A 52091-nucleotide genomic window follows, 5' to 3' on the forward strand; every position below is an offset into this window, starting at 1 on the left:
CTTCTTCTTCTTCTTCTTCTTCTTCTTCTTCTTCTTCTTCTTCTTCTTCTTCTTCTTCTTCTTCTTCTTCTTCTTCTTCTTCTTCTTCTTCTTCTCCGTCTGTTTTATGATTTCCACTCTCAACGTTTGAATAACATATGAGAGTCAGAGTGTCTCTTCTGTCTTCTTGTTCTCCTACCATTTTCTTTGTTTCCTCTTGATGTTTGTGATTTTGCAGTAGGTGACCATAAAGGATTGTCACGCTATATTGCCAACACATTTACAGACTTTCACCGGCAGTAGATCCTTCTAGACTCTTCTAGCAAGTTTTTTCTGCCTTAATCTAAGGTTTTACTCTGCTTTAATAGCTATTACGATAAACTATATACGAGATATGGATATATATCTCTTTCTACTAGATTCGTCAAAATCAGAAATCTTTTCAAGTCTTCTAGATGTTTAGGAAGTTTCTTTTAAAGTCTTTAAGATGTTAAGATCGTTAAGGTATATATATACTTAGATCGTTTAAGGGACATGTAGTTAGAGATAACCAGATATTTTTTGAGGATGGGTAAGATCGTGATTTTTTGCGTTACTTTTCGCTATAGAGGATTTTCTAGGAGAAATGGGTTTATAAGAGATACTTAGAAAAGTGGTAAAAAAAAAAAAAGAGAAGGAAAAGGCTATAGTGGTACTATAGAGCTATATAGATGTTTTAACAAAGTAGAGGAAATAAAGACGAATAGAAGCAATAACTATTTACAAGCAAACACTAATAGAGATGGCAGCTAGCATTTAAATAAACATTCGAGTTGATAAAGTAAGAGACAACCGAATCATCCAAAAAAAAAAAAAAAAAAAAAAAAAAAAAAAAAAAAAAAAAAAAAAAAAAAAAAAAAAAAAAAAAAAAAAAAAAAAAAAAAAATCAGCAACAAACCCTCGATAACAAACTCTCTAAGAGCCAGTGATACACTATACAAGAACTGGGAGGAAGAAAGCAAGTAAGCTAAAAAGGCAAAACACACAGAGAGGGGTTCCAAATATATCTATACATACATGGAAATTATACAGCCAAAAAACGCCAATCATCCAGAATAACCATTACCCTTCAACACCAAACCCATTTATGTCCCTCGTTTTACACATGCTCCGTGGATAAAAAGGAAGGCTCTCAAGCAAACAAAGCCTCAGTACTAAACCGTCCCTTCTGCTGCACATCCCTGCTCGAAAAGCCCAATTGGACTTCAAACTCTCCCATCGGCAACACCCAATTCTGCACCCCTACATCCCAAAAGCTCAAATCTTTTCTGGTGAGCTGCATGCTGACTTCAACTCTCTTGTCGGGTGTAACGAACATCTTGTCAAAGGCACGCAAGACTTTGACCGGGAAGTCCACTGTGCGGTTCAGGGAATCGTAGATGGGAGATGAAGGATAGGAGATGTAGAGTTGGACTACGCAGTCGCCTGCTAGCGCACCAGTGTTGGTGAGCGAGGCTTGGATAATGGCGATGGGAGAGTACAAGTCTGGATTTCCGCCTTCTGCGCCGCCGGCTGGTGATGGAGGTGCAGTGATTTCGTAGCCGGCGGGATAAGGGTATTTGCCAGCCTTGATGTCGGAGACGGAGGAAATGTAGGGATAGATGTATTTCTTGAAAGCGATGAAATTGGCAGGCCATAGTGCTGTGCGTGCATCTGGGATGGAGACGTCAAGGTGTGGAGGTGTGAGTGCTGCAGGGCGTTTGGCGGGTAGAGTCGAGTATTCAGTCGCAACAGGATGGATCAAGATACTGCTGAGGTGAAAAGTGGTGTAGGACAGTCCAAACCCAAATTCGTAGCGTGGCTCAATGGCATGCTTGTCGAAGTATCGGTAATCGATGTACAAGCCCTCGGAGAAATTTTGCTGCGGAATGACTGCATTGGGGTGATACAGGATTTTGCTGGTTGGGCCGTAGTCGTCTTCGTGTTTGGCGATTGTGTAGGGTAAGCGGCCTGAAGGGTTTACGTCGCCAAAAATGATGGAAGCGAGTGCGGAGCCACTCTCTTGTCCTGGAAGATTTGCGTATAGCACTGCTTTCACTCCAGGGAGATCTATCCATTTCTCGAGGATGACGGGGCCGACAGAGTGCACGATGACGATTGTGGGACCGCCGCATTTGGCTGCGACTTTTTGGACTAGCTCGTCACCGCCCTTTTGAGCGTAGAGGTCGTTACGGTCGCCCTTTACGTCTTGCCATGCGACATAGCCTTCGCCGCCATCGCTGTTGATAGCAACAAAGCATACGTCTTGGTTGGCTGCATGCTCAGGATGTTTGTCCAAGTCCTGGTAGTTGGAGGGGTAGTCAGAAAGAGTGACGCTCTCCTTGTCGAAACCCAGATGAATTCCCTCAGCAGGAGAGATCAGATAAGGAAACTCGACAGTGCCAGATCCCCAGCCTTGAGCGAGTGTGCCTTCGTTGCAAGCACGGTCTGCGCATGCGTTGGGTCCCTTGCCGTTGTTGAAAGCGTCTTCGCCAAAGATGGCGACACGGAACTTTTCGCCGTTCTTTGTCATTTTCTTGCCATCGCGGGCAAGAGGAAGAACATGGTCGTCGTTCTTGAGCAACACAGTACCTTCAGCGGCGATCTGGCGAGCGAGTTTACCATGGGCATCCTCGCCCTCGCCTTGGACGTTGACGAATTTGTTGACAACACCCTTGGTAGTGTCATTGCTTCCAGGGTGCAACAAACCAATCTCATCATTGGTCCACGACGAGAAGTTGGGGCCACCGCCATCTTTCTCGGCAGGCCACTTCTTCTTGTCGTCTTGACCGAATTGATACCAAGCGGCGACAATTCTCAGTACCATATCGTTGAGACGCTCCATAGGAACGCTACCGTTGAAAACAGCCTTGGTTAATTCACCGCCCCACACAGATTGGCCATCCGTCCAGCGGAGGCCGTCTCCAGGCATACTCATATCAAGGCCAGCAAGAGCAGATGCTACACCACTTCTCTGAGCGAGCCAGTCACTCTGCACAAAGCCTTGGAAGCCCATTTCATCCTTGAGAATGCCATTGAGCAGTTTGCTGTTTTGACAAGCGTAACTCTGGTTGACTTGGTTGTAGGAACACATGACGCTACCAACGCCAGCCTTGACGCTCTCGGCGAATGGCCAAGCGTAGATTTCGTGCAGAGTTCTGTCGTCAAGGTTGCTGCTGATGGCGTTAGGAGTGCCCCATTCCCAGCTCTGGCGGAAGTGCTCCTGTTCGTTGGCGATGTAATGTTTTGCGGTGGCAATGATGCCTTCCTCCTGGATACCTTTGATCATAGAAGCGGCAAGCAGACCTTGTAGAACAGGGTCTGAGCCAAAACCTTCCCAGTTTCTGCCGCCAGCAGGCAAACGACCGAATGGACCCATGCTGGGACCAAGCACAATGTGAACACCCTTGCCATAAGCTTCCCGACCATGCGCACGGCCCTTGAGGTGGATCAATTCCTTGTTCCAGGTAGCTCCAAGGGTAATGCCAGCAGGGAAAGCGGTGATGTTGTCGGCGAATCTCAGACCCAGGGGACCGTCCTGCAAGCAGAGGGAAGGGAAGCCCAATCTTTCAACGGGGCCAGTGTTACCCACACACATACCCATCTCCCAGCCAGTACCAGTGGTGATGTTTACTTTCTCAACGACGGACATTTGAGAAACCAGAGCAGCAGCCTTCTTGTACGCCTCTTCCCAGGCGGAAACAGTACCTCCCCTTGGTGACGGATACCAGGGATCGCTCTTTCCATTCTCAGGCTCAGTCTTGTAGACCCAGATGCCTCCAGCACTCAATAGCAGTACCAGAGCGGCAGTGAAGAGCAGGACCATGGAGCAGCACATGCGAGAGGGAAGCAGGTAGCGACGCCACGTGGAGCGACGGCGTGTGACGAAGAGCGAGTCGTGTTGTCGTGATGCATCGTCTTTGTATGGACGGTCTGGGGCTTTGAGAGGGTCGAGCTCGTTGATCGAAGACGAGATGGAGTCGCGCGACGACGTGATGGACAGGCGGTAGTCTTGAGCATTGTCAAGCGATTGACGCGACGACGCTCGGTGCGTCAACTCGTGGCCTTGCGACATTTCCAGCAGGTCAATGTTATGGCATGCGACAACGAGTGGAATGAATGACCTGTGTTGGGATGTCTAGACAAATAGATGATACTGTGCCTGACGAGTTACGCCATGCCTCTGGAGCACCCGGAGCCGCATCTTGGTTTATCGATTGGCCCCACATGGCGCCATCATAATTCCCTGATCCCATCATCTTGTACAAGCCGCCCTGCCATCTTTCCGACGCGAACAAGATAGACTGAAGGAACACAACATCTTGTTTGAACTTTCATTGATTGGACATGTACATACACAGAATAACGACCCTCCGCATCCGCGTCACAACTCGCCAAAGCACCTAGTCATCACAAGTCCTTTGCAGCCTGGAGAGGTCCGACCTAAGGCACCTATCAGCCTTTCCACTTGGGATATCAACTTGAGCCTGCTCAGCGTCGTCGTTGATCATCTCAAACCCCATTCATCCTCTACAGCTTCGATGCAGGAGCGGGGCTACCCACAGTCGTGATTTCGTTGTACAACAACCTGTGTCACTCGCGTTAGTAATCCTGTCTCACTCTGAACACAACATGGACCTGTTACGTACGATGTCAGGAACTCGACATAGTCCTCTCCTGTCACCTGTGTGGCAAAGTACTTTTCCGCAAGCTGGTACTTGTGGCCCTTTGGTGCCTTGGAGCCGAGCTCTTCGGCCTGCTCATGGAGGAGCTTGAGTGCGTATTCCTTGTTGATCGTCTTGCCCTCGTCTGTCGTTGCTTGGTGCTTGCACCATTGCCAAAGTTGACTTCTGCTGACCTCGGCTGTCGCGGCGTCCTCCATTAGGAAGTTGATGGGCACACAACCGACTCCTCTGAGCCAGCCTTCCATGTAACCCAAACCAATGTTGAGGTTTTTTCTGATACCGTCTTCGGTGATCTTGCCGGGAACGTTCATGTTGAGGAGGTCGTATTGCTTGATGTTGACCTCCAATCTGCGCACGTGAAGCTGGTTGGGTGTAGGCATGTGCTCGTTAAAAACCTCGGCTGCAATGCTGGCGAGAGCGGGGTGAGCAACCCAGGTACCGTCGTGACCGGCCTTGACCTCACGAAGCTTGTCGGCGCGAACACCGGCCATGGCCTTGTCATTGGCCTCCTTGTCATTCTTGATGGGAATCTGGGCAGCCATCCCGCCCATGGCGTGCACTCCTCTGCGGTGGCATGTCTTGATCAAAAGCTTGACGTAGGCATCCATGAATGGAGAAGTCATGGTGACAGCCGAACGGTCAGGCAGGACAAAGTTGGGGTTCTGGCGGAAACGCTTGATGGTCGAGAAGATGTAGTCCCAACGACCACAGTTGAGACCTGAAGAGTGGTCACGGAGCTCGTAGATGATCTGTGCACATGTCAGCTAGCTTCAACAAGACTTTCGAAAATCGACATACCTCGTCCATCTCAAATGCTGCCATGATGGTCTCGATCAAGACGGTACCTCTGATGGTACCACGGGGCATGCCAATGTAGTCCTGAGCAAGGTTGAAGACATCGTTCCAGAGTCTGGCCTCGAGATGACTCTCCATCTTGGGAAGGTAGAAGTATGGGCCGGCTCCTCTCTTGACAAGCTCCTGGGCGTTGTTGAAGAAGTACAGACCAAAGTCGAACAGACTGCCTGAAATGGATTCGCCGTCAACGGTGAAATGCTTCTCCTCCAAGTGCCAACCACGAGCACGAGCGATGAGTGTTGGCAACTTGCGGTCGGTACGAAGCTTGTAGTCCTTGTCGCCAATCTTGAAGTCGACCTGCTTGCGGATGGCATCGTAGAGGTTGAGTTGACCATTGATCATGTTGTCCCAGGTGGGTGCACTCGAGTCTAGAAAGGGTTGTCAGAGAAATGTCTGCTTGTGACCTGCCGGTACATACCCTCGAAATCCGCCATGTATGTCCAGACATCCGAGTTCAGTGCGTTGACAACCATCTTTCTGTCGGTAGGACCGGTAATCTCAATTCTGCGGTCGATGAGACCGGGTGCCGGTGGTGCACCTTTCCATGCATCGCTGTCACGGATGTGCTTGGTCTCGGGGAGGAAGTCGGGAAGTTTGCCAGCGTCGAGCTCGGCCTGACGGGTCATGCGTCTTTGCAACAGCTCCTTGCGAGTCTTGTTGAATGTGCGGTGGAGAAGGGCCAGGAAGACAGTAGCTTCCTTGGAGATGACCTTGCGGTTGCGGTCATTGAGAGGTCCGAGGATGTTGACCTCGCGGAGGATGTGATCTTGGTTCTGTGCCATTGTTTCTTGTTCTATCTGGGGGTATGAAAATGTCTCGCAGATGAGATGATAGAGTTCAGGGAAGGAAGAAAGGAAGAAGAATGAGGAGCAGATCCCCTCTGTATATATGTACCTATCTTGCCTGTTGTATGCCGTCAGAGATAACCTTACCGAGGCTAGTGATCTAAGCTCTTTCCACCTTGTTCCCCGGGGAGAACGGCGGGCGAGGGGAGGACATGGCCACTGGCCAGTCGAGATGCGAGTGTAGATGTGGGGAAGTGCTTGTTACCGTGGTTCACGTCACTCTCTTCGGCAGACACATTCCGCCTTTTTGGAAAGACCTTCATCTGCCGCTCAATCAATCGTCTGTAATTAAGATCTCTTTCTCATCTCTCACGTTCAAGGAACCAGTCATCGCTCGGCACCATGAATACCGCGGTCTGGAATATCACTTTCTGCTTCTTCACATGCCGATGATGCCGAGGTCAGGGAAAACAGTCACGACAGAATGTCAAGCTTGTGCAAGGACCCGATACCGCTCCGTGAAATCCCATTCCGCTACCCCGGAAGGCGCCGTAGCTGTGATAGGGATTCTCCAGCGCCCGCAACAATGCCTTCTTTACATGTAGCCATCGAGTCACTCTCAGGTGTTAACATCGAGTAAGACGAACAATACCACTCCGTATCAGCATTTGGCGCGCATCCTTTGGCTTTCGTTGAGTACTTGTTATACGCTTGCATCGAGTAAGATTGTAGCGCTATCTCGTATTCCATTGTCTTTCTCCGACCTACTCGGGAGGTATCGGTTCTCTCATGGCCCGAGGGTACTGTCTTTAGGATGAGTGTGTTCCCTCGAGTTAGCTGTTCTCCAACAGATACTGCTTTACCGCGAGGCTCGGGCAATGTCAATCGATGGACGCGTCTTGCGACCGAGTATGCACGTGTTCACTCATGCTCATTGTAGCGTGCACAGAAGGACATCGAGTCCGATGACTGACGCACTGATGTTCAATTTTGTTGGTATACGAGGAATCTATCAGCTTGGCAGTGTATTGACTTGTGCTAGAGCGGCGAGCATATATGCTTCTTCCATCTCACGTCGTGTCCTCGAAGCCACGAGATCCTGAATTTCTTCTAGACGCCTCGACTTCGATAGAGCTTCTGTCAAGTCCGATGTTTCCTGTTGACATGACTTTTCAAGCATAGACTTGAGTTCGGATGGTTTGAACGCCGAGACGCTGGTTTCTCTGGGCAAGACTCCGCGACGAACTGTTTGTCACAAAAATCCACCACGATCCAAAAAGTGGTTCTTTCTTGCAGATTCGGATTTGATCTCGACGTCATACGCAAACGGGCTTCCGAACAAAGGAGAAGTGTAGTATGCGAAACTTGCGATACAAAATGCACGATTGCCATGTTTGTTGGACTTGCAGTCGCCTGAGAGGCTCAACAACACCCGAAATCTATGACCGACGCCCCGTTCATGGGTATAAAGAAAGGTTCTAACAACGTAGATATTGTACCTGCAGCATGCTCAGCTTCGTACTTCCGCGCCCTAATTTTGGACTGTGCTCTTCCTTTCTATTTACTGCCGCGCAACGGTCCATGCAATCCAACCAGTCCAACTTGTCCGCCTACGTCGATCGAATTAGAGATTTCGCGGTGGACCGGTGGTCAAGTACAAGACCCCGGATGCCCACTGTATCGTCACAGTCTTGTATCACCTCTTGCCCGAGGTCGACGTTGAAGGACAATGAATCCTTTTCTACACTGCCGTCCTCTGTCCTCCAAGACACCCTGCTTTCTCCAGCTTTTTCTTCACATCGCCCAACAGCATTGATCCTTGGTTAATTCTAGTGGCTCTTCTTCACTTGCGATAACCACGACAACATACACATCTTGTGCCAGTCACCAAGTTTCACAGAGAGCAAAAACGGAACAATACCTTTTCGACTACCTCATCCGATTTGACCTATGCGTTCTGCGCGTGCCAGGCACTTTTAACATTGCGATATCTGCCAAAACTACAACTTTTACCGAAAGCATCATCCTTTGCCACGAGTTGGATACGAGACCAGAAGCAGCATTGTTCGATTTATATGAATTGAGACTATTGTATCACCGACAACAATAAATGCGACCAAAGCACCCGCTCCCTCTGCGAAAATACTCGACATTGATTTCTCACGCTTGACTTCTACAAACCCCAGCATGGCTGATGGCAAGATCGCGAAGGGTACCACGACGTTGCAGAGTAATGCTTCCTCAAGCGAACCTTCGGGCTCCGTAGGCACTGAAGATGTTATTGGGCACAGTCAAGACCTGAAGAGAAACTATTCGCTTTGGTCGATACTAGGAGCTGGCTTTTCACTTACAAATTCTTGGGTTCCAAGTATTTTTCTCTTTATGGCTAACGTATTACAGTTTGGCGTCTCCATTGCAATGGTCACAGGGATTAACTCGGGTGGGCCTGTGTTGCTAGTCTACGGAATCATCATCGTGATGTTGGTCAGCATATGTGTTGGAATAAGTTTGAGCGAACTCGCTAGCGCACTTCCAAACACAGGTAAGCATCTATTACACAGTGTTGTTGTTGTTTGTTTGATTCTTATACACATGTTTAGGAGGGCAATACTTTTGGGCTGCTCGTTTATCCTCGCGAAAGTACGCCAGATTCTCCAGCTATCTTACTGGCTGGTTGTCCTGGGCTGAGCCATCTTCTCGTGCGCATCAACCACTATTGGAGTCGCGTCTGGACTGGTTGGCTGCTGGCAGCTTTCGCATCCCGATTATATCATCAAGGATTATCACGTCTTTGTGACTTATCTCATCCTCACATGGGTTTGCTTCTTGTTCAACTGTTACGGCAAGATTCTACCCTCTGTTGCAACTACTGGTCTTTACTGTTCTCTGATATCCTTCATCGTAATCTTGGCTACTGTACCTGTTACGGCACCAAGTCATCAAACTCCCAAGTTTGTGTTCGCGACTTTTATTAACAATACCGGCTGGAGCAATGCTGGAATCGCTTTTGTTACAGGGCTTATAAACGCAAACTGGGCCTTTGCCTGTCTCGACTGTGCGACGCATCTTGCGGAAGAAGTCCATCAGCCAGAACGCATGATACCCATCGCCTTTAAACAACACTGCTGGAGCCATTGTCCTCGAGGCTCTGATCATGTGTACAGGTCTGGGTTGTGTTATTGCTGGACATACATGGCAAAGTCGCCTCTGTTTCTCGTTCGCTAGAGATTCTGGAGTCCCGGGCCATAAGTGGCTTCAGAAGATTGACCACAAACTGGACGTGCCCTTGAACGCTCACTTCACCAGCTGCCTTATTGTTACCATTGTCGGATGCATGTATCTGGCCTCGACAGCTGCTTTCAACGCCATGTCTAGCGCGTGCATTGTTCTGCTTTACATCTCCTACGCCATTCCGATCATCTGCCTTTTGTCTAGAGGCAGAGAACAATCGCTTACTGGACCCTTCAACATGGGAGTTTCGGGCCTCGTCTCCAACTACGTTCTACTTGCATGGACGATCTTCACATTGATCTTGTACTCGTTCCCGTCGTACATGCCAGCGACTGCTGGAAACATGAACTATGTATGCGTTGTCTACGCAATTGTTTTGTTCATTATTGCCGTGGACTGGATTCTTAGAGGTAAAAAACACTACAGAGGACAAGAGGAGAGACAAGTTGGTGTTGAAGATAGCGACATCCTTGTCAAACCAGGTCCGTCGGCAGCGTGATAGATGCATCGGTCTTCTTTCCATTTTCACGACACGAATCGTGTAAACACCTTTAATCGAACCTTCGCATGCGCTAAAGTTTGACACTTGCGTCGCATTGAAAACTCACATTCAAAGTTCCATTCGTTGAGGGCACATCATTTAGCCGGTCGCGATGAACAATTCCAAACTTTCTCTTGCCTCGCGGAACTCGTGGACTTTTCTACGGTCGCAGGATGTGCAGTATGTCGACTTTTGAGGCGTCCATCGGACTTAAGCCAGTGACGTACTCGTATACAAGGTTGTTCCGGAAATGTTCTTCCATCATTACCGAAGTTCCAAGCCATGGCCTGCGCCAATGAAAGACAAGCACTTTCCCCACCCGCTCAGTTGGCTGTGCCGTTGAAGTCTTGTGCACGCTTGTCGGAACTTTGCAAGCCTCGCAAGCCTTTTCTCAGCCTCTCCCGCCTGTTCGCAGGATTGAGAAGACATCACTTTGATGGAAGGCCTCGTGAAGCTCACTTTTGGATCGCAAGATTTCAGGATCGGGATCGCATGGGTAAACAGTGTGAAGTCGAGATTCCTTCAAGTGCTTGGACTGACCGGGTACAATCGGTTTCGCAACAGCAAAAAAACGTTACCTTGACAAACTTGCGTGGTGCACGGCTTGTAGTGGTCGCAAACCCACGATCCGAGTTCCGGTTAAAAGTCGTCGTTGTCCACTCAGGCGACCGTAGATAATGAAGCTCCTCGTCATGTCGACAGTCGGACCGAAGACAGGCCCTCACCAGCGGGCACACCTTTCCTGATAGGACCTTGAAGCGGATCTGCCATTCGGACCTTCTCAACAACCCGCCAGGCTTCGTGCATGTTTTGGAGCAACTCTGGGGGCAAGTTTGGCATGGAGACGAGGAAATGGAGAGGGCACCGCATGCCTCCACCTTCGCAATCGTCTGCCCACGGAGAGTGATCGGCTCTGAAGCACGAGCATCCCCATGGACGTTCTCCACTTTCATGGAGCGTACAAAAAGGTGGAGGGGGCCTCCCATCTGGTGGAAAGTTTCCCTTTCTGAAGCATTTCTTTCACCCTCTTTTCCTCTCATCTTTAATCGTACTCGTGCATCATCATGGGTAAAGGTGTCAAGGGTGCCGCCTCTGGCGATCGTCTCGAGAACATCGAGATGTACGACACTGCTCAGCAGGGAAGCTACACGGACCGTCGCGACATGACCAAGGATCAAATGGAAGATGCTGTCCGCAGTGGAAGTGTCCCTCACGTCAACACCAGCGAAGCCGTGGATATCGCTAAGAATGGTGGCTGGGAAGTCGATGCACTCATGACCGAGATGCAGAATGAAATTGACGCTCAGGGTGGAGAAGGCAACGGCCATTTCGATCTCGAATTCAAGAACCCCAAATACTTCACTTACCTCATCGTGGCATTCGCTTCCATGGGTGGTATGCTTTCTGGATTGGATCAATCTCTTATCTCCGGTGCCAACCTCTTCCTTCCTGAGGATCTCGGCCTCAATGACCGCCAGAACAGTTTGGTCAACTCTTCCATGTCCCTTGGAGCTGTCGGCGGCGCCATTATTCTTTCTCCCGCCAACGAATATCTTGGACGTCGTTGGGCTATCATCCTCTCGTGTATTCTGTACACCATCGGTGGTGCTCTCGAAGCGGGTGCCATGGACTTTGCGATGATCATCACTGCCCGTGTAATCTTGGGCGTAGGTGTGGGACTTGAGGGTGGTACCGTTCCAGTGTATGTTGCCGAAACCGTTGAGAGAAGACTCCGTGGAAACATGGTCTCCCTCTACCAATTCGCTATCGCGTTCGGTGAGGTTCTTGGTTACGCCGTTGCCGCCATGTTCGTGACTGTGAGTTTTTTTCTCCTTCTCTGCACATGATACTTTGGCTGATACCCTTCTAGGTTCCCGGCAACTGGAGATACATCCTTGGCAGCTCGCTGGTCTTCTCTACTATCATGGGTATCGGTATGCTTTACATGCCCGAATCTCCCCGCTTCCTCATGCACAAGGGTAAGCCCGTGGAAGCCTTCAAAGTCTGGAAGCGCATCCGTGGTATTGAGACGCTGGATTCTCGCGAGGAGTTCTATGTCATGAAGATGTCTCAGGAACAAGAAGATCAGGAAGTTGCTAATGGCCGCGGAAACGCCAAGTACCCCTGGATGGATCTCTTCACGGAACCCCGTGCTCGCCGTGCCTTCGTCTACGCCAACATTATGATTGCGTTGGGCCAGCTGTGGGTGTCGACCTTCGCATCCCTTCTCGTATTCTGACTGACTTATCATTTCACAGGACTGGTATCAACGCCATCACTTACTTCATGAGCACTCTGATGCAGCGTCTTGGCTTCGACAAGTACCAATCCAACTACATGTCCCTGGTCGGTGGCGGGTCGCTTCTTCTCGGTACCATTCCCGCCGTACTTCTCATGGAGAGATGTGGTCGCCGCTTCTGGGCTTGTTCGACTCTCCCTATCTTCTTCGTCGGTCTTATCATCGCTGGTGTATCTCAATACTGTGGTGGCCAAGGTGCCCAGATGGGTAAGTCAGATCAATTTCGAGCACTTACCATCTAGCTGCATAGAAGCATGCTGACTGATCCTCAACAGGTGTCTATTTAGCTGGACTTGTGATCTACGTATGTCCCCTCCCTTTTCAGGCCGTTTATCATGGCTAACACGTTTTTAGGAGACAGCGTTCGGAACGTACGCCTGCCTGACATGGGTCATTCCTGCCGAGTCTTATCCCACTTATCTGAGATCCTACGGTAAGCATGTCCTTCGGTACCCATACTCCCAAAATCTAACGCAATCTGGTAGGTATGACAACCTCAGACGGCTGGTTGTTCCTCTCCTCCTTCATCGTCACCTATAACTTCACCGCTATGTCCAAGGCGTTCACGAACATTGGTCTCACTGCTGGATTCTACGGCGGCATCGCATTTGTTGGGTAAGTTGAATAAATTCTGAAAATCACAGCTGAAGTCGGCGTTTCGTCTATACGAGGCTTCAGCTCGGCGTTGCGGCGAAGCTTCAGCCGACGCCAAGACCTGAGCGCGCCTACCAAAGCTGTGGTGTTCTCACCATCCATCTTCTCGAAATCATGCTAATTGCATCTTAACAGATGGTTTTACCAACTCTTCTTCATGCCTGAGACCAAGGACAAGACTCTCGAGGAGATCGACCTTATCTTCTCTCAGCCCACCAGCAAGCTCGTTGCCCAGAACTGGAAGAATGTCAAGGAGACCACCAACGATCTCCTCCGTTTCAGATTCAAGAAGGTCTTCATCGATGCTCACAACGCACCCGCTGTTGACTTCAGCCAAGGCAAGCACGAGATTGGTCACCAGGCTTAAGTCTTGTGTGAGAGCAGAGAGTTTCCGCGCTGTGAGATGCGAGAATCAGGGTATCTTATTCTATTGGCATGCGTACGAAGATGATGCCAGGATTTTTAGACATGGATAGATGACCATAATAATGTGAGTTTACGACTTTCCAAAGCATAGATCACTTCTGATGAGTTTGTTTGATTTTTTTGGTTGTATCCTTGTGTTCACGCCCTAACGCTCAGAATTGCTATGGTTCTATTTGTCCCGCCTTTATCTCACTCGTGGCGATGTTTCTGTGTTGTCGATGAGGTCTAACGTTCGCTGAATTTCTTACGGATGTCACCGAAGCTGAGACTAAGTTAGTCAAACATATTGCTTCGTTTTGCATTTGCCATACCTTGAGTGGGCGGGAGCGTCTTCGAAGGAGTTGACGGAGGAGGAGTGGACGGAATTTCTCTTGAAGCACTTTCGGATGAAGCACTCTCGGATGAAGCACTCTCTGGTAAAGTACTCCCTCGAGTACTCTGAGAAGTACTGGATGCGCGTCTCTTGAAGGGGCGGGATGGAAGTGTCTTTGACGATGCAGTGCGGCCTCGGATAGTCCTGTTGGGATCCCATGCGAGCTTGAGAATATCAGCAGGTGACATATCGAGATGATCATGCAGTCTAAGCGTTTGTTGTCCAGGCGATGCGATCGCGCCGGAAAGACGCGAATTGGTCGTGGCGCTGAGTGCTGAACTAGCAGCTGACGATGCTGAGGACCGAGCGGGCGAGGTATCAGGAGAAGAAGTACTTGAAGGACCAAAAGTCGGCGCTGACTCTACGATGGCGATGGCGCTCATAGTGAGCTCGGGCGTAATCTCATCGCTTCTCTCTTCTTGAATAGCATCACGAAGGGCGTCGAGTTGAGTGCGAACCTCTCGAAGCCATGGTTCGATGCGTGTGTTAGCATGTTCCGCGTTCAAGAGTGTCCAGAGGTTCAAGGCCTTCTCGTAGTGCTCCTCCATCTCATCAGGGTCCTCGAGGCAGGATGCTATCAAGGTGTGGACTCTCGTACATGTAGTATCGGGGATGCGTTTCTTCAGAAGTTCTTCTCCGGCGTCGATACAAGCCTCTAGCTCGTCGTTGTGCAGATGCTCGAGAAGCTGGTTGAAAGCCGCCTTCACATCGATAGGCACATACGACTGCTTGAGCTTGTCAATCAGTGGTGCCGTCTCTTCGTTGTACGTGCTAATGTTCCCAGGGATATGACACGACATGATAATGACGGTGATGGAGGGAATGGTCGGTGACGGTGATGGTAATGACTGTGAAGAAGAATAAGAAGATGTTGGATGTGATGGTGAACACAAAGATAGCGAGGATATTGAAGAAAGTGAAGATAACGAAGACGATGAGCTTGTCTGACAGGGTCGTACCGGCAACCACGGCTGTTCACCATGTCGGTGATCTTGTGCGACAACAGGATGGTCTGTTCAACTTCTAGAACCACAGGACTGTTAGTGAAGTTACAAAGTTCGAGTTCCTACACTTCCTAGGGCCGTCACAAGCTTAAGTTTGGCAGAATGTGCAAATATAGTTTGAAGCCTACCTCCTTGACCAGTCTTGGAAAGGACTATGGGTATGCTCCTCGCGGATGATACATCACCCTTCATACCTGTGACACAAGTCTTGTTCCGATCATAGTCTTGCTGAACTGCCATCAGTGATCCGATGCCTAGAGAATATTCCTGGCGGGTTAACACGAATCAATGAGAGTGAAAATAAGTGCGATGTAGAGCGTGGAGTCAAATATTAATCCATAGTCCTTTGAGCGTCCGTCTCTGCCTGACGTCGAATGCCATCCTCCCTCATTCTCGCTCTCCGCTGCTCAATCGGTTCCCAAGCGCTAGGACCAGAGAACTGCGATTGCTGAGGCTTGAAACTCTCAAACAATGTTTCTCGAAATGCTTCTGTTCTTTCTTTGTTCTTCCGAAACCTCTCGTTGCAGAGCTCGACGAGCACCCGCATGTATGCTTCCGTGACCATGGGTATTAATTTGCCGTCAGTACCCTCGTATCCGATTACGCTGTCGAAAGCGAGACTTGTGGTTCGAATTGCTACCATGGCGGTGGAAGTTCGAAGGTTGTCGGTTGATATGCTTGAGATACCGCTTTCCGTGAATCCGGATTGATATGCTGCTGTGTTTACTTTGTGCGCGCTCTCTAGTGATGAGCATAAGACTTGCAGCATCTGGATTGTGCATTAATTCAAGACTCATGTTGGTTTGGCTTCGCGAAGATTGCAGCAGCGTTTGAGAAAGCAAACGGACAGAAAAGAGAACAAGAGACAAGGACATCACCTACCATGGGTTCAAACTTGCACCGCACCCACCTCACATCCTCGATAGATGAAGGAACACCCAGGTTGGTATGATCAGATAGCCCTAACATCGGAGCCACCGGTCTCTTTCCTGACAGTGGCAACGGATCATGCGAAACGAACAGTGACTGATCACAAACTCCCTCAGTAGTGATAGCGAGACCAGATATCCCCATATCGTCGTCGCGATGTGAGGGCGACGAAGACGAATTGCTGCCTTCCAGATACACGACCACTCGACCAGCGCAACTGCTTGTCGTCGCAAGCGTGTCTATTTTGTTGATTTCATCGACCAGGCTTCGGATACCGACATCTACACCTTCTTTCGACGAGTGGTTCGTATTTGAGGCATTAGGTGCTGTGAGTCGTTGCAGAAGTTTCGTCTTCTGAGCCGTGAACCCCAATGTCATCGCGAGTAGCAGCGGCAGCACTCTAGATCAGGGTATGTCTCCGTTTCGACAGCGTTCAAAGCTCCTCGTGTTGGCGATCGACTGAAGTCGTGTAATTAATTATATTTTTCTTGGAGACGGAAAATCAACGAGGCGCAAGGAGTTGCAATGCTTGGACCTCGACTTCATGATGTCATTTGGAATTCGATGCTCACGCGATGTTGACGGTTTGTTGCTGTCCGCGATTCGCGTGTTTACGAACCCTGAATTGATCTGTGTCACACGGACACAGTATCGGCCTCTCCATCGCACTTTCTTCAAATTGTTCAAAGTCTGGTTCGGAGACTGTTTAGCTACAGCACTGGTGTCTCAACATCTTCAAGAAATAAAACTGCTGGATCCTCACCCCCACTTGCATCTCGACCTCGGAAGCCAGACAAACGACGCGCAATATGGCACGCAAGTCGACAGAGACGCTTGACAAGAAAGAAGCGAAAGACCCAAGTTTTGGGGATCTCAAAAGAAAACACGAATCTACCCGAGGATCTCGAAGAGCTGCTACCAAAAGCAAATATTTCCAGCCTGACTCTGAAGATGACTCTGAAGTAGAGGAAGCCCCTGAAGATGGATCGTCTAGTGCTGTAGTGGAATCTGGGGATGACTCTGGTGATGTCTCGTCAGAAGCATTGTCAGAAGACGAACAGCGACCAAAGAAGCGTAAAGGACCTGCATTTACAAAGGCGACCGAAACTGCTCCGAGCTCAGGCAGTAAAGGGAAAGAGCTTTGGCGTCAGGGCGTCAACACTGGACTTGCTCCTGGAACCCAAATCATCATCAAGAAGCCAAAGCCTAGAACTCCTGGGAAAACTCCATACTTGGACATCACGATCCATCCCAATACGATGTTGTTCCTGAAGGATCTCAAAGCGAACAATGACCGAGAATGGCTCAAGAGTAAGTGTTCGCCCATATCCGTTCACCACCCATCTCGCTCCGATACCAAAGCTTCTTGTGAGAATCATCGTCTCTCCACATCAATCTCTCGATGTAGAGAGCGACCAGATTATCGCATGTTCGTTTTTCCATAACGACTACAGCGCCCAACATGAACTCATGCAATACTACACGAGACTGTTCCTCTCGGCCGAGAGAGCTTTGCATCGGCTGATTGAGGGTGATGATGGTACGCTTTGCTCGAGCATTTATGCAGTAGCCTGCAGCCAGATCACCCACAGGACGTTGGTTCTTCGCCAGTTCACACTCCGCAGTCTATCACCCGCTCGAGCGTGTAATTACACCGCTCCTTAGATCGTGGATCGCATTTTCTAAATATGGCTGGACTCACTTTTGACAACTGGTCCAGAGCAATTGACTGACTCGTTACCGCCTTTGCAGTGTACGATGCGGATTATCGCTCGAGCTTGAAAGACTGGAACTCGTTCGTAGAGTCCTTGACCGAGGAACTCACCAAGATCGACGACACAGTTCCTGAACTTCCTCTCAAGGATGTGGTCAGTTTTGCTCACACTGTAGCGATTCTCACATAGCTAACATATGGATTGACGGAAAGGTCTTTCGCATTTACAGAGACATACGATTCAGTAAAGATCCTACACCCTACAAGGTATGTACCAGCGAGGCTTTCGGCCGCAACACGAACCTGCAGGCAGCATCGAAGTGGCCCCTGTTATCTACTGCGACGCTAATACCAACGCACTGACCTCTTATAGCCATATTTCTCCGCCGCCTGGTTAGTTCATCATGCGTGAGCACCGAGCAGAAGGATCAAGAACTAGACACTGACCAAGATATCGCAAAACGTGTAGGAGCCGAACGGGCCGCAAAGGACCATATGCCGCCTACTATGTTCAGATTAGTCCGAACGATAGTTTTGTTGGTGAGTGATACGATCTATCCTTGTTTTTTGCGTATGGCGTTTGTTGGTTTCATGCGGATGTGGCTTGATCAATCTACTTGGTGGCCACTCCCGTTCCCGAAGCGATACCCCTTGAGGCGCTACCCGCTCCCGGACCGGTTGACAGTGGAGTTCGCGAGCTCGACGGCAAGCATTCAGGATCAAGCCGTGTCTGATAAGATCTCGGCTCGATCGTTCAGTCCAGACTTGATTCGGCGAGGTCTGAACAATATTTTCTCTGTGCCAGGGCTCCTTGCTCGCGTCATGCTGCTACGTGGAAGCACGTCTCATAGCAGAACTACAAGTCTCAACCAATCTGACCCTTCTTGGCAAGCGATTGCTTTGCTGCGCTCTTCTTGGAGCACGAATCGGATGTGGAGCAGGTTGTGCGTCGCTACAGCTGCAAGTGACAGTATCTGACACTCCAGAGGAAACATCCGTCCTAACCTGGACGGTCCTCACGGATCGAACCTTCAGAAGCACATTGCTAAGGGTATTTATATCCTCTACAACGTTGTTGCCATGCTCTTGTGTCGTACTTCGATACAACAGTACCGAGGAATATCGAAGCTGCGATTGTGCTTGCAAGGAATCCTTTCCTTCCCTGGCAATGGCACTTTGTCTGTGTGGTGCTGGTTGTTCGGAAAGCCGTCTCGAATGCGTGGTCATTGCGATATGATCGGACGGTGGCTGCGCTAGTAGTGAACAACGTTGCCTCATCCTAGTCGTTCTTTATGAATGTGCCCGCTGCTGTGTCGAGAAGGCCATGGAGCTTCACGTTGCGGACGCCTCGAAGACCGAGTCTCTAGCCTTATGTCAGACCGAGCCCTGGGTCTCGTCTTTTCAGTAGTTAGAACGACTTGTTGTGGACCGATGCTGACTCTTACTTATGCAGGTGGAGGGTACTGGTCTCCGGACGCGAGAGCTCTGGCGGCCCTCCGCACCACCATCGACAAGAACCCGCAACGGCTGAAGGACGTATTGATGAACGACAAGATGCGAGCTGAGTTCCTCTCCGGCAGCTCGACGAAGACGGCCGTGAAGTCTTTCGTCAAGACAAACTCAGAGACTGCGCTGAAGACTAAGCCAAAGGTAAGCACTCAACGTCTCTTTGCTCTCCATACGTAGATCGCGCATGTACTCGACCAGTGGTTGTGAGCAAAGGCTATCGTGCCGATGTCCCACGGTGCCTGTCTCTCAGCAAGCAGGTGATGCTGAGAGGATGACAGCCAGCGTTCAGCCCCCTTCGCGAGCGCTGTGGCTGGCTACCCTGACGACAAGCCACCTGGACAAGTCCGAAAGGAAGTCAATCTTGCTGCTTGCGTGCCTCATGCATCAACGAGTGGCAAGAAACAGCACAGCCTTGACTGTCGAACTTGCAGGAAGGACTAAAAGAAGCAAAGTCGATCGGTCACCAGTCACGATGAACCTCGAGCAATGCAAGTCGTCACAGGTGATAGCTTAGGAACCTCCGGCCCATGCTTCCTTCCGGGACGGGTAGGGGTTCCTCGTTAGCATCATGCTCCCGCTCGGGCTGGAGCGTCCCGTGTTGCCTCTTTCTGTGAGCACAGCATCGAGATGAACAAGGAGATGGAAATTATCAACCCATGATTCGACTCGATCAAGAACATCAAAGGTACGTGGACGTTATCTTGATCCTCCGGTACGGTTAATATCATTTCACTTACCCTTCATTTGTTGCAGACACTCAGCGACATACATGCCGAGATAGCAAGCAAGACTCGTGAAGTGGTTGTTCTTTGGTAGACTAGTGGGTTGGACGCCGCTAGCCAAACCTACCTCGCGCTCGTGTGTCTCATGGCACGAGCGTCAAGATTAATCAGGATGAACGATGGCGGGATGGTCACACAAGATTGGCACACACATATGCGAAACAAAGATTGGAAACTGACCCTTGATGTGCTAGGGATACGACGCTGGTCACACAGACATCGATCTTCTACGCCTCAGACGCTTTACAGTCGGTACCAAGTTGACTGACGCAGAAGTCCTCGACGCGCAAGTTTTGCGCCGAATTGCGGATCTGTTCTCGGCGTTGCACCCGTTTGTAAGTCTTGTTTCTGCTTCCTTGCCCTTGCTTGACTTCTCTATACAGAAATGGGCGTGGACTTCAACCATGGTACTCGACATGCACCGTCGGTCGACGATACGACGATAGGGGCTGAACGGACCTTTTTATGGTTGCGAGTCATCACATCCACAAAGTGCCAACTGTCCGGGCCGCGGTACGGTGCGCGGTCTGTTTCGGTCTTCGGCGCAAGCCCGTGGAAACCTTCTTTGCCAATACCCTTACTAGCCAACCATGGATGAAAAAGTTGATGGCTGATATTGGTTCATTTCCAGATCGCTTGTTTGAACCGCATCGTTCTTCCCGACCCCGGAGAGGAAGAGGATGACGACGAGGATGATGAAGGCGGTGATGAAGACGGAGAGGCCGAGGACGAACAGGACGGGGAGTCCGGGACAGAAGTCTCTGATGCCTAGTTAGTAGACTGCGAAGCTGATGCATTGCAAGATGTATGACATGTCCAGAGCAGAATTCAGAGGAGTGCCGTTACAACGGGTAAAAGGTTCCAACACACGAGTGAATTCTCATAATCACTTTGGCAAGCAGCGGTCGGCAAATCGAAGACTGCCACGAGATGTATCATTTTCTCCAATAGAGCGCTGCGTGATATTCTGTTTTCATCTACTCGCATTTCTGCAGCACTTGTCGTCTAGTGACAGGTCGACGTTGGAATTTGGAAAAGAATATGCCAACGCATCGAAGACTTTCACATAACGTATGATTGGTCTGTCTCTTTTGCTTTAGGGCGTGCATTTTGCATTGGGAGCCCGCATGAGAATTCAGTCAGGTGATTGCACCATGCGCGTTTCGGCCTAGAGCCCCCACGGTACATATGCGCGCTGGGCCACCCTTTTCATGTTGGCGTTTCGGTCTGTGCTACCCATGTCCGGGTATGGTTCATCATGGAGCAGGGCAGCATGGTTGGGCAAAGAGGCAGGGCAAGGACGGCAGAAACCTGTATGAGGTTTCGACGATCATTTGATGAAATACTGCAGCATACTCTCCACGTCCTGGGCAGGGAATGCCTGGGCTTGCAGGATGTGTGGCTGCTGTAGCATCGAGCTTGCGCGGCAAAGCTCTGGTCAGTGTCACGAATTCTTTTCGTGATCGCGCTTGCGGATGTGTTGGTTGTTTTGTCAGTGACCGATCTAGAGAGATGATCAAGGTTGGAAGGGCCGGTGCCATTTTTTTCGACCCGCACCGCTTCCCTGCGCACCGTACCTTATTGCTTGGTTCGTTCATCTGCGAGAGGCGCTGCGCGTGGTGCGGGCAGAGCGAGTTTCTCGTGACTGAGATCGCACTGCGCGGGAGGCCGCGGACGGGTCCAACGTTTGCCGACAGATTACAGGTCTCTGTTTAGATCGCGGTGTTTCTGCCCTGTGTTTGTGGTGTTTCATTTTCTGGAGAGACAAAACACATCGTCCAAATGTTTCTCGTTTAGTCTTGTTTCGTCCAACGTCGGAACGGACCGCTGTCGGCAGGAGGGGTAGGCCTGACGAGGGGGGTGATGCACACGAGCCCGCAAAATGACTGCATCGCAGAACAAGCGACACTCGGGGATTGCAAAGCTGACATGCTGGTCGGCTTCTCTCTTTTGGGGGCCATGTTGCGAGCAAAGTGGCAGGCATCTTTGAGGGTTATTAACCATATCCTTACCGGATCTCTGTATAGCGGTCTTGCATAGACTATCGCAAAACCGCATGACGGTCAATGTAGCTGCGTTTGTAGCAAGGGAGGTGTGCATCTAACTAAGTTTTTCCTGGTCATGCAGACTCCATCTTTATCGCGAAGATGCATCTACCGGGCCGCCACTCCACATGCTGTGCGCTGTACGGCATGTAAGCTACAGTCTGAACGTAAGGGGGGACAAACGAAGGAAGAGAAATGTGATGTGATTCCAGATGCCATGCATTTGCGCTTCGTCCCGGGCCTTCTCTCCATCTGAAACCTTGTGCGGACCCCATTGCATACCGCTTCGTCTTGATGGTTGACAGATCGGAAAAAATGCGTCTCGATTTGGGGGGGGTGTAGTGGAGAGAGCGTGAATCGAAATAGAGGGCGTTGGAATCGCGTCTTTCATGTCCATTCAATCGTCTCCTGCTTTCACGTTTCTCCCAAAGATCTATGACGTTTCGCTCCTTACAAGCAAGACAGAGCCCAGACAACTCCTTGTTTGTGATTCCAATTGAGAGAGACCTTCCCAAAAGAGAACGCGAACAGCCTCGGCGAGGCAAACGTGGGATTATCGGACACCGAACTCGAGCGACTAAGCGCACCTTCAGGTCTCACTCTGGATTATATACGTCGGAACGGTGTGATCTTGAACATCCTCCTAGCCGTAAGTTGCCTTCCCCAAAGTCAATATCCTCGGCGCGCCGCATGAGCCAGCGGGTGGACGGTTTAAACTAAGGTAAGTGTCCCGTACCCGCACGTGTCTGTCTAAGACATGGCCGAATTCTGTCTCTCCGTAATCAGTCGACGAGGCGCAAACTGACTCGAAGGGGCAAGGCAGGGGTTGAGGTGATTATGCGATGCTGTGATCACTCGAGAGCAGTCAAATTGCGAAAGTCACCGGTCAAGCGAAACGACAGGCTAATATAGTGACAGTGATAAGCCGACGGCGCAACAAGAGTGACTCGCCGAAGCGGTCAGCAAGGAAGATCGACTCTAAGCGCGTCAAACAGACGCGCGCACACGCCGGAGCCGCTGACGGGCAGATTTTGGCGAGGCTTGCACCGTCACAAACGGCGAACGGAGGCTTCACCCTAAGTGCAGATCATTGCATCCTTCGAGATCCGCCTTGGTCAGAGAGTTCGTGCTGTCGCGTGGCAAGCCGAGGGTCAGGCCTGCAGAAGCACTTGGACCAGGCGGAGCAAGTTGTTGATTTAGCGCTCCTACAGGACGACGACGACGAGACCGACGTCGCTTTCCAAGCTAGGGAGCAGCTTAGTAACAGCGATCAAAGTCCTTACCGTGACACGTACAAATCTCGCTTTGGCCTGCCCTGCCGGTAGTATTTGTCTTCTGACCGCCTGCGCGACCAAGTGGAGTCTACCAACAAACAACGTTTCGATCACGGCACGGCTCTCTGCGCACCGCAGCAAGACAGGCAGCGTCCGCAAAGCTAAAGCTCGCTCTGCTCCGTCACGGCGTGGCTCTGCCTCCACCCGCGCTCGCGCCGTGATCGACAGGATTGTTTATTGCGTACAAATTTGTTTGCGCTAGAGCCGTGCATGCCCTCGTCTTTGTGAGATTGGAATATTTAGCGAAGTAGCAGGAGCGGAGCGGCTGCATAGAGTGTGGATTGATGCTCCAGTCGACACTCCAACATCCGGTCGTCAGAGCGCAGAGTGGCCAGATATCGTCTTTTTGGAAGGAGTGTCGCAAAAAACGCTCGGACAGCTAACAGAATATTGGATTTCTCAAAAAGCATCCACAAACTCACGGACACACTACCCGTCCGCGTTTCTCGCTAACGACAGAGGCGCCCCGGGCCTATCCATGATCCCGTCTTGAGACCCGTAACGACCTCAACCAACCAAACGAAACCGCTTCGACAGCCGGTCGCCTTTCGCACCTGAAATAGCGGCAGGAACCCCACCATCTGTTCCTTGGACATTTCCGTGCCTGTGTGTCGGATTCACATCGTTTCTTTCTACCGCTCTTCTGCCGCCCCTAGAAGCGCGCTTGAGGTCATTTGGTCCGGCTTCTTGTACAAGACAGGCTGCACACCCGCACCCGCGACATCTTCAGACTTCCAGCTGCTGCGCGCGCAAGACTGGCAACTTCTCTCAACAGGTTCTCTACCGTCAGGTTTCTGCTGCAGCTGTCACCCGACGCCGCTGTCTTGCTTTGAGTACCGTTGATCCTGCAGCTCGCCTGCGGCCCGCGCCTCCCTTGTGCAACTACGACGTAGCTGCCACATCCCACATCCCACGCCAGCCGACGTGCATACTCGGCTACTGCTGTTCGACAAATCTCAGCAAAGCGCATTAGTCGCTCCCCTCTCCCGCCTATATTTATTTTGACATGTACCCAAACCCCGGACCGCCTGCTGCTTGGACGCCAAATACCAATGGCCAGCCACCCCAGCAGCAACAACAACATCACCCTCAACACCCCCAACACCCTCAGCAATCTCATCAACAACACCCTCACCAACAGCAGCAACATCAGCAACCCTTGCAGCACCAGCAACCTCCTCCCCCTCCACCATCCACCTCTGCCCCTCCACAACATCAGCAGCAGTGGGCGCAACCACCTCCCACGCATCCCAACGCCCAGTACCCCCAACAGCGTCATCCCACTCAGGTATGTCGAGTCTCACAAGCAAACACTCTCGCGTGACACTAATTTATTCCCTTCTCAGATCCCTCCCATCAGTCAGGCCTTGCCTCAAGGAGGACCCCCAAACATGACCACTCTCCAACCTTCTCACCCGGATCACTACCGCTCGCTGCCTCCGCCTCCAATGTATGGTCATGCTCCGCCGGGTCACTACCAGCAGCCTCTACCCTACCCTCCCCAACCTGCACCTCGCCAGAGAACAGCCATCGCTTGTCGCTACTGCCGTCGCAGAAAGGTATGTTCTTGTTGTTCATTGAACCCGATAGTACTCATCTAACAACGACTAGATCCGATGCTCTGGATTTGATCAGTCCGAGGATGGTCGCTGCACCAACTGCCAGCGTTTCTCACAGGAGTGCGTCTTCACACCCGTCTCGGCACAATCGCAGGCTTTCGTCCCGGCGCATACCGTCTGGAGACAGCAGGGTTCGCAGCCACAGCAACTGTACGGAGCCTATGGTCAGCCTCTACCCCCTCAGCAACATCGCGATCCCTATCCTCCGCCGCAGCACCCCTACCCTCCGCAAGGTTATCCTCCTCAAGGTCCGCCAGTCTATGCAATGCCCCCTGGCCACATGCCTCAAGGACCTCCTCCTGGTCATGTTGCACCCCCGCAGCCTACTGGAACACCCAATCCTGGCCAAGAAGCCGGCCGCAAGCGCCCTAACGAGGAGCCGCACACGCCAACTCTTCCTCCACCAAACCCTGCCCAGGCTGCTCATATTGCTCAACAAGGACCCCCTCCACCTCACGCTCAGCCTCAGTACACTTACCCTGACCCCTCTGTCATGACTCCGGCTGCTGGCTCTCCCGCTTCTTCCAACAATTCGTTCCAATCTGCGCAACCCCATGCTCAGCCATACTTTGCGCCAGCACCCGCGCGCAGACCATCTCCACAGCAAGCCCAACACTCGTACGACCAACCTCGTCCGTCTCACTCTCCACACGCTCACGCCGCGACTATTCCTCCCGCTGGCTACAATCCAGCTGTGACGTCTCACCCTGATTCGAAGCCTGTCCCTTCGCAATCCGATCGTTCGAGCCCTACCAATGCTGCTAGAGGTGTGCGCATCAACGAGCTGGTCGGACCTAGTGGACAGCCTCAACAAAACCACAATCAGGCACCACCACCTCCCCCACCCTCAACTGCAGCTCACACCCAGCAGCCCCAGCAAGCACCTGGTGCTCCTCAAACAGCAGCCCAGCAGGCGCAGAACCAGGCCAACTCTGAGGGTAGCAGGAGCCAGGCCGACAACAACATGCTGAGCAAGCTCAACAACCCGCGCATGTAGGAATGCCGTATTCACCGCCGGACCGGCTGTCTATGCACTCATTCTCACGTCTCTGATGCGGAGAGCTCCTCTGATGAGTCGGTCAGTTTCACCCCTCTATGGTCTGATGAAGACTTTATGTGAAAGTTGCCGGATTGCTTTCGCCTAGAATGATGAATGTTTCTCTGTTATCCTCTTTACTGTTCTTTCCACTTTTCGCTTCTGTTGTTCTTCACCATGCTATGATTGCACCTCGAGGGAAGGCATTCTCGTATCACTTTGCTGGAGCGGTTGCTAGACTCAAAAAGGCATTAATCTTTTTTCTTGCTGGCAGGAGTGTTCTGATAGCGTTTACCTCATGCATTGGGTGGCTGGTCTTCAATTACCATCGGACGGCACTGCTTTGGTCAGTGCCTATTTTGAGATAGTCGATAGCTTTGACTCATAGAAGAGCCAAAAAGTTCTGAATGTCATTGTTTCACAACACGGTGGTCGCTCCCGATAATGATACCGTTCATTATATAGTGTGAACAACTTTGTAATCTGGACAAGTATGCTAGATGCTATGTATCCAAATTGCCTGGAAGATGGTATCTCGAAATGTTTTGCACATGCAAGCGGTGACGGTGATGACGACGCCAAGAAACAATCACCGCGCTCAACTTCTTCGACACCTCATGACTTTTGCGTCTTGACAATCAACCAAGAGAGAATCACCTCGAGTTCGTGATCAAAAGTCATGACCGAAGCATTAGTGAAGTGGGCAGTGCCTCAGATTTCACGCCTGTTACCACTGGATGAGGATTCACTCAAACAAATCATCACCTACCACGACACGCTGCCCAGAGATGTAGCAGCAGAACAACTTGGAGGTCTGCTTGGTGATTCACCACAAGCTCTGGAGTTTATTGCTTCGTTTAATTCACGTCGTCAAACACCACCTTCAGAAGCTCGTATCGCGTCCACTGCCTCTTCGGCTCGGGATGAGGGTGTACCGAAAAGACAGCCTAAGCAGCCCAAGAAGAAGGCGAACATCCATAACCTGCCAGCCCGACAAGTCCAGGATCTTGGAGGTGCTTCTGGTGCATACAGGAAGCAGGATGAAGGCGACTATATGGCTGGATCCTCGAGAAAGAAGCCGCAAGCATCTCTGTCGAACACGTTAGCTCTGCAAGAAACGCCTGATGCTAGGCAGCTTCCAGATCGCACCACTGGAGGCATGTCTCGTGGACCCAAGGCTCCTCCTTCGGCATCTGGACCTTTGATCTCTGATGTGCTTCCGCCACCATCACAATCATCAACTCCTCGTACTGCATCACCAGCACCGACCAAGACAAAGGTCAATATCACTGGGGGTACCAACATGCACGGAGCTGGCAAGACTCTATCAGACCTGGACTCAGCCATCCGGTCTCTGGAGTTGCAGACCAATCCCACCCTAGCCTCAAATCAGCAGTCAGCAGAGGACCTGGCGAAGCGAAGATGTAATTGCATGGCTACACGTCACCCGTTGCTGACCATTGCGCCAAACTGTCTCAGCTGCGGAAAGATCGTCTGTGTGAAGGAAGGCCTGGGACCATGCACCTTCTGCGAAACCCCACTCCTCTCCTCCTCAGAAATCGCAAGCATGGTCCGCGTACTCAAAGACGAGCGCGGCAAAGAACGTCAAGCAGCCAACAACGCCTCCCACAAACGCGCCGAAGTCAGCCAAAAACCTCGAGCCTTCACTGGCCGCGACTTCCTCTCTTCCTCCGCCGCAGCATCCACAACCGCATCACCGCTTTCCTCTGCGCCTCCCTCTGAAGACGAAGGCGATGTAGCAGTCAGCAAAGCCAAAGAGCACAGAGACAAACTTCTCGCATTCCAAGCCAACAATGCAAAACGAACGCGCATTTACGACGAAGCTGCAGACTTTGACGTGCCCGCTTCTGGCACAAACATGTGGGCGTCACCCACCGAGCGCGCGACAGAACTCAAGCGTCAGCAAAAGATCATGCGTGAAATGGAGTGGAATGCAAGACCCGAATACGAGAAACGCCGTATGGTCGCCAGCATCGATGTCGTCGGCGGCAAAATCGTCAAACGCATGGCTGAAGTCGAGAGACCTGCTAGTGATGCGGAAGAAGAGGTTGATGAGGAAGACACCACGCCAGTGCGACGAGACGATAATGCCGGATCGGGTGCTTTCAGCAATAATCCACTTTTGGGTGCGCTGATCAGACCTACGGCTAGAGCAGAGAAAGGAAAAGCTAAGGGGCAGGAGGGAAGTGAGGGTAGAAAGAGTGCTTGGAGAAGAGTGCAGGACGATAATGATGACAACGAGGCTTGGATCTTGGATGGAGGTGCTTATGGAGGTAGAGTTGAGGGCATGATATTGGGTGAGGAGGAGCATGCTGTTGGCTCGTAGTCTGTCCATTTGACCTTGGACACTTCTCGCGCCCTCTCGTAGAATAATAGATTCTATGATACGCTTGAATGGTTGTCAAGAGACATCATTCACATACTCTGTACCGGCGTAGGCAGAATTATGCAAAACCACTCGCGCACAATTGAATTAAGCAATTAAGACATTTGGCCCATTGTGATACTTGAATGAACTCAACCGATGTGGTTCGAGGTGGCTGGGAGATGAGACACCGGGCTCGGATATAATCGGGTTCTTGAAGCAGAACAGGGTCGTACTGAATACAAGCACTTTTGAGGTCGACGATGATGTTTTGACCGCATTGTTGACTCTTTTCTTATTTGAAATACATGAATAGGTGCGTAGGATATATAGTAGTGAGTTCGGTGGCCTGCATGGATTATATCAAGCTTCTTTGTGCTGATATGCACGAATATATGTTTGGCAATCTGCTCCTAGAGAAATACACAGTCAGATTCCCGCAAGTCATAGTCGGCTCTTTAGACTACTACAGTCAGCTCTTTACAAGATCCAAATAATGAGATCAAAATGATAGTCACTGATGCAGGAATTTGGCACTTTTTGCTAAAGTGGTAGGTATTGCATGCTGAAAGGTTGCTATCTGTTTGACTTGCCAGCACTCGAATCGTCTTCGTCGTCGCTCGGACTCCGCGACTCGGGCTGCGCTTTGCAGGCTTTGCTCTACTGACCTGTCTCACGGCGAAATCTCTTCGGGTCTTGGCTTTACTAGCACTCGATGGAGCCTCGATTGGTATCCATACTCGAGGTGTCTTTTTCTGATTCTGTGAGGTGTAGCGCAAGCTGCGCACAACGTCTGCAATCGCATGCGGCTTCGTCAAGATTGAAGACTCATATATGGAAAGTTCTCTTGAATCGTCATGTCTCAAGTTGCGACCAAGTCGCAGTGGTGTAGTGGTAACATTCTCGCCTTCCAAGCGTGAGCGGTGGGTTCGATTCCCGCCTGCGACATTCTTTTTTGCTCTATCTGGCGCGGCGGATTCGATTCTGTGGTCGTTGATTTTTTTCGTCGAGGTTTGAATAAGTTACACCGAGTCCAAGTTTGAGGCTTCACTGGGTGATATGGACTCGACTTTGTTCGCTGAGGGGTTGATTGAGGTGCGTGTTGCGTGTGTGTTAGGAGCTGGAGTGCATGGAGCACGCTCTCCGAAGACATCAGGTGTGGAGAAGGTGAGAGGGCCAGGCAGAGGCTTGGGGTCCGCAGCACTTGGGAGAACTCGGCTAACCTCGGGACGCTCGAAAATGTGTTTCATCTCTCTACTCAAGAGTTGAATGGATATCACTCTTCACTGCTATCTGACTACTCAAAAAAGAAACCAAAGATGTCTGTCTAATATGTGGCTGTAAACAGTCGTTGCTAAAGTTGTATCGGCAGTTCCAATCTTTGCACTTTACGATTATCCACATTGGTAATCTTCTTGCTTCCCATCCATCCGTCATGACTTTTTGTCTTGATGACCACCCAGCGATATGATCGATTGTCTGATGAAATCTTGTGTGGGCAACTCTGACTTCCGTATTCACAAAAGTCAAGAAAACCCGAGCAGTGGGAAACAGAAGCAGATGCAAAAGTTGGTAAAGTGCCGGTCTTCGTAAACCTCAGAGCGTGACTGCAGCAGAATGATTGGTCAGTATATGTTCTTCAGGTAATATGACACCAGCAAAAGCTATTCCCGAGCCAGCGATAAGAACAGCAATGATCTCCAGTAAAGTATAGCAAAAATGGCACCCTCCTCGAAGCATATTTCTCCTCCAGTCAGCAATTGCAGCAATACCATGTCGCAGTCATCTCAATCCATCTCCAGCAATACCACACCTCTCCACCTCTGAACCACAACAATCACTCCCTCCATCTTTTCCCTGCATCATAGCATAGATAAAAGCACAAATTCAAATCACAAAACTCTCAACTCAATCCCCCCAAACGCCACACCCTGATCAGCCGCCAACAACCCTTTGGTCACCAAAGTCAACACATGCAAAAACCCCTGCGCAGCCACAACCCTCGAATTCTCCTCTGGCTTCAACAACACTTCAAACTCCACAGATTCCTCCTCCTCTGCTTCAGTGCCCTCAACATCCAGCACACTGGCAATAGCTTCAATGGTAGTTTCCCTTACAGCTTTGGTTTCAGCAACACAAGCTTTGACAAAAGCGAGGAAGTTTGCGGATTCGGTGGTTAGGGCGGCAGAGAGGAAGGGGGTTGTGGAGGCGAGTTGGGTTGATACGAGGGCGGCGGGGCCGAAGAGGTCGAAAGATGGATGTGCAGCTTCGGGTTCTGCTGATGCAGAGTGAGCAGCAGGAAAGGCGGCGGCGAAGTGGGTGTCATCGTGGAGTAGATCTTCGTCGTCGATGGCGGTGGGAGCAGCCGTGCCTCTGCCTACTAGTGGAGAAGCTGAGACTGTGTGACGGCCACGGATAGAGAAACCAGCGCCGCCGCCGCGGATGGAAGAACTGGGACCTGCTGCGCTGGGAGCGAAGATAGGGTAAGGAGGAACGAAGGCAGTGTGAGAGGAACCACGTGAAGCAGGAGCTGCATGATTCCAAGGTAATGCGTGAGCAGAGGAATGAATATCCAGCAGAGGCGTAGGTGCATCTCGGCCTTGCTCGATGGTATTGACGATTGTGTCATCGATAAACTCAGTCTCGAAACCTTCGTTGGAATCTGCTGCTCTACCGACTTCGTGAGAATTGCTGCGTGTGCGTACACGGCGTTCTTGTTCGTCGTCCTCGTCGGCGTCAATAGCTCTGGGATGCTTTGTCCCTGCAATACTGAGCTGGATGCGTGTCAGTGCTTCCAAGAGCGCACTACCACTGAACATCCTCAATGGCTCTGGCATCAATTGAGCTTCTACGCCTTGATAAGCTACACCCAACCCACCAATACCGTTTTGCAAAACCCAAAAGTCTGCATTCTTGCGAGCTAGAGTAAGAGTTTTGTTGTTCAATTTCTGGAGAGAGGCCCGTGATTGAGTGGCTAGGTATTCGCGATCCCAGGTTTGGAGATCAGCGTTGTGGAGTTCGAGTTGTTGGTCTTGAGGGAGGGGTTTAGGAGCTCGGGTGCGGATGGCTGGGGCTGAGGCTGTGGAGTGCGAGGTTTGGCTGGGTGCTTGGGTGTCTTGTGTTGAGGCTGGGTTGCCTGGTTGTTCGGCGGCGGTGCGTGGGGCGAAGGGCTCGGCGTCTTGCATGTCGATGTCGTCTGGGTAGATTGGTAGAGGTTCGTCGTCGTACATGACCACATCTCGGTCGGCGTTCGAGTCTGGCAAGACTCCATCGCGCATCACAGGCGCAGGCGTATGTATCGAAGCTGCTCTTCCGCCGCCTGGGATTGCAGCATTATCGACGAAGTTACCCTCAACCTCGAAATCGAGACCTAGATCAATGTCAGGTAGCAGTCCCTCTTCATTAGCACCAAACAAGGAGCGACTGTATCCTCGATTGTGATCAGAGCCGCCGAGACTCGCACCACCGAGACCAAGGCCAAAGCCACCTCCTCCAACCGAAGAGGAACGAGGGATCACAATGTCCGGATGAAGATCTAGTTGATGTTCAGAACCCAGCGCACTCGAGACAGCAGCATGTGGAGACAGCAAACTCGATCTCTGAGACGAGCCTTCGCCACTGGTGAAACCAAGGATATCGTTGAAAGGGTCAAAGTCGATGCCCCAAGCGAGTTCGGGTATAAAGTTAGGATCGTCTTCGAGGAGTAGTTGGGTTGGTCTGTCGATATCATGTTAGCTTGGAGACTTTGTTGATATGTTGGGAAGGCAGAGGGAGATATACTTGGCTCTGTGCTTGCCGTCGAGTTCGATGGGTGCAGCATGCAATGAGCGCAATAGAGTGCGTATCTTGTTCTGCTCAACTTGTGCATCTTTGAGGACGAAATTGCATTGTTCGCCATACACACGTGTGACTCCGTATCTGATTGTGCCTAATCAGTGACTGCTTTTTTGAGAGCTTTGTCGGAGATGACACTAGATGCTTACAGTAGATTACTTTGGAGTCTCAACGCCATAGGCGCTTCTGGTGACACGATAGTCTGACATGCTTTGGGGATGTTGACTGCGCAAATTTCTTTGCGATCGACTTTCTTGAGCGTGGATTTGGATCCTAGTGTTGCGACGAGCCTGAAAGGTGAGTAAAGTGCGTTTGTAAGGATGGATCGGCCGCTACTCACCAGACTGTTGCTACGCCGTGCTTGCGCGAGGTAAGAACTATGCGTGATCGAGTTAGATAAGAAAACAAAGTTGAGAGCAGTCTACTTACCCTCGTGACTATAGAACATGATCAATAGGCGCGTACAAACATGTGAAGAAAGAAAAAAAAAATGAGAGGGAAGGAAGAATGATTGTACACGTGCTAAACAGATGAATTGATGATGGAGCGAGGAGTTGTAGAGAGTGTTGCAGCGTGTAGTGATAGTCGGAGGCAGAGATGTCGGTGGATGTGTTAAAAAACTTCGAGATTCGAGGTGTGCGTTCACAACAGTGACAAGATGCGCGAACAATGACTTATGTGGAGGCGTTGTGTCGAGGAGACGCGATTGAGGTGTTCGAGGTTCAGAGAAGATGTCTTACGTTCGGGACACCTCGAGGGGAAAATTGACACATTGCACCAGCTTGATTCAGAAGACCAACATGCGTTCACAGTGCTCTTCTGCCAGTTGTCCCATTGGCCCTGGCTGGTTCAAGACTGCCCGTGATTTTCCATCTTCTCAATCTTGACTTCCTCAATCATCATGTCATCCATTCCATCTAAATCTGGTCTCAATTCGCCTTTCCCAGATTACGGTCAAGAGTACCCGAACTCTTGACTCCTGTGCATGCGCAGACTCCTCTGCGGTACCATCCAAGGAGCAGATAGAATTGCCGCTCGATGCTGCAGAAGTCAGAAGCAGGAGATCCCAAGATTTGTGATGCGTTAAGGTCTTTGTTCTTGCAATATAAGATCATCTCCTGGAGTATCGAACTGGGCAGCTGCTTGAGAATCTGCACTCGATCAATCCGATCTGGAGTTTGGAGTTCGTTGGTACTGGCAAGAGTATTCCTAAAATAAACTCTGTGGCCGAGTCCGAGCTGGACGGGCTGTGTGTACAGATCGTCTGGATGATTGTAGCCGGCGGTCTGATCGAGGATCCTCGCTGGTGTGTCCGTTCTGGGGCAGGCGAGTGGAGTCCTCATGTGACGGATAGCGTCGTCGGAATGCTGTTGTCAGAGTCCACTCGCGAGATACTGCGGCTTCTCTCTTAGGCGACCATACCGTGGCTGCCAACCAGAAGAACCTCCCCTCCAAAGCGACGTGGTTCCAGGCTTCTCGAGGTTCAAACCTCTCTCGTCCACTGCTCAACAACCGTATATTTCTCACTGGATTGCATTCCATCTTTTACTCTCCCTTCCCAGCCTGCTCGGCCTTTTCCTTCTCTAACCTCTTCAATTCTTTGATCTTCCTCCTTTCCTCTTTCCTCTTCTTGACTTCCAACTCTTGAATTTTCTTATCCAGCATGATTTTCTTTTGCATGAGATTCGCTCGGTAGGTTTCCAGTTCGGTGATTTGGTCTAGTGGGGTTGCGATGGCTGCTTTTTGTTTTTCCTGTATCAAAATCAGCATCTACAGCATGATCGCGATATGGAAAGGACTAGAGGAGAGGGGAAAGGCAGAGGCAAAGGCAAGAACATACCTGATTGATATCTTGCTTCATTTTCAAACCAGCACCATACCATGCTCCCGTTGCCGTGACGGCGGCAATACTGCCTGTGAGCACAAAGCGACGGAATGTCGCAAATTGTGGTGTTAACATTCTCAGCTCTCTACTTATGCTGTGCAGTATAGACAAGTAGAGATCAAGGTGGAAAGTAGTTGACGATGACGAACAGCCAATGATTGCAGAGATTCATTTTGGCGGCTTGTCCCGCGTTTTGTTTGGCCTTCTCCGCAGTTTGTGACGGAGCCATGTTTACACCGAGGCCAGCCTTGTGTCTTTTCTGTCGCATCCGACATCGAACTTTGCAGAGTCGTCTACGCATTTCCGAAGAACTACTTGGCACTGGACACCGCAGCATCTTGTCATCGCCAACGACAATCCGCAACAATGTCATCCCACCCAACCCGCCAATCCCTCGCTCCCTCCTCTATGCGCTCCACCGCCAACCACAGCAACCACAGCAGCCACTCTTCCACAAACCACTCCTCCCACACCTCCCACACCTCCTCATCACGCCTCTCAACTCTCCCCACCCAAGCCTCCAAACAACGCCAACTCTCACACCTGAACTCGCAACTCGCACAGCTCACAGCACACATGTCTGATCTCGAAAACTTGCTACGCATGACTGCTGTGCAAGCTGAGGGGATGAGAGGATTGGGAGGCTATGCGGGTGCTATGTTTATGGCTGCGTCCAAAGTCCTGGGCGAGGAGGCTGTGAAGAGAGGGGAAGACGCCAAGTGAGTGCCCGGGCTTGTAACATGACATCAGGCATCGAGAAGAGCACCGAGGGCTGTACCGTACACCATGTTCAAACATCAAGAAAGAGCATCACGCATCACGAAGCACACGATACCAAAGCATTTGCGAGCAAGAACACCAGGCATCGCTACTCCACGACTGCAATGCCGAAAAGGAGGCCTGCAAACCATACTGCTCAACTCTTTACCATGGCTTACCAGCTGGACTCAAAGACGGATACTCCACTTGCTTGGATGGAAACAAGAGAGACCAAAAGGTCATAAGACTCCAAGGCTGAACGACAAGAAAAATGCGGGACGCGCGAAGACGACGAGAAGTTGAAAGGAAACAGGTCAAAAGAAGACGGAAAGATTCGAAACATCATCATCGCATGTGTCATTCCACGTTACGTATCCATCTAGAAACAACTCTTTGCAACATGCAAAGAAGAAAAGAAAAATCGCTATGATGAGAAACCGGCAACAACCCTTCCATGTCCATCAAGAGAAGAAAGTTTGCAAGAATGCACCCATCCATCTATGATCGCTGTGTCGTATTGATTCGTGATTTTAACCATCAACATCGCTTTTGGAAATAGCTCCACTGAAGCAAAGGCACCTCTCTGACATGAGAGAATAAAGCCTTCTATGCCAAAGCCTTCTCCTGCTCTTCAATCGACTGCTTGGAAGGAAGCTCGACGGCCTTGTACAGCAAGATCAATGCGGAGTGGCTCTCACCACCGCCTGACAGTGTCTCGACCTTCTCAGCCTCGACTTCGCTGACCTTGTCGTCGTTGAACCACCACCACTTGCCGTCTTCCTCGCCAACAGTGCCGTCGGCATTCTTGCGACCAGTCTTCTTGACATACGAGGTATAGTGACCGCTGTCAGCGCTAGAGCCCTGGTGAGTAATAACGCCACGGAGTTCAAACAGACCAGTCTGGTTGGCAGACTCATCGGCAGCGAGTTCAGGGGAAACTTGAGCGAGGAGGTCCTTTCTCATGGCGAGAATCTTTTCGGCGCGCTCTCTCTCAATCTCGGCATCCGTCTTGTAAGTTTCCGTGCCGCCCATCTCGGTGTCGCCGCCGGATGCGGTCATGCCGACTGCTGCCTTTGACTTGGATGAGCCTTCATCCTTTTCCTTGCGCTTCTCCAGGGGCTCCGAGGCGCTGTTGTTGCCAGCGAGATCATCGCGCTCCTTTTGCATTCTCTTCTGTCTCTTCTTGGCGCGTTCGACGTCTTCCTGCTCCTTGCGGACCTCGCGAATGCGGTCGCGGATGGGGATGAGCTGCTTCTTGAGTTCGTCGGTGCAGAATTCAACAGCGTCGAGCTCCATGGGGAAGGTGACTTTGCGCATAATCTTGGCCTTCTTCTGAGTATCCTTGCGCCAGAAGAAGCGGACGAAGTGGACGGGCATGTACTTAGGGAGGCGCGAAATGCGGGATGACTTGGTGTAAACAGCCTCACGACCCAGAGACTCGGAACGCTTCTCAATCTTCTCGTCGAGGGCGATCATAACACCTTCGCGGAGGTGGTTGGTGTCACCGCGAATGTTGCAGTTCAGCTTGAAGAAGACATCGCTACCCTTGACGGGCTCTTCGGCGGCATCCGACTCGTCGCAGGTCATAACTGATTCGGTGGTGCCGGCCATGAACTTGTCTACCCAGTTGTTGCCACGGGTGTTACCCGATGACGACGACGAGGACTCGCCCTCCTGGAGCTTCTGGCGAAGCATCTGAATGATCGAGGACCAAGCCTCTTCAGCATCCTGTTGTGCGTAGCCGTGACCATCCTTCGACTTTTCGCTGAACTGGGGATAGCTCTGGCGGAGAGCGTTGAGGAAGACGAGGGGAGGGAAGCCTTGCTGGGTCTCGCCCATCTGCTTGTACAGGTCGCGGAGAGAACCAGTGAGGTCGGTGGAGGAGCCGAGGCCACCCAGGCCAAACTCGCTGAGGTTGCCCAAGCTGGAAGAAGGACCGGCGCTGCCACTGTGAATTGTGTTAGTCGTATGTCTTATGAAGAGTCAAGATAGGGAGTGAGGCGCATACTTGTCCTTGTAGCTGCCGAGAGCGTCTCCAAGCTCGGGGATGCTCTTGAGGGTCTGAAGTGCTGAGTTGAGGTAGCAAGTGTTTCCGAGATTTTGAAGACCGGCAGGAGAGGCGCCAGAGACTTGAGCGGCCTCAGCTTCAGTCATGTCTTCAAGGAAACGAATCTTTTCGGTGGGACGGTCGACCTGCGACGCGGCGTCACCGGAAGGGGTTCCCATCATCATGAACTGCTGGCCAGGCTTGGCCTTCAGCGAAGAAAGGGCGGTGTCATCTTTGAGTTGACCTCCCTTGATGAGGATCTTCTGGCGTTCGGGTTCAACGTTGGTGAGCGAGTAGAGTTGGTACTTGAAAGTCTCGCCAGTAGCTTCGGGGTCAAGTTCGACGTCGTACTTCTTGCCCTGGTGTTTGACGATGACAGGGATTGAAGCCATGATGGTTGTATGCACACGGTCGCTGAACAAGGGCGGAATGGGTGTGTTGGAAAGATGATCGCTTAGCACAAGCAGAGTCGCTGAGGCGAAGACGGCGAACTTGGAGAACAACATCGTCACTGGCGGGCGTCGGTGGTCGGCATCGGTAAACTCCGAACCTCCGTGTTTTGCATGTGAGCTCCCGCTTCGTGTTGTCAACTCCAAACAACAACCAGAAATTATATCTGCATTGCGTGGGATCTGTGACAAAGGTCTCGGCATCCTCTCGTTCTTCTCCGCGACAAGACGTTCAGCACACCCCTCGACAACGACATCACCAACGCCACCGCGACAGCACAATGCAGCAGACTTCGCTCGACGATAGCTTCGCCCATCTTAGCCGCTTGTCGCAAAAGGCAGGTGTGCAAGCGACCTTGATCCTCTCACGCGAGACTGGTGCTATTGTTCGCTCCTCTGGCCTGGTGTCACGCGATGAAGCTGCGAATGTAGAGAGTACACTGCCAGCTTCCAAGGGCTTGACCGACGACCGAGCCGATGGGACAATGCCGAATGCTGAACATGTCGCTGAGATCGTCTGGAAGTTCGCAAAGGCTGCCGGCGACATGTTGCAAGAGCTGTCAAATCTGCCCGATGACGACGTAAAGTTGCTTAGACTACGCTCCAAGAATAAGGAATATGTCATCTTTCCAGGTATCTACACATTCTCAGTCTTGCTGCCGACCTTCGCCTGACAAAAAGACAGATGCCAAATTTATCGCCGTTGCCATCCATAACACTCCACCAGCATGAAAAGCCGACCCGGAGGTCGACATCGCCGCATCAGATCCGCCAAGATACATCAGTACATCACGCCATTTCTCGGTCAAGACATGAGACGAGACTCTGGGCTTGAGCTCTAGTGGAGACTGTCAACTGCTCAATGCTCCTCGGAACATGCCTCTACCAATGCGCTTCGGAAATCTCCACCGAGTTCACGTCGACGCCGTCCGTGAACCATCGCTGAGACTCATTGATCTCGATGTTGTTACCACTCATCTGTCGCTTGCGCATCTTGCCGTCCTCGGCAAAAGTCCAGTCTTCGAGACCATAACATCTCATCCACTTGCCCGTCTCGGCGTGCTTAAACTCGTACCAGAACTGCACGGCGATCTTGTTATCGCCAAAGGCAAACAGTTCCTTGCGGAGACGGTATTCCTTTTCTATCGCCCATTTCTGGGTCAAGAAGTCGACGATGTTTTTGGTACCGCTGAAGAAGTGGTCTCTGTTGCGCCAGATGCAATCCGGTGTATAAGCCTAAGAGATTAGGTCAGAGCAAAGCCTTGAGCGGAGTGACGTTCAGAGCGGATATGGATCGTAAGATGATCAGAGGACAAGAATCGTAAGATAATCAAGAGTATGAGGGTTGGGGCTCGAATAAAGCTTCCTCACAGGACTTCCATACCTTTGCAACGTCTTCGGGATTTCTAGGTTACGGGCTTTGATCAGCTTCTTGAGACACCGAAATACAACAAGACATGTGTTCTCACTGAGCATTCCACAAATCCTGAGCCCTCTTTACTTTTTCTTGCGCAGTCGCCTGAGTGAATGGCGGTTTAGACATGGTTTTGCTTGAATGATATCCTCGAAATTGATCAGAAGTGTTGGCTGTGACGCGCTTGTACGTTGTCGACGTTCATCAAGGTGACTCGGGAGTCTGAAAGCTTAGTAGCTGCCCGAGATCGGTCCGGTCCCTCGACTCGGAACAGACCACGTTTTCGGCAATTCCCACACGTTTGTGGAGCTCTTATCCGATTGCAACATGGCTCAACACGGTCCCTCATACGCCATGGAAAGTGCCAGAGACTCATGGGCTCCGCTTGCTGTGGCCGTATCGAGCAGGTCATGGTCTGATTTCAAATCTAGAGGCCGATGATGAAAGGTAGCTTCAAACATAAGAGTGCTTGACGTCCACTTTGACATACTTTCTTTTTCTTATCATATCAATCTATCTTTTGTCTATTGACTTCTTGTCCGCTTTCTATACACTTATTCAGATCTACCACATATCTAATCACATTCACAATGGTTCTCAAGGCTGGTGACAAGTTCCCTGAGGGCGTCAAGTTCGGCTGGGCTCCTATCCTCGACGAGGACCCGACTGTCTGCGGTATCCCTCAGCTCTACGACGCCAACAAGGAATGGGCTGGCAAGAAGGTTGTCATTGTTGCCGTCCCTGGTAAGTCAATACGGACCACTCGACTCCAGCACATGGAGAGGCTAGACACTCGAAACAAGATGCTAACAATCAACACCAGGTGCTTTCACCCCCAGCTGCTCCGCCTACCACCTCCCTCCCTACGTCCAGAAGTTCGACGAGCTCAAGTCCAAGGGCGTCGACATTGTCGCCTTCATCGCCAACAACGACGAGTTTGTCCTCAACGGATGGGGCAAGGTCAACCGCGTCCCCAAGGGCGATGACTTCCTCATGCTCGCCGACAACAAGACCTTCTTCTCCGAGAACTACGGCTGGCAGGCAGGACCCAACAAGGGCGATCGTACTGGTCGCTGGGCTATGATTGTCGAGAAGGATGGTTCCATCAGCTATGCTGAGAACGAGGCTAAGCTTCAGGATGTCGAGGTTTCCTCGGTCGAGGCTGTCCTCTCTAAGCTCTAGATGCGTCGAAGAGGACAAGCACACGCGTCGTAGATGTGGTGTTAAAAGAGACCACATGGGTTTAGAGGGTCATACAATTAGACTATAGAGATGCCGCAATGAACGACAAACATTAACCTTCAATTGAAGTTCACATTTCGAGCAGTGTTCTCTCGGTGAGGCATGTGGAAAGACCAAAAGCAGTCTGGTGGCGCCGAGCCTACTACTCGAGGGCCATCTGGCCATGCCATATAATAAATACAGCTCAAGGCCTCTGCTCACTGGTCCCAAACAAGACGGTCTCACAAGCAATTAGGTATGTTGCATCACAAACGACCCGCTTCCTTCAGTTGAAATATGGAGCAGGAGATACAGGACGGACTTCTTTCTCACGCGCCTCAACGGGACCGACAATGAAGCGGTCAACCTGCCTGAAAGTCTTTTCCTGAAGATATCAAAGACTCGCAGCGGACGCGGTTGTGAGAAGAAAAGTCCAACTCGAGTGCAAGAAATTGCGCAAGAAATTCAACTCGATCCAAAGTCGCGCTTAGTCAGCCAAAAGCCCGCACACTCAAGAACCTTTACAATAACTCCAACTACAAAACCTGCAACTCATTATGGAATCTCTTGATGGAACCAGCTATGATGTCCTGATCTCTGGAACAGGCATCCAGCAGTCTTTACTTGCTCTGTATGTCTCTTCATGCTTTGCTGTTTGATTTGACCAGAGAGCTTGTCTGACTGACGCAGCTTCTTTGCTTAAAGTGCTCTCTCGCGCTCTGGCAAGAATGTCTTGCATGTCGACAAGGATGACACCTACGGTGGTCCCGAAGCTGCCTTGAGTCTTGATGAAGCTGAGCAGTGGGTTGAAAAACTCAATTCTGGTACGTCATCACTTCCGTTGCGACTTGACTTCGAACACCTACTGACTACTATATAGTAAAGCAAACTCGGTTCAGCAATGCTTCGATAACCAAGTCGCCCGAAGGAGAGCAGAAACTCTCCCTTTTCAAGAGATACAACTTGTCGCTCGGACCGACTTTGGTCTACACTCGTTCCGGCCTGCTTCCCATCCTCGTGTCATCCAAAACCAATGACCAGCTCGAGTTCATGGCCGTTGGCGGCTGGTTCGTGTTCGAAAAGCAGGAAGATGGTGCGCGAGTGGTTCGGGTGCCAAACGGACGTGAGGACATCTTCGCCGACCCTTCGCTCACCCTCAAGATGAAGGGTCAGTTGATGAAGTTCCTCCGCTTCGTAGCCGCATTCGAGGAAAAGCCTGAAACATGGCAACCTCATCGCGACACACCTTTTGCCAGCTTCTTGTCGGAACAGTTTGGTCTGCCAGCTGTCGACTCCCTCATGGCTCTCTGCCTCAGTTTGGAAGTACCGGAGAAGACGACTACTGAATTTGCCTTACCACGCATTGCTCGTCACCTTCGTTCGATCGGTGTCTTCGGTCCTGGCTTTGGTGCTGTCATCCCCAAGTGGGGTGGCCTTTCAGAAGTTGTTCAAGTCGCGTGCCGAGCTTGTGCTGTTACCGGTGGAATTTACGTTCTTGGTCGAGGCATCTCTTCCATCGAGCCTGCTCAATCAGAAGAGGATGATATCGAGGAGATTCCGAGGGATACCGAAAAGCCTGATGTCTCACAAGATATTCACAACATGATTACTGAAGGCGAAGGCTTTGTCGACACCGACCCAGACGCCCTCGACGAACTCGAGTCTGGTATCAAGGAGCAGTCTTTGGACGACCTTCTCGCTTCGATGGGTTACAGTGTCGCAGGTGTAGAGGAAGAAAAGCCCGCATCTGCTGCAGAGACTCCTGTTGAAAAACAGAGTCCTGCCGTGTCTTCTGAGAAGAAGTCACTGTACACTGTCCAGCTCAGCAATGGAGAGAAAGTGTCTGCGCAGTTCATCGTCGGCTGCTCAGACGATCTACCCGCATCACCTCCTTCTGCTACGATTGGTACAAAGGTTGCTGGAGCCCAACCTGAAGCTGTCTCACGCAGCGTCACAATCATCTCATCACCTATGCAACATTTGTTCGTCACTGTTGCTGAAGGCGGTGTTTCTCCTGCAGGTGCCGTTGTGGTTTTCCCTGCTGGCTCGCTCTCGAGCGCAGCTCACACACCTGTTCAAATCATGGTTCACTCCAGTGATACCGGTGAATGCCCTCAAGGACAGTGTAAGTTTTGACCCTTTGCCCCTCTCCTCTCCCCTGGAAGCACCATTTGCATGATGAATGATTTCTACGAATACTTATCTACATTGTCTGAACAATAATGTCGATCAACACATCTCTGACAACCTGATCGCTTTGGTCTTCCAATACTCAACACACACATTCAGTTCTCATGATCTCTTGCTCGAGCAACTGCTAATCAAGATTGAACAGGCATCGCATATGCAAGCACTGCAGTCACAGGTCAAGAAGGCCAGGAGCTTCTTGCTGAAGCTGTCAAGTCGCTTCTGGCAGCTCAAGATGGCGAGTCTCAAGCTCTTTGGTCGCTCAGTTATGAACAACATGCTGAGGCAACAGCTCCATCCACCGAGACTTCTTCCAGCATCTTGAAGTTCCAAGACCCACCACTGGACTATGTATTTGATGATGCGATCATTGAGAATGTGCAGGCGGCATGGCAGAGGATCTTGCCAGAGGCTGATGACTTTATGGTCTTTGGAGAAAGGGATGCTGATGACCAAGAGGCTGAGGATGATGAAGAGTGATGAAAGCATGCAGGATGACACGATAAAGATGTTGCATCACAGACGAATGATATGACCGAACACCAATATTCTTTCTTGTGTCACTCTGACCATTGACCATGCTTGCTGCCATCAATTGTACCTTTGATGTATCGTGTTGACAAGGTGTGACATGATTCTAGAGGTACAGGAAGGTAGGAGCTACCCCACATGACGTAGATGGTTCGTTCCTGCATCACCGTTTGGAAGTTCACTCCGCTGCTCCCGGTTTGTATCTTCTATATCTTCCTAACCCTCCGTCTTACCTACCTGCTCTTCCTCTCGAACACAGAAACAAACCGTTGTCGCAGAGCTCATCAATTCACAATCCAGAAACAATCCATCGACTCGGCCCACATCATACCACAAACCCTCCCTCCCATCCCGACCTACACACATCATGTCTTCCGACAGTCTCGCTCTCTTCCGTAAGAGCTTGGGTAGCGAGCTCGGTGCTCTCGCAGAGCAGCACTACCAGCATGAGTGCGTACCTCCTATACCAAAGCCCTGCTATCCTCTATATACTCATCACCCACCTCAGCCTTCAATCCTCAGACCGTGCAGCTCTCCAATCAGCAGCCTCGCGCCTCTCCACCCACACTACCATTGGCTCAGTACTCGGCTTCTCCCTCGGCCTCTACGCCGCCATCCGCCTCCGCCGTAACCGCACCACCATGTTCAACGCCTTCCGCGCTACCGAAAAGCCCGTCTCTGTCCAATTCGCCAACGGCCGCACCGAGAACCTGCCTGACCTTACACCCATGCTCAAGCCATCCACTTTTGGCGATATTGCCACTTACACACTCTTTGGACTTGGAGGTCTATTTGTTGGCGGAGAGACTGGATTGTTGACGGGATCGTTGAGTGCGGGCAGTGCGATCAAGAAGGATCCCGAGGCCAAGAGGAGGATTGAGGGTGCGTTTAGAAAGTTCAGGGCTGAGACGTTGAGGTTGGAGGCGGATCAGCTGGAGAAGGGTGAGAAGGCACTGGGACTTTAGGAGATTTTGGAAAGGGACGTGGTGTGATGACTGCTTTTGTTCAGTATGATGGAAATGACACTATCCGATATGCTTGTGTTGCTCCTCTTCACTGTGACTCGAGGTTATTGTGGAATGAATCCAATGTGAGTGCTGACACTACGAATAGGTCTGCATTGTCATTCTCAGGCAAAGGTATGTCAAATTAAGGTTGCCCTTTCCACAAAAATGATACTAACACAATAATCTTCTCAAACTCTCTGTCTGCTGGCAGGCTTTGCTTGCTCTCACCCATCCACGGCACTCTCATAATTAACCTACTCTCCCAACGCAAACGTCAAGAACAAAACGCTGGTCTTGAATAATGCTGCACTCTCAACATATGATATGTGACAAACCATAATCACGAAGAAAGTCTCAAAGCTCGAGCGTCCGGCAAGCAGACAGCATCAAAGCGCTCTCGTTTGCTCTTTCTCTCATATCCGATATGAAGCTTTTGTTTGTCATGGGTTTGTGCTTGGCCTCTCCCTTGACTCTTCCACTTCTCATGATTGATGTGATATTTTCAAACTCGCCTGAAGCTTGCTTGACGAATGAAAACATCATCTCACTCCTTTGATGAGTGGACCAAGCTGGAATCCACTGGAGGGAACGGCAAAGTATATGAAGAGCTCCTTTGACGAGCATCTCCCTCCTGCTTCTTCTTATCAGCCTTACTCCTCTGTTTTTTCTCATGATCGTCAATTCTCTACTTCGTTTCGAATGTATATTTTGACCAGACGAACAACGTCCGAGGACCTGGTTTCTGTCCTGCAACGCTGTACCAGACTCGAAACACTGCACCTTGGAAGTCTCGTCGACGACTTGATCAATGAGTCTGTCATGGGATGTATCGCTTTGCATCCTGCCATCGAGGAGTTGGAGTTGGAGAAGCGATTCGATCAACCCTTCGCGTTGTCCATCGTCGCCGTTGCCCACCCCTTCCAGAAGCTCAAGCATCTCGTTCTCTTCGCAGATGCAGCAGCCGCCAACACCCTGCTTCCCTGCATCACTCAACTGGAACGCCTCGAGCTCACTGTACACGGTGCAGCCAGTGTATACTGTGTCACTTTACCTCAGACCCATCTCACTGCGTCTTGGATTCGCTACTGGTTGGATAGCCTCCCTACTCATCAGCTCCGGATTTTCACCTCCAGTTGCCACTCCTCAGCACAAGCACAACTGTCCTACCGAGACCACTCGCAAGCTCCACTGAAGGTCTTTTCTGCAAGGCAGCAGTATCAGTCTGGTTGCTCTTCTTCTACGACTGCTGTTTATATATCGCTTCTTTGACCCTCACCATCTGGCCTTGTGTCTGTGGAAGAGAAGAGCCCTACTGCGACTCCTCGATGTACCCGTTCAAGGGCATTCTTGACAAGCTATTCGTCGAATCTCACCTTATGGTTTCGGATGTCTATATATATATACTGGAAATTTGTGGACGCCAGAAGATCCTCAAGGTGCATCCCTTCTCCAGCTGCGCACGCAAAACCATCGATGTGCTCCTGCGAATGCTATTCTTCGAGAGCGCCGGCACAAACTCCATCGGCGACATATCCAGACTCGAGCTGTCTACAAAAGATACGGCAGAGTGGATTTTAACACGCCCAGAAAGTCTTGCGCAATTGTGGCACAGGACCAATATCATCTCGACAGACTGTCCGTCCACCCGTCCAACCAACAGTTAATATCAGCACCAGAAGGCCTCTGAAGTGGTGCTCAGCAACCATTATCACCACCACTACATTTCCTCTTGCGACCATGTATATCATCATCTACACCTCAGGTTAACTATATATACGAGCTCTTTTCGATGGAGCTCGAATTGCTTCGACAGCCAGTTCATCCAGTGTAGGGTTCCCTTGGTCACGACATCCTACAACCTTGGCCTTGATGTCGACGGCGTCTGAGCCTCCATCACATTGTATCTTTCGCTTGATCATGATATCTTCTCAGCTTCCTGCAGAGTACCACATTGACACTGGTTGCGTCAGTCTATACAATGCGCTGGACGCACAGATCTTCAAGCGTTTTCGCTGTGTGGGACAAACTTAGGCATGTACCGTGTACAGATTCAGCCCTGACTGGTGTGGTATTGAAATAATGGTTCAAGCAAGCATCACACAAGCAAGATCGTGACACAGTCATGCAACGCACCCAAAGGCGATGCCGAAGTCGAGAAAGAGCAAAGATACTCATCGACGAGGGTGCTTAAAGTTCATGAACCAAAACGGAGATAGCTTGCCCTGCGCCCCCTGCGTCTGGCGAGCGGATCTACAAGCTAACGCCAACGTACAGTTCCTCGAGTCTGAGTCAATAGCTCGCTTGGGTACGTGGAACAAGATTTATCTTGACCTCCATGGATGGAGGACCATCACTTCACTTTGAGTACATGATACAATGGTTTGAAACCTTCTGTTTGGTTTCACTATGGTCCCCATCCTGAGACACCCTGTTGTCCATCTTTTCGGTCGTGGTTTGTTCACTGTTACGACTGAGACTGGATTTCAGTCCTCATCGTTTGATCATGCCAGCCATGGAGACAGCACACCCTGAGTCCGGTACCGTCTACCTGACAAACACAAGATGCTTTGTGCTGTCTTTGAATATTTGCACCATGTTCTCTAAGAATGATTACAAACATCATGGCTCGCAGCCCAAGCGTCTTTCGACGTAAAGGATCGGCAGAGGTTCCGTCGGTCCTACCATACAACCCAAGGTTCACGTCTCGACTGTCTTGTAGCCCGTTGACGCTAGCAAGATGAATCAATACACCCAGGCCCAGTCATGCGAAGTATACAGCGGTTCATCTTTCGGAGGACTGCATGAATTTACTCACTCATGAGATCACCTGGCACTGGCAAGGCATCCTGCTCAGGAGGTTGTTCGCCCTGCAGGATCCACAGTCTGTACCTCACGTCTTCTCTCAAATGCTTATGTCTGGAGTGGCGATCAACTCTCCCGTCTCTACACCTCGTTCACACCGCAAACACCGTCAAGCCCTTTACTCTCTGGGTCTATCTCTTGGTATCCCTCTCCTTCTTGCTTCCATCCCCGTCATCAACCCTCCGACGTCTTAATCGATCCAACTCATGACGTGTCGATTGCTCAAGACAGACGCTCATGGTTCTGCCCCAGGACTCCGAGTACGAGTTCATGAGCAACCATCAGAATTGCCTACTCGCCTATCTGCAGACGACTACTATGTGCTTCTCATTCGCCCAACATCCAAAACATATTTCCGTAATATATAAATCAGCACTTACCAAACGTAAGAGAGGGGCCGGAGTCTGCGATCACAAGCTCTATTGTCTCTCCTCCCTGGATCGCCTGCCAACTCTCCTCATTGGCCGCTGGAACAACTCGTCGAGACACCAGGTTGGGCCACCCTGCAATCATCGCAATGGCTAACGAGGTCATCAAACCTATACCCAATTGCAAGCCAAAGAAGATCGAATCACTGTCGGGGCTCATAGATTACTCATGGTTTGCCGCTAGCTCTGCTCTGCTCTGCGCGGGTCTGTCCTTGTTGTATCTGCTTCTCCAGTTCAACTGGTTATGGGCCACTTGGCCGTCTACCTCCATGGTTGTGCAATAGACTCTTGCATCAGTAGTCATCACTCATACCCATACCGGCTCTTGCAAAGTCATTCCGCTGATATTGATCTCAAAGCTGATCGAGCTCCCACGATGATCTTGTCCAACGCTTTCTATCTCGTTAATTCTCACGTATACGCACGATAATGCTTCGCGCAAAGTCAATTAAACCCGAGGTGACGCCTCAAACCGTGGCAGAGCCCAAATAAATCATGGCCAACAAGTCTAAATTCACTCGCGTTCGCAACGAGGCACGTTCTTACTCAACGTCACGTCGGCATCCGCCAGTCTAGAGAAGCGGTGGAAGACAGTGCGAGGCTCTCAGAGAACCTATATACGACTCTTACCAGTCTGCTCGCAGCCAAGGAAGAAGATCCTTCTCGAAGGCTTTGACTGATGACTCGCTCAATCCATTCGCGTGTCTGCACGAGACTACTCCCATCCTCTTCGATCAGATCCTTAGCTTTGACCAGAATTACCCCGTCACTGTCATGTCCAAGCAACGCGCCAGCACTGCTCTCACAAGACATGTATGTCCCTCGCGTCAGTATCCATGTGTCAAAGCACGACCCATGGTGTGTAAGGATTGCGGAGGTCACCTAGGGCGAACAGGTTCAAGCATATCCGGAAAAAGGACGACAACATCGGCACAGAACAAGATGGACATGTCTACCTCGAAAGATGCAGAGCGCTCGTGACGTGGATCTATCCAAATCGAAAATATCTTCCCAGCATTCTGTGCCATTCCTGGGCGATCTGGGCCAACTCACAGCGCATAGCAAGATCCGATGTCGTTCTCGAACCTGCCCATCGAGCTCCACCAAATCATCGAAGCTCATCTTTGGTTCGTCTGTGGAACACCGAACGAGCCGAGTGATATATGCGCACCGCTCACTGGTTCATCGACATCCTGTCAAACTTTGTGCTCCGTGTCTCGGAGCAGAGACCTCCTGCCAATAACGACGCTGGCGACGGCTCAGAGGAGTCAGAAATTGTCCGTCTGGTACAAAACCTCAAGCATGTCCTGCACCCATATACCCAGCTCCACCACACCTGTGACGCCACCGAGCCCCTTCAGAAGATTGACAATTCCCTCTCTCCGCAAGAACACACCCTCATTGCGGTCATGAGCCTCATCCACGACGCTCTTGAGGTACTAATACCCTTGAGAGACCGTCAAATCGTCAGTATCAGAAAATTGTCGGGCGCAAAGCCGATCCTCCAGAGAGCTGGGCTCGCTTCCTGCCTCAGTGATGCCAGAATCAAGGCTCAGCAGACTGCTATCGATGTTCTGAATCTTGAGGAGTGGCTGATGGAGTACAACAAAATGCCCATCATCGGTGCGTTGACAAATGTTGGTGCCTTGAACTACTTCCGAGAAGCAGCATCATTCGATCCTCAAAAGTTGTCTGGGATTCTGAGACCGAATCCAACGACGACAGAAGCTCGATCGTGTTTGCTAAAGGCACAGTCGAGGTCCGGATGAACTGCAGTTGGAGACACAAGTGATATTCCGCAAGAAAGGACATGACCGACTTTGCTTCTCGTATCAGGCAGCTGATCTCATATATAGCGTTGGAGATTGTGGAATCCTATGGAAGATTCATGAAGTCATCTTTGCTGACAGAGATACCTTTGGAAACCTCACTCACGCTCAAAGACAACACTCTCAGCGCAATACTGAAGTCTCTATATAACAGCTCAGACCATTTTTGTTTTCTGTTATGGCACTACGACGCCTTGGCTGTCAAAGTGTGGTCCCTGAACCCCCTTGAGCATCATAATCACCGGTCCCGTCGTTATTCCAGCGCTTGCAGCTCAAGAATGATGGCAGCGCGGAAGACTTGTTCTACGAGTGAGCTACGGACATGGACGTTGAGCAAGGCACTGAGGAGAGGTGCGTTAGGGCGTTTTGTCTCATCTCAACTTCCACCCCCGTCAACAATCTCAAGGTTGGTTCTCATCAGATAGAGGCAACCGTCTTTGCAGAGGAACGCGGAGTCGGATTTGACAGTGATGAACACACTCCAACATCTAGCTCTCTTCTCAACCTGCATTCAGATCAAGGATGAAATTCTATACAACATCACTGACAAGGTCGTCTAGCACTTTGAGTCTGCTAACCTCCTGTCTTGCTTCGTCGGCGCTAACCGCGAATTTTGTCGTCCTGCTATATACACCGAGTTACGTCTAGAGATGCTTATGATGGTATTCTCATGCCTAGAGGGACTTCTTGTTGATGAATAACCATCGACAAGAACGAGATCCTGGTAGTCGCTTTATCGATATTCGACACCCTGAATGTGAACATAGCCAACACCGAGTACGCTGTGTCGACTACAATTTCTATATAGGCCAGAGGTGTCATCATCTCGACCATCATCTATCTGTGGTCTGTTGGGAAAGAAGGAACAGACTTCTTACGAGGATAAGATCCGCTGAGGAACTCTCTACCGGTAGAATTCCTGACCACAGAAGACATCCAGTCTCGCCATATTCTTGGAAAATGCGCAGACTAGCGACGAGTCCGTGCTTTCCAGAATCTTTTACAAGAGTCTCGCGCCAGACTAGTATTGAAATTTATCTTTTAGCACCGATGACTATAGTGTCCAGTCATGCGAGTGGAAAGAGACCTGAGCAAGGTCTACTCGACCATGGGTGAAATGCCCAGGAAGCACATAAAGACCCGTGTGCGCGTCAACACTAGGGCAATTCGCAAGTATGAGCCTCGTATGTTCCAAGAATACCGGCACTCGACACCAGAGAATGTTTTGTGGGCCTCTGAGGTCTGCAAGAAGATGGCCGTCAAAAGCCTCTTTTCCAGGCTCAAGCCCAACTCGAATTGTTTCGACTTCACCCTAGAGAGCAATATCTAGGGCACTGTCCCCGCCGTCATGTCACCAGCACATGATGCCGCCATGTATCTCTACGAGGGTAATTTTAACAAGCCTTTCGCTTCGGAATTCCTAACCTTCGCTTATCGAACTTCGCTAGCTTCCTCTCTCGCCTCCCCTCTCGCCCCCTCCCCAGCTCCCTCTGTCGCCTAGGTTCTGGCTCCTACTCTAGTCCTTGTTGTTATCACTACTCCGGTTCCAGCTCCTATTGTCGTTCGTGGTCTTGCTCCCGTCTCTACCCTAGCTTAGGCGGTCACCCCTTCTTCCGTCGGCTAAGGCACCTCCACGGACGTCGACCAGCTGTCACTCGAGTACCCATCTCGCCTAGGAAACTGCAGCCTTCCCAGGAGGGAGGGCTAAAAGGTGATCTTGACAAGCCTTCCGCTGCGGAACATTATGATCACCAAGTAGGCTTCGACGGCGTCTTTCGTCAACTGCTTGTCCACTGTCGATAAAGGTGACATCGACCAGAGAATCCGACGAAGTCAAAGAAGCCGAACTGAGATTTTTTCACCTACTCTTGGAAGCTCTTCACCAGCCACATGGAGTAAGTATACTAAGGTCGACATCACCTTCTTTGCTATGAGCTCTATCACATGTCGTGCCAATACATAAACAGGGGTACATCACCGAGTGGTTTTATTGCCGCAAAGTGAGGTGCGTAAGCTTAACGAGTACAAGGCCACCCTGCGCGGTCTTTGTACATTGATGAGAAGGTGTAAAAAGTCGAATTGAAATTGAGTGTCTGATTTGCGTACTGTCTTGTAGCACAGACCCTTCAGACTCTAAACGATCGCACACAATCCTCGTCTACTTCGCCAGAGGCAACGAGAAGGGCGGCGACGAACAGAAGCTAAACAAGCTTAATGTCCCTAGGTGAATCATGCATGCTCGCTGCGCTATAGGAGCGTTACACCGAGGGTATATCAGGTTCCTTCTATCTCTGGCCAGCAAGGGCGTGCAACATTGCAACTCATGTGAGGCTCTCGACCGCATCATCGGCACTTGATAGAAGATAAGCATGTCCTATCAATTCCTACTACGCCGGAACATTACAACATCTATATATCCCTCTGTAGGGCGGTCGATCCACGATGTCTGGCTCAAAGACGCAAAACCAATGTCACCTCCAGGAGTCAACCGCAAGACATTAGCAGCTATGCTAGATGGTCTGAAGTCAAATTTCAAGATTCGCATGATACCAACGCATCGAACATATCCCCTACTTTGAAGATGCCGATAAGGAAGATATCCGAGAGGCGTGTTGGAAAGCGTCACAGATATCAACGCTAAAGATACTCCCTGCAAGCTCGTACTTTTCGAAAGATCGACAAGGCCCATGCGAAGGGCTCAGGCTGCTTGTCGCTTGATCTTCTCATGGCGATTCAATGACTTCGTTCGAACGAATTTTCTAGGATCCTGCGATTGACAAAAGAACCAAGTATATAGGTATCCAGGAGATGCATACAGACTCCGGATTCCACAATATTGTAGAGGTTCCGGAGGCATACTACATGCTTGAAGCGGACGAAAACACCTTTGTATATGCGCCCCCTCTGTAATGTAGGCTAAACTTATCATTCTTGTCCCACAGGCCACAGACTTTCGTCGACAATGGCGAGAGAGCTGTAGGCGGGTGGAGAATGGCAATGATGGAGGAATACATGGAGGAGTGCAAGTTCTGAGGAATCATTTGCTATCGGCCAGAGAGTCAACGACTTGTGAGCCAGAGTCTGCGCTGCCAGGCAAACTTATTCTTGTCGCTTTCCGAGGACTTCTTGACTGACCGAACGAATTGCCATGTTCAGCTCAAGGCATAGACGAAATCGCTGAGATCAAAATAAGAGGCATACATCCGTGCTACCATCTTTGGTTCGTGGAAGGAGAAGATCTTGACCATATCAACTGTAAGTTTGCCTGTTCATCTCCATCGACAGACACTGTCGCTGATGTTTTTATGCATTGTTCAGAGGTTCATAGTACCTCTATGATTTATGCTGGAGTATCTGTGTGACTATGTGCCTGTCGCGCAACATAGTGATCTTCATCATGGAACGAGCTACCATCACCACGCAGATGGCTGTC

At 50.7% G+C, this 52091-nt stretch overlaps 22 protein-coding genes across 22 annotated transcripts; 14 read left to right on the forward strand and 8 right to left on the reverse strand.

Annotated features, from left to right (window-relative positions):
* Positions 1–1150: 1150 nt before the first annotated feature.
* M436DRAFT_47140 (uncharacterized protein) lies at positions 1151–3835 on the reverse strand (the record flags this gene model as incomplete). Its single annotated transcript, XM_013571528.1, has 1 exon — positions 1151–3835. One exon carries the CDS (start codon positions 3833–3835, stop codon positions 1151–1153), a length of 2685 nt encoding a protein of 894 aa, XP_013426982.1.
* Positions 3836–4527: 692 nt separating this feature from the next.
* M436DRAFT_72924 (malate synthase) lies at positions 4528–6319 on the reverse strand (the record flags this gene model as incomplete). The annotated part of the gene is made up of 4 exons (XM_013571730.1): positions 4528–4585; positions 4647–5431; positions 5481–5905; positions 5956–6319. The coding sequence occupies 4 exons, from the start codon at positions 6317–6319 to the stop codon at positions 4528–4530; spliced, it is 1632 nt and encodes a 543-aa protein (XP_013427184.1).
* A 2190-nt stretch (positions 6320–8509) lies between these two features.
* Positions 8510–10052, forward strand: M436DRAFT_72925 (uncharacterized protein; the record flags this gene model as incomplete). Its single annotated transcript, XM_013571731.1, has 4 exons — positions 8510–8683; positions 8723–8864; positions 9012–9400; positions 9468–10052. 4 exons carry the CDS (start codon positions 8510–8512, stop codon positions 10050–10052), a joined length of 1290 nt encoding a protein of 429 aa, XP_013427185.1.
* A 1106-nt stretch (positions 10053–11158) lies between these two features.
* On the forward strand, positions 11159–13414 carry M436DRAFT_47279 (putative sugar transporter; the record flags this gene model as incomplete). Its single annotated transcript, XM_013571559.1, has 7 exons — positions 11159–11911; positions 11965–12296; positions 12353–12600; positions 12669–12697; positions 12748–12826; positions 12879–13008; positions 13183–13414. 7 exons carry the CDS (start codon positions 11159–11161, stop codon positions 13412–13414), a joined length of 1803 nt encoding a protein of 600 aa, XP_013427013.1.
* Positions 13415–13746: 332 nt separating this feature from the next.
* Positions 13747–14646, reverse strand: M436DRAFT_82013 (uncharacterized protein; the record flags this gene model as incomplete). The annotated part of the gene is made up of 1 exon (XM_013571732.1): positions 13747–14646. The coding sequence occupies one exon, from the start codon at positions 14644–14646 to the stop codon at positions 13747–13749; it is 900 nt and encodes a 299-aa protein (XP_013427186.1).
* A 535-nt stretch (positions 14647–15181) lies between these two features.
* Positions 15182–16158, reverse strand: M436DRAFT_47898 (uncharacterized protein; the record flags this gene model as incomplete). The annotated part of the gene is made up of 2 exons (XM_013571654.1): positions 15182–15619; positions 15733–16158. The coding sequence occupies 2 exons, from the start codon at positions 16156–16158 to the stop codon at positions 15182–15184; spliced, it is 864 nt and encodes a 287-aa protein (XP_013427108.1).
* A 431-nt stretch (positions 16159–16589) lies between these two features.
* M436DRAFT_82014 (uncharacterized protein) lies at positions 16590–20557 on the forward strand (the record flags this gene model as incomplete). The annotated part of the gene is made up of 8 exons (XM_013571733.1): positions 16590–17091; positions 17533–17648; positions 17708–17761; positions 17868–17902; positions 17964–18034; positions 18948–19144; positions 19980–20120; positions 20417–20557. 8 exons carry the CDS (start codon positions 16590–16592, stop codon positions 20555–20557), a joined length of 1257 nt encoding a protein of 418 aa, XP_013427187.1.
* A 2030-nt stretch (positions 20558–22587) lies between these two features.
* On the forward strand, positions 22588–24007 carry M436DRAFT_72929 (uncharacterized protein; the record flags this gene model as incomplete). Its single annotated transcript, XM_013571734.1, has 4 exons — positions 22588–22608; positions 23367–23599; positions 23702–23853; positions 23940–24007. The coding sequence occupies 4 exons, from the start codon at positions 22588–22590 to the stop codon at positions 24005–24007; spliced, it is 474 nt and encodes a 157-aa protein (XP_013427188.1).
* Positions 24008–24170: 163 nt separating this feature from the next.
* On the forward strand, positions 24171–25780 carry M436DRAFT_72930 (uncharacterized protein; the record flags this gene model as incomplete). The annotated part of the gene is made up of 3 exons (XM_013571735.1): positions 24171–24452; positions 24511–24723; positions 24776–25780. The coding sequence occupies 3 exons, from the start codon at positions 24171–24173 to the stop codon at positions 25778–25780; spliced, it is 1500 nt and encodes a 499-aa protein (XP_013427189.1).
* Positions 25781–26498: 718 nt separating this feature from the next.
* M436DRAFT_82016 (zf-C2HC5-domain-containing protein) lies at positions 26499–28166 on the forward strand (the record flags this gene model as incomplete). Its single annotated transcript, XM_013571736.1, has 1 exon — positions 26499–28166. One exon carries the CDS (start codon positions 26499–26501, stop codon positions 28164–28166), a length of 1668 nt encoding a protein of 555 aa, XP_013427190.1.
* A 1931-nt stretch (positions 28167–30097) lies between these two features.
* On the reverse strand, positions 30098–32487 carry M436DRAFT_47344 (uncharacterized protein; the record flags this gene model as incomplete). The annotated part of the gene is made up of 5 exons (XM_013571574.1): positions 30098–31922; positions 31986–32123; positions 32189–32329; positions 32380–32416; positions 32469–32487. 5 exons carry the CDS (start codon positions 32485–32487, stop codon positions 30098–30100), a joined length of 2160 nt encoding a protein of 719 aa, XP_013427028.1.
* A 1097-nt stretch (positions 32488–33584) lies between these two features.
* M436DRAFT_82018 (uncharacterized protein) lies at positions 33585–33999 on the reverse strand (the record flags this gene model as incomplete). The annotated part of the gene is made up of 2 exons (XM_013571737.1): positions 33585–33791; positions 33880–33999. The coding sequence occupies 2 exons, from the start codon at positions 33997–33999 to the stop codon at positions 33585–33587; spliced, it is 327 nt and encodes a 108-aa protein (XP_013427191.1).
* A 408-nt stretch (positions 34000–34407) lies between these two features.
* On the forward strand, positions 34408–34626 carry M436DRAFT_25754 (uncharacterized protein; the record flags this gene model as incomplete). The annotated part of the gene is made up of 1 exon (XM_013571479.1): positions 34408–34626. A coding segment is annotated over one exon (219 nt), but the record flags the coding sequence as incomplete, so codon positions are not given.
* A 663-nt stretch (positions 34627–35289) lies between these two features.
* Positions 35290–37122, reverse strand: M436DRAFT_47025 (ubiquitin carboxyl-terminal hydrolase 6; the record flags this gene model as incomplete). The annotated part of the gene is made up of 2 exons (XM_013571500.1): positions 35290–36592; positions 36692–37122. 2 exons carry the CDS (start codon positions 37120–37122, stop codon positions 35290–35292), a joined length of 1734 nt encoding a protein of 577 aa, XP_013426954.1.
* A 338-nt stretch (positions 37123–37460) lies between these two features.
* On the forward strand, positions 37461–37911 carry M436DRAFT_72935 (uncharacterized protein; the record flags this gene model as incomplete). Its single annotated transcript, XM_013571738.1, has 2 exons — positions 37461–37812; positions 37865–37911. The coding sequence occupies 2 exons, from the start codon at positions 37461–37463 to the stop codon at positions 37909–37911; spliced, it is 399 nt and encodes a 132-aa protein (XP_013427192.1).
* Positions 37912–38061: 150 nt separating this feature from the next.
* M436DRAFT_47729 (DUF1348-domain-containing protein) lies at positions 38062–38722 on the reverse strand (the record flags this gene model as incomplete). The annotated part of the gene is made up of 3 exons (XM_013571637.1): positions 38062–38415; positions 38564–38585; positions 38649–38722. 3 exons carry the CDS (start codon positions 38720–38722, stop codon positions 38062–38064), a joined length of 450 nt encoding a protein of 149 aa, XP_013427091.1.
* A 461-nt stretch (positions 38723–39183) lies between these two features.
* Positions 39184–39775, forward strand: M436DRAFT_47224 (AhpC/TSA family protein-like protein; the record flags this gene model as incomplete). Its single annotated transcript, XM_013571550.1, has 2 exons — positions 39184–39337; positions 39417–39775. The coding sequence occupies 2 exons, from the start codon at positions 39184–39186 to the stop codon at positions 39773–39775; spliced, it is 513 nt and encodes a 170-aa protein (XP_013427004.1).
* Positions 39776–40371: 596 nt separating this feature from the next.
* Positions 40372–42481, forward strand: M436DRAFT_47355 (uncharacterized protein; the record flags this gene model as incomplete). Its single annotated transcript, XM_013571576.1, has 5 exons — positions 40372–40445; positions 40520–40638; positions 40695–41395; positions 41666–41939; positions 42150–42481. 5 exons carry the CDS (start codon positions 40372–40374, stop codon positions 42479–42481), a joined length of 1500 nt encoding a protein of 499 aa, XP_013427030.1.
* Positions 42482–42899: 418 nt separating this feature from the next.
* M436DRAFT_63928 (uncharacterized protein) lies at positions 42900–43497 on the forward strand (the record flags this gene model as incomplete). The annotated part of the gene is made up of 2 exons (XM_013571666.1): positions 42900–42982; positions 43041–43497. The coding sequence occupies 2 exons, from the start codon at positions 42900–42902 to the stop codon at positions 43495–43497; spliced, it is 540 nt and encodes a 179-aa protein (XP_013427120.1).
* An 861-nt stretch (positions 43498–44358) lies between these two features.
* M436DRAFT_82026 (uncharacterized protein) lies at positions 44359–44731 on the forward strand (the record flags this gene model as incomplete). Its single annotated transcript, XM_013571739.1, has 2 exons — positions 44359–44578; positions 44637–44731. The coding sequence occupies 2 exons, from the start codon at positions 44359–44361 to the stop codon at positions 44729–44731; spliced, it is 315 nt and encodes a 104-aa protein (XP_013427193.1).
* Positions 44732–47992: 3261 nt separating this feature from the next.
* M436DRAFT_63929 (uncharacterized protein) lies at positions 47993–49218 on the forward strand (the record flags this gene model as incomplete). Its single annotated transcript, XM_013571667.1, has 3 exons — positions 47993–48452; positions 48686–49009; positions 49151–49218. The coding sequence occupies 3 exons, from the start codon at positions 47993–47995 to the stop codon at positions 49216–49218; spliced, it is 852 nt and encodes a 283-aa protein (XP_013427121.1).
* Positions 49219–49727: 509 nt separating this feature from the next.
* Positions 49728–50886, forward strand: M436DRAFT_63930 (uncharacterized protein; the record flags this gene model as incomplete). Its single annotated transcript, XM_013571668.1, has 5 exons — positions 49728–49842; positions 50256–50413; positions 50464–50553; positions 50626–50663; positions 50775–50886. 5 exons carry the CDS (start codon positions 49728–49730, stop codon positions 50884–50886), a joined length of 513 nt encoding a protein of 170 aa, XP_013427122.1.
* Between the last annotated feature and the right edge of the window lie 1205 nt (positions 50887–52091).

Source organism: Aureobasidium namibiae (genome assembly GCF_000721765.1).
Source record: "Aureobasidium namibiae CBS 147.97 unplaced genomic scaffold scaffold_9, whole genome shotgun sequence".
Taxonomy (NCBI): Eukaryota; Fungi; Ascomycota; class Dothideomycetes; order Dothideales; family Saccotheciaceae; genus Aureobasidium; species Aureobasidium namibiae.